Genomic DNA, 72,089 nt, shown 5'->3' with positions numbered 1-72,089 from the left:
AAATGAAAAGCCGTGTCCGGCACCTAATCTAGTCTTCAAGTCTTCTCACCAGCGCGGAGCTAAGTGCTGCCACTAGGCGTGGGCGGGAGCCCTAGGGCCTGAGGCCGGCGCACCTGAAACTCCAGGGCGTGTACAGCCCCAACTCATTATTACGTGAGAGTGTCACAGGCGGCGATTCTTCACAGGCACCGGGCCTTCTTCACAGGCTCTGGGCCTTTCTTCACAGGCTCTGGGCCTTGCTTCATGGGCAGAACTTCCGGAGGTGCTGGATGTTCCAGGCGTTTTGCATAGGTACCCCGTCCTGTGTCTCCAGGCGCACGGCGCCAGGCCTGGAGATGTGGACGACCTTGAACGGGCCCTCCCACATTGGTGAAAGCTTATGCAGCCCTTCCCTGGAGAGGACCCGCCGCGGGACGAGGTCGCCCACCTCGAGCGTCCTGGAGCGGACGTTGCGGCAGTGGTATCGCCGCAGCACTTGTTGGTACCTTGCCGCCCTTAACGCAGCTTCGCGACGGTGTTCCTCCCCCAGCAGGAGATCCATCCCCCGCGTGGCGTCCTGCTGCGTTTCGTCAAACGCCAGGACCCGTGCGGAGCGATGCTTGACCTCGTGAGGGAGGACCGCTTCAGCTCCGTAGACGAGGAAGAATGGAGTCTCGCCCGTTGGCTTGGTGGCGGTGGTGCAGATGGACCACAGCACGGGCTGGAGCTCATCGTGCCAGCCCCTGCCGCAGGCCTCCAGCTTCTTCTTGAAGGTCCTGGTCTTGAGGCCCCTCAGGACCTCCGCGTTGGCGCATTCGGCCTAACCATTGCTCCTGGGGTGCGCTACCGAAGCGTAGCAGATCTGCGTTCCAAGGTTAGCACAGTAGGTTTTGAAAAGGTTACTAGTAAACTGCGAGCCGTTATCTGTGATGATGCGGTTGGGGACCCCGAAGCGGCTCACGAGGCCCTTGATGAACTTGACAGCAGAGCCGGCTGGGATGGTACGGACGGCTTCCACTTCCGCCCACTTCGTGAACTTGTCGATGGCGACGTAGAGATAGCGGTAGCCCCCTAGCGCCCGAGGGAACGGGCCTAGGATGTCCAGCCCCCAGACCGTGAACAGCCATGTGAGCGGGATGGTTTGGAGGCCCTGAGCAGGCTGATGGATTTGCTGGGCGTGGAATTGGCAAGCTTCGCAGGACTTCACCAGCTCGGCTGCGTCGTTGAGTGCTGTAGGCCAGTAGAATCCACTGCGGAACACCTTGCCGATGAGGGTCCGTGACGACGAGTGGTGTCCGCAGTCCCCGCCGTGTATGTCGATCAGCAACTCCCTTCATTGATCGCTGGAGATGCAGCGCAGCGTGACATCGTTCGGTCGTTTCCTGTATAATTCGCCGTCTTGGATACAGTATGTCGTGGCTTGCCGGGCCACGCGCTCCGCGTCCTCTTCCTTCTCCGGCAGCGTCCCATGCGTCAGGTACTCCTTGAATTCCTTGGTCCAGCATTCCTCTTGGGGCTCGAGTGCCAAGAGTAGCCGAGCTCCTGAGGTCGGGCCACAGGCTGGGGCTCCCGTGGCCGGAGGCTGTGGGAGCTCCTCCCGAGGCTGAGTCATGCTTGAAAGAGGTGGCGTAGCTGATGGCTTGAAGAGCCGCTCCTCAAAGACACCGGGCTCCTGCGGCTGCCTCTTGGATGCTCTCCTGGCGATGTCGTCGGCTTCCTTGTTGGTGCCCCGGGGCACGTGCTGCAGCTCCAGGCCCGAGAACTGCTTCTCCATCTTGCACACCTCCGCGAGGTAGGCCTCCATATGCTCGTCCTTCGGCTCGTACACCTTGTTGGAGAAGTTGACGAGGAGTTGCGAGTCGCCTCTGACGGTGAGGCGCTTCACCCCTAGAGCCGCCGCAGCCTTCAGGCCAGCTATGAGGCCTTCGTATTTTGCGATATTGTTGGATACCTTCTCGCCGTGTTGAAAGCATAGCTGTACGGCGTAGTAGAGCTTGTCCTGAGTGGGCGAGATGAGCACTGCTCCAGCCCTCGCGCCCTGGTGCGCGAATGTGCCATCAAAATACATGACCCAGTCGTCTGGAGCCTCGCTTCCTGGGGAGGTGGACCGGTCTTCTCCTTCCTCAAGTGTCGGGGCATCCGTCCATTCTGTCCCAAAGTCAACGAGCGCGGCCCCCTTGATGACCCTGGTAGTGCTAAACTCCAACTGGAATGCTTGCAACTTGATGTTCCACTCAGCGACCCTTCCGGCTGAGTTAGGGCTCCTGAGTACCCTCTCCAACGGGTAGGCTGAGACGACCTTGATGGGGTAGCCCTGGAAGTAGTGTCGCAGCTTTCATGAGGCCACCAGGAGTGCGAGCAGGAGTTTCTGGGGCATGGGGTAGCGCGCCCTCGCGTCCCGCAGTACGGTGCTGAAGAAGTACACCGGGTGCTTGATGAGGGCTGGCACACTGTCGAGGCTCGGGCCCTGCGGAGATCGGGGCATATCCTAAGGTGGAGGGGTTCCTGCGACCTGACTATCCTCAGGAGCTTCTGTGATGTTGCCCTGCTGAGCTTGATCTTCCGCCACTGATGCCTTTGTTGCGCCTTCCTGACCCTGCGCCACTTCAGCTCCGGCTCGGCGCAGCGTGCCCTTGGCTTGGCGCTCCTCCCGAACCGCCACCAGCGCCGCGCTGGCGGAGTATGGGGTGGCGGCAAGGTAGAGTACCAGAGGCTCGAGAGGCCGTGGTGCCACCATCACTGGGGGCTGGTGAGGTATTTCTTGAGGTCTCGGAAGGCCTGGTCGGCCTCCGGGGTCCACTCGAACGGGCCCTTCTTCTTCATGAGCTTGAAGAAGGGCAAGGCGCGCTCTCCCAGTTTGGAGATGAAACGCCCTAACGCGGTCACCCGCCCTGCTAGCTTCTGCATCTCTTTGAGGGTCGGTGGTGGGCTCATGTCCTCGATGGCCTTGATCTTCTCTGGGTTCGCCTCGATCCCTCTGTGGGATACGAGGAAACCCAGCAGCTTGCCGGAGGGGACATCGAACACGCACTTCTCCAGGTTAAGCCTCAAGTTCAGTTGGCGCAGGCTCTAGAAGGTCTCCTCCAAGTCTTGAATCAATGTCCTCGCCTCGCGAGACTTTACCACTATGTCATCGACGTAGGCCTCTGTGTTTCTCCCGAGCTGCCGCCCCAGGGCGATGTGCATCAACCGCTGAAAGGTCGCGCCCGCGTTGCGCAGCCCGAAGGGCATGCAGGTGTAGCAGTACACCCCACATGGTGTCAGGAAGGATGTCTTCTCCACATCTTCCACCGCCATCTTGATCTGATGATACCCTGAGAATGCGTCCAGGAAGCACAGCAGGTCACACTCGGCGGTGGAGTCGACAATCTGGTCGATGCGTGGGAGTGGGAATGGATCTTGGGGGCAGGCTTTGTTGAGGTTGGTGAAGTCGACGCACATCCGTTCCTTTCCGCCTTTCTTCGGCACTACGACGGGATATCGAACTTCTCGGATGGCACCCGCCGCCTCCAGCTTGCGGGTCTCTTGGACGATGAAGGCTTGCTTTTCAATGGACTGTCGTCTTGCTCGCTGCTTCACAGGGCGTATATTGGGGCACACCCTTAGATGATGCTGGATCACCTCCCTCGGGACCCCTACCAGCTGATTAGGCTCCCACGCGAATATCTCCTTGTTCGCGCGCAAGAACCTCACCAAGGCTTCTTCTTGTCCCGGGTCGAGGCCGGCCCCTACGGTAAAGGTGGCTCCTGAATACCCGTTCTCGTTGACCGACACTTGCTTGGTTTCTGCCTTGTCTTGGGTGAATAGCTGCTTCTTCTTGGTAGGTGCGGCCTCCTTGGCCTCGGGGGTACCGGCACCGGCGGGCTGTGCTGCTGCCGCGGTCTTGAAGGCGAGCCTGAGCGCCATCACGGCCTCCTTAGTGTCCCCCTTGATGGTGAGGACGCCCTTGCTTCCTGGCATCTTCATGAGGTTGTAGGCCGGGTGAGTCGCCGCCATGAACTGGGCGAGAGCCGGGTACCCGAGGATGGCGTTGTACAGGAGCCTAATGCGGGCGATGTCGAAGTCCACCAGCTCGGTGCGGTAGTTGTCGCGTGTGCCGAAGGTGACAGGGAGGCGGATCTGCCCCAGAGAGTGAGCAGCTCCACCACCCACTCCCGAGAAGGGCTTGCTGAGGCCGAGCCGCTCAGGCGGCATGTGAAGAAGGCTGAAGGCTTCTACGGAGAGCAAGTTGAGGCCAGCACCGCCGTCGATGAGGGTCTTGGTAACGGCCACGTTGCAGATGGTGGGCGTGCAGAGCATCGGGAGCATTCCGGAGCCGGCGGTGGAGTCGGGGTGGTCTTCTGACCCGAAGGTGAGGTCGGCCTCTGGCGCGGCCCAACCCGGCGGAGCCCCCGGGCGCTTGGATGTGGCCCCGATCTGACGGAGGAACGGCTTGACGTGGCGGTCTGAAGGTGGCGCTTGAGAGCCGCCCAGCAGGGCCGCAACGGCGTGGTGCGCCGGCACCGCATAGCGAGCGGTGAAGAGGCCGCGGAGTTCCTCCCAGGAGGCCACCGTGGATCCCGGGAGGTTGAGCAGCCAGGCGCGCGGCTCGCCGGCGAGGGCCATGGGGAACCAGTTGGCCATGATCTTGTCGTCACCTCCGGCTTCGAGGACAGCCTCCTCGTACGCCAGTAGGAACGGCGTCGGGTCTGCCGCGTCATCGTAACGCGGAGGCATATCTGGCTTGAACTTGGTCGGCCACCGCACTCGCCGTAGGGCGGGGGCTAGGACTCGGTACCCAGACGCCCCGCTGTTGGTGTCGGCCGCAGAGGTGGATGGCGGGGCACCTGCCATGGGGGCAAAGTGCGGCGACGCAAGGCGCAGGTTGGTGGGGAGGAGCTCCGGCGCACCCCTACCTGGCGCGCCAAATGTCGGATGTGGGGTTCTGGCAAACCCTTAAGGTTCGAACACTGGGGTGCGCACGAAGTCTTTCCCTCCTACCGATCTACGCCGTAGCTCGCTAAGATCTTGCGGACGAACTCGACGAACTCGCAACACAAAGAGACACGAGATTTATACTGGTTCGGGCCACCATTGTGGTGTAATACCCTACTCTAATGTGGTGGTGGATGGATTGCCTCTTGGGCGGATGATGAACAGTACAGAGAGAAGAACAGCCTCCTGAGGGTGAGGTGCCCTTGTGCTTGGTGGTTTAGCGGGTGAGAGCTAGATGAACTGCCCCCCCTACTGTGGTGGCTAGCTCTACTTATATAGGCCTTGGTCCTCTTCCAAAATGTTGAGCGGGAAGGGAGCCAACAACGGCGGGAAAATTTGAAGGGGGACAGCTAGTACAAACTATCCTGACAAAAGTGGTGTTCGCCTGCGAAAGGCTCTGGTGGTGACGCCGTCTTGGGCTCCACGATGACCTCCACCTTGCCGTCCTCCTGGTCTTGGTCTTGTTGCACCGATATAGCAACCTTTGCCTGATGCCTCGGTACTCCTCGCCTGCGCTGGCCTCCTTAGCACCAAAGAGGAAACAAGGACGCTGTGCGCGCTGGCGCCCGCCTGGCGCCGATCGTCATGGCTCACGTCACGGGAGCCTCGTGAGGTTCGCCCCGCCTTGATATCTCCGCTCCTCATGAGCCTGCCTGACTAGGCCACTCCTGAGGAGGTCTTGCATCGTCCGCCTCGCGAGGCTTGGCCCCTCGCGAGGGTCTTGGATGCCTTGTTGATGAAGATGAGCCGTACGGCCTGCTGGCTTAGCCATGCCGTGGGCCGCAGGCAGGCAAGTCTGGGGACCCCCATTCCCAGGACGCCGACAGAAACGTCTGTTCAGAAACAAAGAGCATGCCAAGTTGATGCGATCGCACAGAGAGGACCGTAAGAAAGATGGGAAGTTGAGAGCACCCGCTGACGGGTCGCAGTGGAGAAAAATCGAGAGAAAGTATTGGGAGGAGTTTGCTGGTGCGCAAGGAACGTATGGTTTGGTTTAGGTGCGGATGGCATTAATCCTTTTGGGGAGCAGAGCAGCAATCACAACACCTGGCCTGTGACTCTATGTATCAATAACCTTCCTCCTTAGTTGTGCATGAAGCGGAAGTTCATTATGATGCCAGTTCTCATCCAAGGCCCTAAGCAACCCGGTGACGACATTGATGTGTACCTAAGGCCATTCGTTGAAGAACTTTTATAGCTGTGGAATGGAAATGGTGTACGTGTGTGGGATGAGCACAAACAGGAGGAATTTGACCTACATGCGTTGCTGTTTATAACCATCAATGATTGGCCTGCTCTCAGTAACCTTTCAGGACAGACAAACAAGGGATACCACGCATGCATGCACTGTTTAGATGACACCAAAAGTATATACCTGGACAAATGCAGGAAGAATGTGTACCTGGGGCATCGTCGATTTCTTCCGACCAACCATCAATGTCGAAAGAAAGGAAAGCATTTCAAAGGCGAGGCAGATCACCGGAAGAAGCCCGGCATCCGTACCAGTGATCACATACTTGCTATGGTTAATGATTTATAGGTAATCTTTGGAAAGGGTCCCGGCGGACTATCTGTTCCGAATGACGCCGCGCACCCATGTGGAAGAAGAAATCTATATTTTGGGACCTACCCTACTGGAAAGACCTAGAGGTCCGCTCTTCAATCGACGTGATGCACGTGACGAAGAACCTTTGCGTGAACCTGCTAGGCTTCTTGGGCGTGTATGGGAAGACAAAAGATACACCGGAGGCACGGGAGGACCAGCAACGTGTGCATGAAAAAGACGGCATACCTCCAAAGCAGTATGAAGGTCCTGCTAGCTACGCTCTTACCAAAGAAGAGAAGGAAATCTTCTCTGAATGCCTGCTCAGTATGAAGGTCCCGTCTGGCTTCTCGTTGAATATAAATGGAATAAAAAATATGCCAGAGAAAAAGTTCCAGAACCTAAAGTCTCATGACTACCATGTGATTATGACGCAACTGCTTCCGGTTGCATTGAGGGGGCTTCTACCGGAAAACGTTTGATTAGCCATTGTGAAGCTATGTTCATTCCTCAATGCAATCTCTCAGAAGGTGATCGATCCAGAAATCCTACCAAGGTTAAGTACTGATGTGGCATAATGTCTTGTTAGTTTCGAGTTGGTGTTCCCACCATCCTTCTTCAACATCATGACACACGTCCTAGTTCATCTAGTCGACGAGATTGTCGTTCTGGGCCCTGTATTCCAACACAATATGTTCCCCTTTGAGAGGTTCATGGGAGTCCTAAAGAAATATGTCCGTAACCGCGCTAGGCCAGAAGGAAGCATCTCCATGGGCCATCAAACAGAGAATCTCATTGGGTTTTGTGTTGACTTCATTCCTGACCTTAAGAAGATTGGTCTCCCTCAATCGCGGTATGAGGGGAGACTGACTGGAAAAGGCGTGCTAGGAGGGGACTCAATAATATGTAGGGACGGGCATTCTTGGTCTCAAGCACACTACACAATTCTACAGAACTCTACCTTGGTGACCCCGTATGTCGATGAACACAAGAACATTCTGCGCTCCAAACACCCGGAGCAGTGTGACGACTGGATTACATGTGAACACATCAGGAATTTTGGCAGTTGGTTGCAAACACGTCTCAGGGGTGACAACACTGTTTCTGATGAGCTGTACTCGTTGGCCAGGGGACCATCTTTAATTGTATTGACTTACAAAGGGTACGAGATAAATGGGAATACAATTTACATGATCGCCCAAGATCAAAAGAGCACCAACCAAAACAGCGATGTCCTCTATGATGCAGCAACCAAGAGGGGAAAGGACACATATTATGGTTACATAGTGGACATATGGGAACTTGACTACGGACATGATTTTAAAGTCCCTTTGTTTCAGTGCAAATGCCTCAATCAGTCAGGAGGCGGGGTACAGGTAGACCCACAGTACGGAATGGCAACAGTTGATCTGAACAATCTTGGGTACACAGACGAACCATTCGTCCTAGCCAATGATGTGGCGCAGGTTTTCTATGTGAAGGACATGTCTACCAAACCGAGAAAAAGAAAAGATAAGGAAGCAAATACATCATACGATGAGCCAAAGCGCCACATAGTTCTTTCAGGAAAAAGAGACATCGTGGGATTGGAGGGCAAGACAGGCATGTCTGAAGATTATGGAAAGTTTCATGAAATTCCTCCCTTGAAAGTCAAGGCTGACCTAAGCACCCTGTTAAACGATGAAGAATATCCATGGTTACGGCGCAATAAGCAAAGGACACAAGCGAAAAAAAGTGAAGACTTTCTCTCCACAACTATTATGATGATGCCTTTGATCTAGAATATCACTGCAGTTACATGTGAAGAAATGAAATGCCTTTTGTAACAGACGAGTTTCTGTATGAAACACTGATACTTCGAAAGAGATTGTCCGTTTTGTACACGAAGTGCATCCAGTGTTTCCCATAACCCTCTCAACTTTTTAGCACATGCTATGTGGGTGAAATGACGATACCCTGCCAACTTTCAACCTTTTTAGAGTTCATTTGTAGTGCTTTTCAATTTTAGTGTCATTTAGCTTACAAAAATCAGTAAATGCATGAAAAATACCAGATGAAGTCAGAAAGGGTTGAATTGATGATGTGGCTTTGAATGGTTCATTTTGAACACACAAAAAGTTTGGAGTTCAAATAACTTCAAAAAATGAAATTCCTTTGTAAGAGATGAGTTTTCGTCCAAAACCCTGATACTTCGAAAGAGATTGTCCATTTTGTACACGAAGTGCATCCAGTTTTTGGCGTAACCCTCTCAACTTTTTAGCACATGCTATGTGGGTGAAATGATGATACCCTGCCAACTTTCAACCTTTTCAGAATTCATTTGAAGTGCTTTTCAATTTCAGGATCATTTAGCTTAAAAAATTAGTAAATGCATGAAAAATACCAGATGAAGTCAGAAAGGGTTGAAAATTGATGATGTGGCTTTGAATGGTTCATTTTGAACACACAAAAAGTCTGGAGTTCAAATAAGTTCAAAAAACAAAATCCCTTTGTAACAGATGAGTTTTCGTCCGAAACCCTGATACTTCAAAAGAGATTGTCCATTTTGTACACGAAGTGCATCCAGTTTTTGCCGTAACCCTCTCAACTTTTTAGCACATGCTATGTGGGTGAAATGATGATACCATGCCAATTTTCAACCTCTTCAGAGTTCATTTGAAGTGCTTTTCAATTTCAGGGTCATTTAGCCAAAGCATGAACTAATATAAAAAAGAATGAACTAGAAAAATTTTATGAAACTCTAATAGCAAAAATAATGAACTAAAAGAATGAACTAGAAAACTTTAGTGAAACTCTCATAGCAAAAAGATTGAACTAGAAAACTATAATGAAACTCTAATAGCAAAAGGAATCAACTAAAAAGCTTTTATAAACCTCTAGTATTTTTTAAACTAAAATTATATAAAATTTATGCAACTAAAATTATCGAAGTATTTTTTGTTCAAAACATTAATAGCAAAAAGAATTTTCATAAAGAATTTTCTTGTTTGAAACTTTAATAGCAAACTAAAATTACAAAATCTGTTTTTGATTAAAACAGACATTTCAAATAACCTAAAAATTACCAAATTGAAAGTAATGGTAAAACACAGTAATATTAAATAGCAGGAAAAAGAATCACTCAAAAATTTATTTTTATAGTACGGTTATTCACAAACAAGTGATTCACACAAATTTCAAAAAATTCAAATTTAAACTATTCAAATTGGAAAACTAATGGCACTAACAGAAAGTTTATAATTTTTATTACCTAAAAGCAAAAAAGAATCACTGAAAAATAGTAAGTATTTTGCTGTAAGTAGAAACAAAATAAAATAAATAAAGCAAAAAAGAAAAGAAAAAACTGGAAAAAATAAAAAAATGCCACCTACTGGGCCACCACGGCCTGAATACGACTAGAAACCCAACCATGGGCCAGGATTCAGGTCCGCAGAAGGCCGAGTAGGCCCACAGGCAGCGTAGTGTGAGATTAGGCCCGTAAGCCTGCATTTGAGAGGAGCTCGAGAGGGCAGCCGCAGTGGGGCTTATAAACCACTCCGAGCCCCTCTCAACTAGCGAGGTTGGACTAAACTTTTGGTCGCGGGCAGCACAAGGCCTGTGGTCCTGGTTGATAGCAGCAACCGGGACGAAAGGGGTGCATTGGTACCGGTTCGTGGTACCAACCGGGACCAATGCCCCCCTTTAGTCCCGGTTGGTGCCACCAACCGAGACCAAAGGTCCATGTTTCCCGCCCTTTGGGCTGCTGAAAAGGGACCTTTGGTCCCGGTTGGTGGCAGGAACCGGGACCAAAGGGGGCATTGGTCCCGGTTGGTGCCACGAACCAGGACCAATGCTTCGTCTATATAAGCAAACACTTAAAAAATTTCATTCAGTTCGATCGATCTCCTCGTCTTCTCCTCCAACGACGCCGCCAGGCTGCTCCTCATCGTCGTCGCCGCCAAGCCCTTCAGACCGCATCGTCGCCTCCCCGAGCCCGCCGTCCTCGTCGCCGGTATCCCGGAGCCCGCCGTCCCCGTCGCCGCGTGCCTACCCGAGCCCGCCGTCCCCGTCACCGCGTGCCGCCCCAAGCCCGCTGTTCTAGTCGCCGGACTCCAGCCATCGCCGCCCCCTCCAAGTGAGCCCCCCCCTTCCCATGGTCCCCTGCTCCCCGTCTCCGCGCGTGCCCCAGAGCGCCCCTTGCTCTGCTACTGCTCCATGGTCGCTGCCCGCCCCGACGCATTGAAGAGCACAATAGCAACTCCGTGAAGGAGAGGAGAAGGAGTGGAGCAGCAGCAACGTTGTCCACTTTTCTGAACTTTCTGTCAGGACCCCGATTCCAAGTCACACCGATCTAGCCTGTAACACCTCATATAACATTGCGGCCTCACGCACGGTACTCCCTCGGGTGTCGCCTTACCATGGCCCGGGACCGTTTGCGCCTTTTGGCTCACGTATATGATAATGTCGCTAGCATCCATATGACAGAGAACCCGGGCCGACATGGCTAGTCGTGAACCCAAAGCGGCACTAACGTATGGGGACAGGCATACATGAATCAACATCGAACGTGTCGGTCAGCAGCGTGTGAATCCGGGCTGTAGCACTGGGCTAACAGGACTCCGGTGATCCGGGCTGTAGCAGGCTAGGCAGGACTCCGGATGTCACCGCGTGACATTTCCCCGTAGGGACAGACACAGGAACGATATGACTCACATGCCGGCCAGTCAAGTGTCCAGAGCAGTAGTGCTGGGCTAGCAGGACTCCGGTGAACCGGGCTGTAGCGGACTACTATGGCTCAAGGAGGCACTAGACTACATTTCCCCATAAGAGAGGCTGCTAAAGATAAACAACTAGATTGTCGGATCCCACACATACCAAGCATTTCAAACATACACACAATATGCTCGATATGTGCAAATACAAACATGGCATCACAACAAAACTCTACAACTCAAGTACTTTATTTAAAGGGCTCCGGAGAGCCTTACATAACTTGTTCATACAGATAGGGGTCACATGACCCGACACTCAAGTCATACAATCATACAAGCACATGCGGAAGCAAACTGTCTGGGTACAGACACTAGAAAGAAAGAAGGCTTGACGAAGCCTGTCTATCTACATAGGCCCTTCACAAGCCTAGATCACCACCTGGGTGGCGCGTCACTCGTCGTCGTCGAGTTCTACGTAGAACCCGTCAGAAGGGGCGGTGTTGTCGTCTGAAAACAGTAATTAAAGCAACATGAGTACAAAGGTACTCAGCAAGTCTTACAACAGATCCTACTATACATGCTCATTCTCAAGGAGGTAGTGGGGTTATTGCAGCAAGCCAGCTTTGACTCTTGGCTAAGCTATCCTACGATACACCACTTGTGAAATAGTTTTCGCACACGAGTCCACTAATCACCATCTCAATACTCCACCGTGGATCCTCCCTCGTCATCCAACGAGAGGGCCATCCGCGGTACTCACACTTATCTTGAGGCTTTTAGTAGTATCCATTTACTTGTCTATGAACTGCATAAGCGACCAAGTAGTCCTTTACCGCGGACGCGGCTATTCGAATAGTTTCATACCCTGCAGGGGTGTACTTCGTCACACACGCTCTCACCACTTATCGTCGCTACACGACGTGTACTCGGCAACCTTCAAGCGGAAGCCCAACGTGGGTGTCGGCCACAGCCTACCTAAACACTTGAGTCTCTAGTCCAGGTTTATCGCCTATTTAGGTTCCATCCGCAGGGAGTCCGGCCGAGGTTTCCACATACGGCCCCAAACGATGTGTGCAGGGTTCCCGGACACCAAACGGGCGACTCAGTACACCGTGCCACGAGCCTACCGCATCACAGCCCACCCCTTGGTCAGCGCTGTCCACGGCCTCCAGCTTACTACAAACACCAGAAACTACGTGCAACTCCTGGACAGAGGACAAGGGTGATTAAGAAGCCGAGGGGGTCCATTGGTTTCGGGCCCAATGTGTGGTAGTAGCTGAATCTTAAATCACGCATACAGATCTCAGTTCTTAGGGACGGTCTCAATGAAACAACCCACCATGTACTCCTACATGGCCTCCCATCGATACCTTTACCAAATCGTGTTCAACACTTCACTCTCTTTACCGACACACACACTTTCACTCTAGTTCATCACCCTGATGAGCCAGACCTGACACAACTCTAAGCATAGCAAGCATAGCATTGTAGGAACACAACATGGCTCAATCAACTCCTACACATGCTAGTGGGTTTCATCTAGTTACTGTGGCAATGACAGGTCATGCAAAGGAAAGTGGGTTCAACTACCGCAACACACAGCAGTTTGAATCGCGTAGTCTTAATGCAGTAAACGAGAGCAGAAGCGAGAAGATGGGTTTGTATCGAAATGATCAATGGGTTGCTTGCCTGACGGAGTGGTGGTGGGATACTGCCCTTCAGTTGGATACTCGTGAATATCCTCGGAGGCAGGACCTACCACAATGAACACATCGAAGCACAATCAACATCAAGCAAGTGCAACAATATGATGCATGCATGGGACATGGCAAAATGGATGTATTGGGCTAATGCAACTAAGGCCAGAAGGGTTTGGACTAATTTGAATCAAAGATTCAAATTCCAAGTTCATAAATGGCCCATATTAGTGCTTTATCTTGTTCTGTATAAAACAGTAGGTTAACTTGCTTAATCATGCATGAAACCAGTACATATGGATAGAATGGATTTTTCTGATCATTTTTCATATATAAATCTTTTCATTCTGAGCTATAGATTATTTTCTATGATTTTTTGAAGTTTGTGATAATTTCTGGAATTTTCAATATAAGAATAATTCCAGTAAAAGCTTTACTGCGTCAGCCTGACGTCAGTGTGACGTCAGCAGGTCAACGGGGTCGTCCAGGTCAATCCTGACGTGTGGGTCCCCTGTGTCAGTGTCACTGTTAGGTAATTAGTTAATTAGGATTAGTTTTAACTCTAACTCAGATTAGTTAGCAGGCGGGCCCCACTCGTCAGTGACCCTGGGGGGGTTGACCTGTGGTCAAACCACGTTGACTCGCCGGCGTTTAGCCGCCGGCGACGTCCAGACGCGGCGGTGGAGTGCGGGATCCCCCTCCGGCGACCAAAAGGACGGCGGAGAGTACCTATGTGTAGCTGGGGGCGAACCGCGTCGACTGGTGGTGGTAGTGGAGCTCGGGGTCGCCGGAATCGACGCCGGCGACGAGCCGGGCGGCTGCCGGGTACGGGCGTAGTCGAAACCGTAGCTAGAGAGCACGGCGAGGGGCAAGCGATGGCGCTACGGGTTCCTGGCGTTGCGGTGGAGCTAATGGCTACGGTGGTGCGGCCGTTAGATGGCCGGAGCCTCGTCGGCGACGAGCTCGTGCGGCGGCGCGTTCGGGTGAGCTTCGTGCGGTGGCTACAGCGCTCGAGAGAGAGAGGAGAGGATGGGAAGGTGGCCATGCTCACGGCGGTTGCGACGGAGCAGACGACGAGGTCGGAGACGAGCTGTAGCAGTGGCGACGGCGGAGGGGATCTCCGACGGTGAGCGGCGAAGGCGAGGTCGGTGACGGAGCTTCGGGGCAAACGAGCGCTCGGGGCTTGGCTTGCTCGAAGGAGTGGGCGATGGCGGTGCTGTAGGACACGGTAGTACGGCGCAAGGTCGACGGTGGCCGCGGTTACTCTGGTGAGGTGGCTGCGGCGGCGTCGGCCATGGTGGGGAGAAGGCGAGGGAGAGGCGATGGGGGAGAATGGCGATGTCCGGGGGCTCGGGGCGCGTCGAGAGAGGTCGGCCAGCTCATCCGCGGCGGGGGCGGCAAGCTGCTGGCGCCGTGGCGAGCTCACGCTCGCCGGCGTCACCTCTCTGCCTGCTCTGGCGAGAGCAGGCAGCTGACTGGCGCGGGCCAGCACAGTGCTGGGCCGCCAGGTGGGCTGCCAGGTAAGTTTTCTGCCTTCTGTTCTTTTCTCTTTTTTTATTTATTTCTGTACTGTGTTTTGAAATAGTAAAAATACTATTTCATTTGGAAAAATCCTGGAAATATTCTGAGGCACCTTTGAGATTATTCCCAACAGCCTAAAAATACTTCCAAGATTATTTGGGCATTTGAAAATATTTATAGCATTTAAAATGCCCAAATGCAAATACTTATGGCTTGTGCAAAAATCCAAGATGGCCTCCAAAAATATGAAACCATTTTTGGCAGAGGTTTTAACCAAGACCAAAGGTGGTGAACATTTATGGAGGGCATTTCAGGTTCATTGGAAAGAATTTTAGTAAACCCTAGTTGTTCCAGGGGGGTGCTGGGGGTTTTCTGGCATCCCCATTTCAGGTTTCTGTGAAATGTAGACATGATGCAACACTCTAATGCATGAACTAACTAGGATGTGACACTTTCTGATTTTTTTACAGTGATGAACAGTGCATATAGAAGGTGTTTGATGAAATGCTAGATGGCTTTGGGCATTTTTTGAATTTCTGAATTTTTTGTGGTGATGTACTGATGCAAGACAAAGGCGATGGAAAATTTTCAAAATTTTTGGAGTGGTTTAGAATAGGTTTTCAGCAAGGAATTTGAATCTGGTTCAAATTTCATTTGAATGAAATTTGAAAATTTTGAACTATGGATCAGAAGGTTTTTGGTGAAATGGAGTGTGGGTACTGTCATGAAGTTGGAGTAATTTTTCTGGTTGTAAAAGAGTTAGGAAAATTTAGAATATGCTAAATATGTAAAAAAAAATGTTTTTTTTGTTCGTAGAAAGTATTTTGTTCATAGAAAGTTTTTATATATGGCTATGGATATATGAGCAATGATGATCCATGGATGTATGCATTGATATATGAGAAATGTTGTTCATAGAATATTTACCAAGTATATATGTATTTTTTCATAGCATTTTTTCCATGTATATATGTATGTGGCTATGTATGTATAGATGGATATCATTTTTTTACATGTATGTATGTTGTTGTCGATATACCCCCTCCCCAATAACTTCGACATGAGGGGGGGTCGATATACCCCCTCTCCGATAACATTTTTTCTATGTATGTATGTCGTCGTCGATATACCCCCTCCCCGATAACATTTCCTTCTTCATATGTTGAGTTAGTTGATTTAGGTTAGTGCATTTTAGGTTAGTTGATTTATAGTGCATTCTAGGTTAGTTGTTGTTAGTGCATTTTAGGTTAGTAGATTTTAGGTTAGTGGAGAGGAAAAAGGAAAATAAGGAAAAAGAAGAAAAGAGGAAGAAGGAAGAAGAAGAAAAAGAAGTAGAGGAAAAAGGAAAATAAGAAGAGGAAGAAGGAGGAGAAGAAGAGGAGAGGAAGAAGAGGACAAAAAAATAAGAAGAGGAAGAAGAAGAAAAAAGAGGAGAAGAAGAAAAAACAGAATTCCTTCTTTTCTCCTCTTTTTTCTTCTTCTTCTTCCTCTTCTTATTTTCTATCGGGAATGTCGTGGAATTGTCACGGCAGATGTCCTAGTGAAAGGACTTAGTCGTGGAGCCATCACAACTAGGAAGCAAGAAGGGGTTAATCGGGAGAAAGGACACGAGGTTTATACTGGTTCGGCCCCTTGCGGTGAAGGTAAAAGCCTACGATCCAGTTTTGAGTGAGATTATGTATGTCTCGATAACCAGGGAGCGAATCCGCTTGACCTAGCTCTCGATTTGATGTTACTTTCCCTAAGTCGCCGCTGGGTCGTCCCCTTATATACACGGGTTGACGCCCGGCGGCCTACAGAGTCCCGGCCGGCTCATAAACAGTGTCCGAGTCGGTGACTAGTTAATCTTGACTTATAATACAAGTCATACCATTATGGCAGTTTATCACTACGGGCCTTGAATCGCCCTTGGGCTTTGGGCCCTTAACTGAACCGCCATCTTCAAGCTTGGTCTTGGGCTTCGAGAGTCTTCGTTGGTATAACCCGGCCCCTCCTGGGCGGGTCATACCTAATAATTATATCCCCAACATTAGGCCCCAGATTGATTTGAACTGGTTCATGTCAATCTTCAATACTTAAGCAAAACCTTCTGCTCTTCTCTTGTATAAAATTTTTGTAACCCGCCATGACGTCATCCTTCGGATTTGTGGTGACCCGCCATGACGTCATCTGCCATTAATGCACGTTTTCGCCCAACGTATCTCAACAAATCCTTTTCTTAATGACCATCCCGATAATCGAGGCGTCCTTGTAGTTGGATAATCATTTTTTCGGCCTCCTCGTTTTTCGCGCCCACTTATTAGTCTTCCCTTATAAATAGGTACGACCAGGTCTTTCCTCATTCTCCCCTTTCCTCGTCTTCTTCCTTTCGCAACCCTACTGCCACTCGAGCTCCGCCGCCGCCGCAGAGCACCTCGTCTTCGTGGACCTTGGCCGCTGCATCAACCTGAATCAGTCCAGAAAACGGCGACGACCCTCCGCAGTAGATCTGCAGCTGTAAGTCTTCGCCTTCCCGCACCTCAGATCCGCATTAGGGTTTGCGAGTTCCTCTGTGTTCTTCACTGTTCATCACGGATTCTCCATGGTTTCTCCATTGCGTCCTCTTTTGATCTAAAAGAAGTACTAAACTCACGCGGTAGTTGTTTCGCATCCATTTCAGACGCTAGTAGATCCCCTTTTCTTATACAAAGGTCTCTTTAGAACTGATGAACTCCTCTGTACTGGTTTGTTAGGTCTAGAATATTTTTCCTTTTCTGAGCATCCGTTGATCCAAAATAATAATTGCAATATGTGAAACCTGTTTTTGCCCACTTAGTCGATGCATGTATCTTGATAGATCCACCTAGCCATGGCGGCTCATACCATCGGCTTTAATTTGAAATGCTCCATAGCTAACTTCCACCACACATGGCGGCTTAAATAACTTAACTGCTCATGGCGGCTTAAATAATCTGACATAATTAGCCATATACCATTAGGCCCATTTTATAAACCGCCGTCTTGAATATGATTTGAAGTATTTCTCTCCGGCTTAAATTTGAACCGGAAATTTTTATTTTGTCATAGGCTTCCATCTTTATAATGCCGCCGAAAGCGCCCAAATCACCCGTTACATGCAATTGGGTTAAATCCATCATCACCGAAAGCACCCTTGCTGATTTTGTGAAGACTGGCTATCTGCCAAAGAAGGAAGTCATGTCCTATCGTGCTCCTGATCCAACAGAGGAAAAACCTCCACCCAAAGAGGGGAAGTCATCGTCTTTACTGATCACATGAACCGGGGCTTTTCTCCACCTGGCTCAAAGTTTTTCAGAGATGTCCTGCACTTTTTCAACCTCCGACCTCAAGATATCGGTCCCAACTCCGTATCTAACATTTGCAATTTCCAAGTGTTCTGTGAGGTGTACCTTGGAGAAGAACCCAACTTGCTGCTCTTCAGGGAATTATTTTATTTGAACCGTCAGAATGAACGTGCCAACGGACCTAGCTTGGAGCTTGGTGGGATCTCAATCCAGCGAAGGAGAGACTACATTTTTTCGTATGCCGATCCACCGAGTCACCCCAAAGACTGGAACCAGACATAGTTCTATTGTCAAGATACTTCTCCGGCTGGTGAAAACCCTCTGCCCGGCTTTCGCGCCCTGCGCCTCGAGTCTACTCATCCTCTACCAGATAAGCTGTCAGCTGCTGAACGCCAGAAACTTGCCCCCACCATGAGCAAAGTCAAGGCTCTTCTGGGGAATGGCTTGAATGGCATTGATTTGGTCCGGGTTTGGCTTGCCTGGCGGGTTATTCCATTGAGCCGCCGCCCTGGTTTGATGTGCGACTACACAGGCCAGAAGAATGATCCTCTGCGGCACAGCCCTGACGATTTACCTGATGACGTCATTGATGATAGGACAAAATCACTCCTGAATGAGAGCCTGGCAGACTGTGGCAAAGTAGGTTTGAGCCCTTTCTGCAAAGCTAACCCGGCTCCAGCGGTAAGCTAGTAACTTAAGCATTTTTATTTTATACTCTCACCTTTGAGGTTTTACCTTTACTCAAAACTCTTGTTGAAATTCACAGGCCACTGACGAGTTTGGAAAGCCAACTATGATCATGAGGCTGCAAAGAAGGCCAGAAAAGCTAAGAAAGCCGCCAGGAGAGCCGCCGCCAGGAAGAAAGGAAACAAACCCAGCGCCTCAGACATGCTTCGGCTAGAGGAAACCTCTGAATCAGAGGTAGCTCTTGATTCTCTAGGCTCCTTTTTTAACTATCTTATTGACACTGATTATCCTCAGGAGGATACAGGAGCGAGTCATGCAGCGGTTGAAGAGGTAACTATCATTTCCTCCGACTCCGAGCCTTTGCCAAGACAGAAAGTCCGAAGAGTAACCCGGAAAGTAAGATTTTCACATCCTTTAGCTTACCAAGATCCTCAATTTCTTTTGAAGCGACAGATTCATGAGAGCCGGAGGCAGACCCGGACCAGCAAAGATGCGGAACTCTCCTCCGGCTTGCCCAATACACCAAGAAAGCGTCGGAACAAGGTCACCTCCAACTTATATCCCTTTTATCCTTTGGCGGGTCTCACTCGTCAACCACTCAATTCTTCTGACTCAAATTATCAGGAAACTTCACCTTCCTCCGGCGAATCCATGCAGTCCAATTTGCCGGCTTTTAAAACCGCTCCAGGGTAATGATAACCTGCTTATCCTGTATTCACTTCAATTTGCTACACTTGTACTGACCTTTTGATTTTATGAAGTGGACAAGCAAAGCCCAGCAAGAGGGCGAAGAAGAACAAGCTGGCCGAAGAGCCGATCATTAGTGAGCTGGAACTTGGAACGGCCGCCCGTGAAACCTCCATGCATGAGCCGCCGCCTGAGCCAGCTCATGATATACCAACACCCACTGCTGACCCGCCTGTCTAGCAAGCCGTCGACGGTTCTGAAAACCCGGAAGTCCCTAGCCCTGCCAGGACCGATGATCCTCAAGATGCTGATAATGAAATCACCAAGACCGGCTTTGTTGAACCGGGGAGACCAACCGTGCTGGCCAAGTGTTCTGCCAAGGAGGAACTTCTGGAATGCCGCCGAGTTAAATTTGACGTCACTGATTATACTCACATGAGCATTGGCGAAGTCTTTTCTGGCTATATGAGCCAAGTGCACAACAGTCGTGACACCGAAATTGGTATGGTGAAGCAAATGTATCAGAAGTTTGAGGTACAACCTTTTCTCCATATTCATTTATCCTTACCGTGCCAGCCCCCAAGTCTATTGCTTATGATGAATATGTTGTAGACTTTAGAAAGAAACTTAGCAATATTAGTAACATAGTTGAACTAAAACACAGAAGAACTCCGGCTTACTCCGTAGTCCCCAAGGGGCGGTTTAATCAGTATGATTGAACCGGTTCTTCATATGGTTGCACAGAACAAACTATTTAAAAAGGCTTTAACAACAATATGCATTAGCCCCCAAGTGCCAAATACTCTTGCTTGGAAAGTGATTGGGACTTACTGTCATGAACCGCCACTTTAAACAAAATTCTTCAGCACACATTAGCCCCCAAGTGCCAAGTGTTATTGCTTGCAAAAGACTCGGGACTTAATATTACAAGATGATAATCCTGACCTTTTGACCCGGTATTTGTACAGGCCACCACTAGTCAATTTGAATCGGAAATATCTGACTTGAAGAATTGCCTGGAAGCACAGGAGATTGAGACCCAGAAAGCCAACTCCAAATTCGAGTTCAGTGTATCTGGATAAGAAAAACTGAAAAAGGGCTTTGGAGTGGAGAAAAAGGCCTGGGCTGATGAAAAGATCGCCTTGATCAACCGGGCTGAGAAGGTAGAGGCGGCTCTTGCAGAAGCGACCGCCGAATTATCCAGTTTAAAACGCCATATATCTCAGATGGTCTCAGCAATCTTTGGTAAGTCACTCTGCAAGTGTTTAGATACGTGAATCTTTCTAAGAAGCATATCAATTGTCATCAACTCACCTGACATTATAATGCAGGCCCCATGAGCTCAAATCTTAACTAGAGCATGCTGATAAAGCTAAAGGCGGTTTATACGCTGGTGGAGCAACTCTACACCGGGTCTCAGCGTGCCTTAGCTGCAGTGGCCCTGTCAAATGAAGTTCCCACCCTCCTGTCAGATGTATTAAAGCGGCTTGCTGTGCTACCTCAGCGGTTTAATGAACTAAGGCGATCTTCTGCGAGAGCCGGAGCCGTAACTACATTAAGCCGGGCCAAGGCGTGGCTACTGGAGCTAGACCCGGCCGACATCGCCATCGGGTATCCAAGCCTAAAAGAGGACGACACACCATTTGGACAGGAGGACTTCACCACTTGTGTTAAGGAAATACGCCCTGTGGCCACCCTGATTGCTAATGACACGGATCTTACCAAGTATCATCCGGGTTATGACGCTGAAAACCGGAGGATTCCAATGCCGCATTATGAAGTGGTCAGCCTGATCCCTCCAATTCGTAAGCATACCTTCGCCCCTGAAGTTGACCCAGCCGGATTAATTGATGATGAAGCTGAATTCGAAGCTTTGAATGGCATTGACTGGTCATCATCAACCTTCCAGGACAGGGAACAGGATGGAAGAGCGGAAAGGGATGATCCGGAAGCTTCAGGCCAACCACGCAATTGATCCGTCGGGCGGCTCATATTTATGCTTTGCTGAAAAACAATGTTAATCATTTGGACTCGGGGAGTCATGTAATAGAGTAGACATAACGTGGTTTTGCCGTGCCTTCGTGCACGTGTTTGGTGCTCAATATTGTTAAGCCGCCATCTTATATTCATCCATATTATGCTTATCATCTGTTTTCCTTATGCTTAAGAAAACTTTTACACTGTCCTTCATACAGAAATAAATCACAAGACCCTTGGCGGTTTACCGCAGGGCGGGTCATATATCTTACATAGAACCCGGAATATGCAAAAGAGTCATAGATAAACCGGTTATCATTTATAGCTTTGAAATATAACCATAATATCATACATGTGATCCTTTGATTTATACTGCCGGTTTATGTGACCCAAACAATAAGGGTGACAACCCAATCTTGTAGAAGCTGGTACTTCCACACATATGATTATTGTTATATGCTGGCGACTTATTGACTAAGGCCAAGCCGGGTTAAATAGAAGCCACTCATTAAATGCTTCCAATAGGATCAAAAAGAAGTCTCAAGACAAAAACTCAAAAAGAAATTGTTTGCAAAAAACATCAAAATAAACAAAATTTTGAGGCTTCTGATTCGAATACGATCAGTGAACCGTTCCAAAGGGGTTAAGCTAGAATTCGAATACGACCATGTAGCCCCCAGTGGCTTTGGCATTGCGCCGATCAAGAGGGTACCGACAGCTATGTTCTCTTTGGTTCGAATACGACCTATGTTTGAACAGGAAGCCCCCAAATGACCTTGAGAGTTTTTTAACAACGCTAATTCAAATACGATCAACGTCGGACCCAAAAGGGGTTGGGCTATGATTCGGATACGATCAAGAAGCCCCCTAGTGAGTTTGGCAGTGTGCCGATCAAAAGGGTATCGACAGCTATGTTATCTTTGGTTCGAATACGACCTATGTTTGAACAGGAAGCCCCCTAGTGACCATGAGGCGTAACGGCTAGATTCGAATACGATCATGAGCCAGACCAAGAGAGTTAAGCTGGATTCGAATACGATCAGCCCCCAACTGGTTGTTTATGTTTAAAATAATAAGAACATATGATCATTGAGGATGAAAAGGACAGGGGTCCTGCTTTATTACCTATCATAATATATACATTTCATAATATGTACACCATGAGAGCCGGTGGCTCAAGTGTAGTAAGGCCGAAGATGAGCAATCTTCCATGGCCGGCGGGTCTCCTCCTCCGACTTACGTGAGTCTTTGTGCTCTCGAACATCGATAAGGTAGTATGACCCGTTGTTCAGGTTCTTGCTGACCACAAAGGGTCCTTACCAAGGTGGGGATAGCTTGTGCATATCGGACTGATCCTGGATGAGCCGGAGCACCAAGTCACCTTCTTGAAAGGTTCTGGACTTAACCCGACGGTTGTGATAACGGCGCAGGTCCTGCTGGTAAATCACCGAGCGGGCAGCTGCTAAGTCACGCTTCTCATCCAATAGGTCAAGTGCATCCTGACGAGCTTGTTCATTATTAGCTTCAACATAAGCCGCCACTCGGGGCGAGTCATGACGGATGTCACTCGGTAGAACCGCCTCTGCTCCGTAAACCATGAAGAAAGGCGTATAACCCGTAGATCTGTTAGGTGTAGTATTGATGCTCCAGATCATAGAAGGCAACTCCTCCACCCAACAACCCGGCGTCCGTTGTAAAGGGACCATGAGTCGGGGTTTTATGCCTTTCAAGATCTCTTGATTGGCTCTTTCAGCTTGACCATTGGATTGAGGGTGAGCCACTGATGAAACATCGAGCCGGATATGCTCACGTTGACAGAACTCTTCCATGGCACCCTTGGACAGATTAGTACCATTGTCAGTTATGATGCTGTGTGGAAAACCAAAACGAAAGATCACCTTCTTCATGAATTGAACCGATGTGGCTGCATCACACTTACTGACTGGCTCTGCCTCAACCCACTTCGTGAACTTATCAACTGCCACCAGAAGGTGTGTCTTTTTATCTTTGGACCTTTTGAAAGGCCCAACCATATCAAGCCCCCAGACTGCAAAGGCCAAGTAATTGGAATCATCCTCAATTCTTGAGCCGGCACATGAGCCCGTCGTGAGAACTTCTGACAACCGTCACATTTACTGACCAAATCTTCCGCGTCAGCATGAGCCGTCAGCCAATAAAATCCATGACGAAAAGCCTTGGCCACAAGGGATTTTGACCCGGCATGATGGCCACAATCACCTTCATGAATCTCACGAAGAATTTCCTGACCCTCCTCAGGAGAAACACAACGTTGAAACGCCCCAGTAACACTGCGATGATGTAACTCCCCATTGACAATCGTCATTGACTTAGACCGCCGGGTTATCTGCCTAGCCAAGGTTTCGTCCTCAGGCAATTCGCCCCGGGTCATGTAAGCCAAATATGGCACTGTCCAATCTGGGATAACATGAAGAGCCGCCACCAGTTGTGCTTCCGGGTCAGGAACAGCCAAGTCTTCCTCTGTAGGCAACTTGACAGAAGGATTATGCAAAACATCTAAGAAAGTGTTAGGTGGCACCGGCTTATGCCGAGACCCCAGCCGGCTTAAAGCATCGGCTGCCTCGTTCTTTCTGTGATCAATGTGTTCCACCTGGTAACCTTTGAAGTGTCCAGCAATTGCATCAACTTCACGGCGATAAGCCGCCATGAGAGGATCCTTGGAATCCCACTTGCCTGATACTTGTTGAGCCACCAAATCTGAGTCGCCAAAGCATCTTACCCGGCTTAGGTTCATCTCCTTAGCCATCCGAAGACCATGGAGCAAGGCCTCATACTCAGTTGCATTGTTAGTACAGGGAAACATCAACCGGAGCACATAACAAAATTTGTCACCTCGAGGGGAAGCTAATACAACTCCAGCCCCCGAGCCTTCCAATTGCCTGGATCCATCAAAATGAATAGTCCAATATGTGTTATCCGGCTTTTCTTCAGGCATCTGCAGCTCTGTCCAATCGTTGATGAAGTCCACCAGTGCTTGAGATTTAATAGCAGTGCGTGGTACATACTTTATACCATGAGGCCCAAGTTCAATGGCCCACTTGGCGACTCGTCCTGTGGCTTCTCTGTTTTGAATGATATCGCCCAAAGGAGCAGAACTGACCACAGTGATGGGGTGACCCTGGAAGTATTGCTTAAGCTTCCGGCTTGCCATGAACACCCCATAAACAAGTTTTTGCCAATGTGGATACCTTTGCTTGGACTCAATAAGCACCTCACTGATGTAGTAAACCGGCCGTTGAACCGGATGCTCCTTGCCAGCCTCCTTGCGCTCCACCACAATGGCCACGCTGACGGCACGTGCGTTAGCAGCCACATACATCAATAAGGGCTCCTTATCAATAGGGGCAGCAAGGACCGGCGGCTCAGATAACTGCTTCTTTAAATCTTCAAAGGCAGCGTTAGCAGTATCACTCCAGACGAAGTTGTCCATCTTCTTCATCATCTGGTACAGTGGTATGGCCTTCTCACCTAACCGGCTTATGAACCGGCTTAAAGCAGCAATACGGCCCGCCAGACGCTGAACATCATTGATACATGCCGGCTTAGCCAAAGAGGTGATTGCCTTAATCTTCTCCGGGTTAGCCTCAATGCCCCTGTTAGAGACCAGAAAACCCAAAAGCTTGCCAGCTGGCACTCCAAAAACGCACTTTGTCGGGTTAAGCATCATCTTGTAGACCCGGAGATTATCAAAGGTTTCCTTCAGATCATCTATCAAGGTCTCCTTCTCTCTGGACTTCACCACAATGTCATCCACATAAGCATGAACGTTGCGCCCAATCTGATTGTGGAGACAGTTCTGCACACATCGCTGATAAATCGCCTGGGCACTCTTAAGCCCAAAAGGCATAGACACATAACAGAAGGCTCCAAACGGAGTGATGAAAGCCGTCTTCTCCTGGTCCTTAACTGCCATTTTGATCTGATGATATCCCGAGTAAGCATCCAAAAAGCTTAAACGCTCGCAACCCGCCGTAGCATCAATGATTTGATCAATACGGGGAAGAGCAAAAGGATCAGCCGGACAAGCCTTGTTTAAGTCCATGTGATCCACACACATACGCCAGGTACCGTTCTTTTTGAGCACCAGTATTGGGTTAGCCAACCACTCTGGGTGAAAAACTTCAACAATAAACCCGGCCGCCAAGAGCCGGGCCACCTCCTCACCAATAGCTTTACGCCTCTCCTCATTAAACCGCCGAAGAAACTGCTTGACTGGCTTAAATTTTGGATCAATATTAAGAGTGTGCTCAGCGAGTTCTCTCGGTACACCCGGCATGTCAGAAGGTTTCCATGCAAAGATGTCCCGGTTGTCACGGATGAACTCGATGAGCGCGCTTTCCTATTTGGGATCCAGATTGGCACTGATGCTGAACTGCTTAGACGAATCGCCTGGAACAAAATCAACAAGCTTGGTTTCATCAGCCGACTTAAATTTCATCACTGGCCCATGTTCTGTGGTTGGCTTTTTCAAAGACGTCATGTCTGCCGGGTCAACATTGTCCTTGTAGAACTTCAACTCCTCCGTTGCACAAACAGACTCAGCATAAGCAGCATCGCCTTCCTCACATTCCAAGGCTATTTTCGACTCCCATGCACTGTGATGGTGCCCTTATGACCCGGCATTTTGAGCTGCAGATACACATAACACGGCCGCGCCATGAATTTTGCATAAGCCGGCCGTCCAAACAATGCGTGATATGGGCTTCGGATTTTGACTACCTCAAAGGTTAACTTCTCAGCTCTGGAATCATGCTCATCACTAAAGGCTACTTCCAGCTCAATCTTACCTACTGGGTACGCCGACTTACCGGGCACCACTCCATGAAAAACAGTGTTGGATGTCTTAAGCTGTTTATCAGTCAATCCCATGCGATGAAAGGTCTCATAATAGAGGATGTTGATGCTGCTGCCTCCATCCATGAGCACTTTGTGAATTTGTATCCACCAACTTGAGGTGCCACCACTAAGGCCAAATGACCCGGATTGTCAACCCGGGGAGGGTGATCCTCCCTACTCCATATAATAGGCTGCTCAGACCATCTCAGATAACGAGGGACTGCCGGCTCAACGGCGTTTACAGCCCTCTTATGAAGCTTCTGATCCCGTTTGCATAAACTGGTGGTAAACACATGATACTGCCCACTATTCAGCTGCTTCAGGTTACTCTGATACCCGGATTGCTGCTGTTGGTGACCTCCTTGGTCGGATTGTTGATTATAACTACCTTGATTACCTTGAGGGCCCTGGCCATGAAAGCCGCCACCACCTGAGCCGCCGCCCGGGCCATGAAAACCGCCACCACCTGAACCGCCTCCCGGTCCGTGATGGTCGTCGAACATGTTAGAATTCTTGAAAGCCTTCATGATCGTACAGTCTTTCCATAGATGAGTAGCTGGCTTCTCCCGAGTGTCGTGCCTTGGACAGGACTCATTTAGCAACTGCTCAAGGGTAGGACCTGACCCGCCAGACCGAGGAGGTGGCCTCCCCTTACGTCGTTGATTATTACCCTGTGTATTAGCCACAAACTCCGAGCTACCGTCAGCCTTTCGTTTATTATTACCTCCTTGATTCGCCGGGTTATGCTGAAGACCCTTAGCGCTGCCGTTCTTCTTTCCCTTCCCTGTCTTCTCTTCGTCAGACGCGGGATCCTTGGTACTACCAGAGTCGGCGTATTTGACTAGAGCCGCCATCAGCTGGCCCATGTCATTGCAATCGCGCTTGAGCCGCCCCAGCTTCTGTTTCAGAGGTTCAAAATGGCAATTTTTCTCCAACATTAAGACTGCTGAGCCAGCATCCATCTTATCAGATGAATGTATTATTTCCTTCACCCGGCGCACCCAATGGGTCGTAGACTCACCTTCCTCTTGTTTGCAATTAGTCAAATCCACAATTGGCATAGGCTGCTTGCATGTGTCCTTGAAGTTCTGAATAAACCGGGCCTTTAACTCGGCCCAGGACCCAATGGAATTAGGTGGCAGCCCCTTTAACCAAGTGCGGGCTGTTCCATCCAGCATCATAGTGAAGTACTTGGCCATTGCTGCGTCACTGACCTCTAACAGTTTCATGGCCATCTCATAGCTTTCAATCCACGCCCCAGGCTGCAAGTCAGCTGTGTAATTTGGCACCTTCCAAGGTCCCTTGAAATCCTTGGGTAAACGTTCATTACGTAGAGCCGGCACCAAACAAGGAACACCGCCACTTCTTGTGGCCACGCCTGCCTCAATAGAAGTCGTCGGATAAGCCGGGAAGGTTTGGTGAGCCGCCTGCTAAGCCGCCTGCTCCATCGCCTGCTGAGCCGCTCGCTCAGCCCCTTGGCGTACCCTATCCTGATTAGCCAAGTTAGGGGCTCCATCTCGCGCCGGGTCTCGCCCACCCGGCTGATCACGACGCCGGACGTTGCTTGAAACTGCCATAGAGTCCATATGCCTGATGTAACTCGGGCTCCGGCTTGGACGAGGGGTCGAATGAATCCTGTCTCGACTATAAGAGTATGCTTCCTGCTGTACCAGAGCCGTCTGAAGAAGTACTCTGACCCTTCGTGTTTCAACCGCCGTCGGAGAGTCGCCCTCCACCGGGAGAGCCGCCAATCGCGCCACCGCAGCGATCATGTTCTCCAGCGGGTTAGAATAATGATCCGGTGGCGTTGGCACATACTGAGGTGGAGCAGTGTTCACTCGGGGAGGTTCCGTTACCCGTGGTTGAACCGGCGCCCCAGCTCCGGGCGTCGCAACCGGATTTACCTCTGGCGGATTACTGGGACCTGCACCGGGTGTGCGGAAGAGATTTCTAGGATCGTAAATCAAACGCAAACGGGTTTGAGACTTCTGGTGCCTTCTCCTCATGACCTCATTTGATGCGTTTAGATCCATCGTAAGCTGGAACGCTTCTGATTGAAGCTGCTGGGCTCGAGCATCCAAAGCCGCCCACTCCGTAGCCAATCTGGTGCCCTCAGCTGCTAAGTTTTCCTTGGCTTGTGCTATCTCCTCACGTAACCGAACCACCTCTGCATCATGCTCAGCCTGATCCGCCGGATTAACTGTGGCGGTTAACAGGGTTGTTAGTCTATCCGTGAGATCAATCAGCACCTGAGCCGGCGGGCGCACAGGGCCTCCTGCCCCGGCTGCCGCTGACCCGGAGGTTATTGCTGCCGAAGCCGTAGAGTTTTGACCTGGTTGAGTGTCGGCCATGAAGATCCCTACTCTGCTCGGCAGCTCAAAGGGGTCCGGAATACTGCTGCCATCGGAACAGCCCCCAAGCCCGCCGTCTTGTAGTTGATACAACGAATCCATCTCTCCCATGGACGACTCGCCGTCAGAATAGATGGTCGTCTCACTGCCAGACATGGATCCTTCAGGAAGTTCCCCTCCATGGATGCATCCCACGAAGGCACGCTTCATGGCGGGCGGAGCCTGGGCGGGTCTCGCACGCTGAGCCGTCTCGACGATGTCGGTGCAGAAGTCCGGCTCAGGGCCCGGCTCGCCGATCCGGCCGATGAAGACGTGAATTCCACCGAAGGGGACCCGGTACACGTACTCGATTGAGCCGGCGTTGGGGCCCCAGCCTGCGTCGTCGATGTAGAGCTTGCCGCGACGACTCTTGGTCATCTGGCCCACAGCGTATCCCTTGAGCCCTTCGAAGCTGCCCTTCAAGAACTCAAATCCACCGTGCGCTGGCCCCACGGTGGGCGCCAACTGTCGTGGAATTGTCACGGCAGATGTCCTAGTGAAAGGACTTAGTCGTGGAGCCATCGCAACTAGGAAGCAAGAAGGGGTTAATCGGGACAAAGGACACGAGGTTTATACTGGTTCGGCCCCTTGCGGTGAAGGTAAAAGCCTACAATCCAGTTTTGAGTGGGATTATGTATGTCTCGATAACCAGGGAGCGAATCCGCTTGACCTAGCTCTCGATTTGATGTTACTTGCCCTAAGCCGCCGCTGGGTCGTCCCCTTATATACATGGGTTGACGCCCGGCGGCCTACAGAGTCCCGGCCGGCTCATAAACAGTGTCCGGCTCGGTGACTAGTTAATCTTGCCTTATAATACAAGTCATACCATTATGGTGGTTTATCACTACGGGCCTTGAATCGCCCTTGGGCTTTGGGCCCTTAACTGAACCGCCATCTTCAAGCTTGGTCTTGGGCTTCGAGAGTCTTCGTTGGTATAACCCGGCCCCTCCTGGGCGGGTCATACCTAATAATTATATCCCCAACAGGGAACGAGGGTGTCGAGGATCACCGAGCGGTCGAGGGTCAGCAACTAGGGTAGAGGGACGAGGGTCTCCGAGGGGTCGAGGGTCGAGGATCGCCGAGGGGTCGAGAGGGGGACGTCGATCAACCCCCTCTCGCTTGACCAACTCTCGAGGACACCCAAACACTAGAAAAAAAACGTTGTCAATCTCCTACCCCCTCCCGCCCCTACCCGACAAACTCTCTCGAGTTTATAAGAGATTTATCAAGAATGCCCCCATTATGGTTGTGCATAATTTAGTTGATCCATATTTTTCCTTATCTCATCTACGCTTCTATATGTGCACGTTCTCTTGTGTCAAAGTATTGAAGAAATCCATGGTTTCATAATTAGCCGGAAGTAACAGGCGCATGATGGTATGAAGCTCTCCAAAATTATTTTGGAACGGAGTCCTGATAGGATAATTTGCTTTTTGGTACGAAGTTCAGCAAAGGCCTTCCAAATAGCGATATTCAAAAGGCTCTTGCTGAACTTCGTACCAAAAAGCGAATTATCCTATCAAGACTCCGTTCCAAAATAACTTTGGAGAGCTTCATACCATCATGCGCCTGTTACTTCCGGCTAATGATGGAGCCATGGTTTTCTTGAATCCTTTGACACTAGACAACGTGACATATAGAAGGGTAGATGAGATCAGGAAAAATAGGGACCATTTTCTATACATCCAGAATGGCGCCATTTTGTTAAATCCCTTGTCAGTCCGGACGTCGGACATTCATGAGAGAGGCGGTCCTGCCCAAACCCAAGAAGCGTTGCCGAGGCCACCCCAAACCCTAGAAGCATCGAGGCCACCCCAAACCCTAGAAGCGTTGCCGAGGCCACCCAAATTTACCAAGTTAAAAGAGCGTTGTCGTCGAGGCCACACCAAACCCTAGAAGCGTTGTCGAGGCCACCCCAAACCGTAGAAGCGTCGAGGCCACTAATTAATATTCCTTGTTGTGATTAGCTAGCTAGGTCTATGTTTGCCACTAATATATCCATCTCTCATGTTTGTATATTAATTGCCATGTTGAAATATTTGCAGAAACTATGGAGCAAAGAGACTTGGAAATAGAACAGTTGTTGGGGGGCATAATCCTCGGCGGAGGTGATGTCTTGTCGTATCTCAACGACGCCGATGGTCTGGAAGGAGAGGGTGAAGCAGGCTCCGGTGATCGAACAATGGAGGAGGAAGGACATGACCATGATGGCTCCGGTGACCGAACGAAGGAGGGAGCTGTTGCAAAGTCCGGCGAGGTATATATATATATTAATTAAGCCCGTGCTGACTAGCTAATTGATGCATTAATTGTTTTGGTATGTACATATATTAACTCTTCTTCCTTCTTTTATAGCCCTCCAAATCGAGCCAAACGTTGGTAACGAGACGAGGCCCGAAGAAAAGGTTGCGCCAGGATGAAAGGTTCACGATCACAGCAATCTCGGACAATGGCCAACCGATTGAACCCATGCGGACCAAGGAAGCATTTTATGCTTAATGCGGGGCTATTGTTAGGGACATGATCCCGATCAGCATCCAGCAATGGAATAAGCCTAAGAACAAACACCCTCAAGTTCCTTATGTCAACGATAGACAGAAAGATGATCTTTGGACCTCGTTGAAGGAAAATTTCACCCTACCGCCAGAGGAGGACCCGAATAAGCCAGTTATAGAGCCACTGGTCAAGGCTCATGCTCTTAAGAAGGTGGTAGATCTATTCAGGAGGTGGAAGAATGAGTTGAAATCAACGTATGTCGACAAAGGGAAGACTCCAGAATTCACCGGCCGATTTGAGAAGATAAGAGATCACTGGCCCGCATTTTTGGCCTACAAGACATCGGAGAAGAGTAAGAAGATGTCAGAGACAAACAAGGTAAATGCTGCAAAGAAGCTGTATCACCATCGCGCGGGGTCAGCTGGCTACCTCAAAGCCCCGCCATTGTGGGACAAAGCTGAGAATGACCTGATTGCTAAAGGGGTCGAACCAGAGACATTGAACTGGCCAGACCGTTCAAGGACTTGGTTCTTCGGGGTTGGGGGAACCTTGGACCCTGAAACAGGGAAGTGCGTTTGGACGGACGAGCAACTAGCAATACCCGTCAAGAAGCTTCAGAAGTGCATCGCCGCAGCGCAGCAAGGGACGTTCGTTCCCGACAGAGAGAACGACAAGTTGACAGAGGCCCTCGGGAATCCTGAGCACCCTGGACGAACACGAGGCACGCTAGGCTCCTTTGCGTGGAAGGTTGGGTTTTCCGACGCAGGCGGTTAAAAAACCCCAGGAGAGGAAGAGGAAACTGGAGATCAGCGAAGTGCAGAAGTTGAATGCAAGAGTACAAAAGCTAGAGGAACAAGTTGAGAGCCAGCGAGCTGCCAGAGCTACCCCAGAAGCTACCCCGCCATCTCAGTGGAGAAGCAGTGTGGCTTCCACCGAGCTCGTTCAGCGGCCTGACTTCATGGCTCCTAGCTACCCCGTGGATGCTATCACGAAGGCTCAACATTGCCAGCTTATGACGCAATGGCAGAACCTCAAAGTCAAGGCGGCTGTCGGCTCTGTTGCACCTCCTCAACCCGACGGAACTTTTCACTTCCGTCCGATTCCACATGGCTATGCTGTCGTGATGGTGGATGAAGTAACAGAGGGATTTGAGGAGCTCGAGCTTGACCACCCTACAGGTGAAGGGGAGACTCAGCTGGATCTTGCTCTGAAGACTCCATGTCTATGGCGGAAGGAGCACATCAAGCTTTCGAACTGGACGCCTCCTCCTCCGGCGAGTCAGGGCACTCTTCCTCCTCCTGCTGCTCCTGATTAGGGCACTCCACCTCCTTCTCCGGCTGCTCCGGCGCGTGAGGACGGCACTCCGCCTCCTTCTCTGCCTACTCCGGTGCGTCCGAGCAGCCCGCCTCCTCCTCCGCCTCGTCAGCAATGGCGAAAGACAGACGCCGTCGCTCCGGCTGCTCCGGCGCGTCGGAGCACTCCGCCTCCTTCTACTACTCGTCGGCAGCAACGGAAGAGAGACGCCGCCACTCCGGCGTCTAGCAGTACATCCAGATGCGGGAGGCAATACAGATACGGTCCATCTCTCAAGCCTCTAGATAAGTTACCATACGAGATGACCGTGGAGGAAAACGCGAAGATCTGTGAAGCCCAAGTGAGGGACTTCTTTGAAATGCGAAGATCTATGAAACATCCACCTCCGGAGGAGAAGATAGATCCGGTGAAATTGAAGCGCATTATCGATGCCCTGAAGCGACCACCACCGCCTCCGCCGGATGACAACCATGTCCGTTGTCTTAAAAAGACATTGGAAGATGCGCGCCGGTCAGGAACTACTTCAAGTGACAAAAGGTTAGAAGAACGAAGAAGTGGGAAAAAATTCCCCAGCTCGGCGAACAGGCGAACCAATCATGCCCCCCGCTCAAGGTGTCTAGCTATATCGTCGCAAATCTGCCGGGGATGGTGCCCGGTACCAATCCTGGTGATTACCTGGGCGACGATGTACATTTTGATACAATGGAGGTGGACAAATTCAGAAACCAGTACAGGAAGCCTCTCATAAAAGATGGAAGTCCTCCTCTAACAACGATGATGCGAAGATTCCATCAATGGTACATGAAAACCTGCAGCGAGTCTGGGAAGGATGCTTTGACGATGAGAATTAAAAATGACCACGACTTCATTGGACAAGATCTGATAACTGTTGATTTTGACGAGTTTTTCCAGTTCTACAATCAAAAGCCCTCGACAAATCACTCGTGGCTTGCTACTGTATGTAAGTACTACTTTCTGTAATTAAGTCTCTATATATAGCTCAGCTCTTTCATTGCATGTATATATAATTATCCTCACAATATTATGCAGATTGAAGATCGTCGAATGGAGAAAAGCACAAATCTATGACATTGGGTTCATTAACCCAAATGTCATACATGAAGTTACGGTTAAACACAATGTCTCAAAAACCGAGGACAACTTGCTACAATCGTTGCTCAAAAATCAAAGCAAAGATAAAATACTCTTTCCTTACACCTTCAAGTGAGTGTTACTGTCTTGTGCACATTCGGTTTCCCTTATTACTCGAGGTTATAGTAATGTAACTGATGAGTTATGCATGTGTGCGCAGGTTCCACTTTATTCTCCTAGAGATTAAGCTTGAGCGGGGAGAAGTAACCGTCTTAGACTCCAGACGAAAAGATCCCGAGGAGTATGCGGACATGACTTGAATGCTCGAGAAGTAAGTTCAATCGATCATTATCGCACCATATCGGCAACTTTGTTCATTTCCTGATATCAAGTAATTATTTTCTTTGTCTCGCAGGGTTTGAAAAGAGTTCACCACAATTTTTCCGGGACTGCCGACCGAGCTGCGATTTAAACACCCGAAGTAAGTACTACTACCTAGTTTCGTGCATCTCCCATTGATTCTAGCTAGTTTCATCAATACCATTTAGCATGCTTTCTTATCAGTTTGATTGACCTCTATTTCTCGTAAAGTGCTTGGGACAGGAAGCCGGGAATGATTTCTATGGATACTACGTTTGCGAGTTCATCTACAACGCGACGGCCTCTAATAAGCGGGGCTACTCTGAAAAACAATATGAAGTGCGTAAGCAAAAATATTCACAATTTTATTTTATTATCATCATTTGTGTTGAGTTTCATTCATACACATGTATTGACCCTCTTCTTCAATTTAGATCTAGCAGATGCGGGATGAACTCCTACCACATGATCGCATAAAAGCAATTCAAGAGGAATTGGCGGGATTCTTTCTTGACCACGTCATCAATAAAGCCGGAGAATACCATGTGGAACTTGACTTCAGATGTTAGGGATTGTAAGAGATCTTATATTGTATATATGTAGCTAGTAGCATCGGATAGATATACGAAAACTTGTTGTTCGACCAATCTCTCGAAGGAGGAGGTCGATCACTTCTCTCTGTATATGTTCATGACGATCTTGTGTTCTTAATGGTTTCCTTCATTTGCTTACTAGCTAGCGTGTCGCGAGTTCTCTCTATACGTATAGTACGTAGCGTCGACCAAGCACGGAGATAAGAGAGGTCACTTCTCTCTATTAGCTAGCTAACACAATATATGAAACCCCTAAATTAACCCTCCAAACCCCCACCCCCCCCCCTTTAAAAAAAACAAAAACCCCAGCTCCTGAGTTGCTGACGCGTGGATGCTTTTTGGTCCCGGTTGGTGTTACCAACCAGGACCAAAGGCCCTCCTGCCTGGGCTCGCCGGAGCGGCCACGTGGAGCCCCACCTGTCCTGGTTCGTAAGCGAACCGGGACTAAAGGTCATGGGCTTTAGTCCCGACCCTTTAGTCCCGGTTCCAGAACCGGGACAAATGGGCCTCTGGGACCGGGACAAATGGGCCTTTTTCTACTAGGGTCATGTCCTTGCCATGCCGCTGTTGAACTTATCTGAAATATACTAGGTAAAAGTATTAGTCAAACAATATGTATGTTCACATTAATTACCAAAACCACCAAGGTAGCAAATGTGCTTTCAACTTCCACCTAAGGAAATTTGATTACCCCATACTTTCACTTGTCGAACTTATTACTCTTGGGTGTTTGGGCACCTTAGAAGAAAGAGGTCACCTCGGAGCCACATTCCATGGTGAAGCTCTATGGTGGTACTGGATCCTCCAATTAAGTTATGGAAAGAGCCCCAACCTTGTTTGTAAAGGTTCCGGTTGCTGCCTTCCAAGGGCACCGCTAGTGGATTCACGGCACCTTGCATTGTGCGAGGGCGTGAGGAGAATAGGGTGAGTCCTTGGGACGCTTGGGGAGCATCGAGCCTACACACCCCTCCAAACGGAGACGTACCTCCCACAAAGGAGGAAATTCGTAAACACATCCTCGTCTCCACTTGCGGTTATTTCGGTCCTTTACTTTGTGCAAGTTTATATCTCTTATTTAATCTTGCTTGCACTTGTTACTTGTATTGCTTGTCATATAGGTTGTCCACCGATACGTCTTCAAAGTATCTATAATTTTTAATTATTTCATGCTATTATATTATCAATCTTGGATGCGTATATGCATTTATATGCTATTTTATATCATTCTTTGAGACAACCCTATTAACCCAGTGCCCAGTGTCTTCCTGTTTTTTGCTTGTTTTTTGCTTTTCGGAAAATCAGTAACAAATGAAGTCTAAACACGATGAAACTTTACGGTGATTTTTTCTGGCCTGGAAGAGACCCTAGATGCTTCGGGAGGAGGCCAGAAGAGCTACGAAAGAGTCACAAGCTCACAAGGCGCGCCCTTGAGCTCGTGGGCCCCACCTAACTCCGTTTGACCTAATTCCAAGACTATAAATTCACAAATATCCCCAAATCAACAGAGAGCCACCTGAAACATTTTTCCGCCACCACAAGTTTTTGTTCTTCCTTGATCCCATCTGGAGGCCTTTTCCGGTACTCTACCGGAGGGGGAACCGATCACGGAGAGCTTCTACATCGTCCTTGCTGCCTTCCGATGATGCGTGAATAGTTTACCACAGACCTATGGGTCCATAGCTAGTAGCTAGATGAGTTCTTTTCTCTCTTTGATCTTCAATACCATGTTCTCCTCAATCTTCTTGAAATTCTATCTGATGTAATCTTCTGCGGTGTGTTTGTTGGGATCCGATGAATTGTGGGTTTATAAACAGATTATTCATTGAAACTAATTAAGTTTTTTCTAAATTTTATTATGCATGATTGTTATAACTAGGATAACTTGGCTCAGCCATGACAGAAGTAACAAGGCATGAAAACTATCTAAACAGTCTTACGTGTCTGTCAACCACATTTTCTGCTGAAATTAAGTTTGAAATGAACCGGGTGGTTGTGAAGCAGCCAGCATCGTTCGCCTCCACAAAACCCAATCACAAACACACTGGAGACCGGACATGGACGCTATGGTGTCGCCTAGCATCACGTGCATGCAATGTTAGGCATGGCGTTGCTGTTGGAGTGCCCTCAACCACCTCCGTCTCCTCCCCTCTGGAATAGACGCAACAGCAGAACAAATTATTGAGAGGTAGGCACGCCCCACAGGCCGGCCACAGTGCGCCAGCACCACTTGAACCTGAAGCAGAGGCCACACTGCAAGCGCCACTCGAAGCAGGGACGATGAAGCCGCAGACGCAGCTCCTCCTCCTCTTGGCCTACATCGCCGCGGCGCTGGTCATGAGCGGCGGCGTCCTCGCCGGCGCCGGCACCCATGCGGCGATGCCGGTGCGTACCGTCGAGGAAGACGAAGTGGGCTTCACGGAGCGTGAGGAGGAGGCGGCGTACCCACAGAGGAGGGTGCTTGCTTACAGCCCAACTTCCATCGGCTACGGAGGGCTGGAGGCGAACAAGGCGGCGTGCTACGGCTCCTGCCCCGGCCGGGGGCAGCCCTACACCGGCCGCGGCTGCAAGGCCATCTTCGGCTGCCGCGGGCGTTGATTATCTCATCTCATCTGGAAGGTACTGCCATTCCTGTTTGCTTCATGGCAGGAACAAGGGCCCTTCTTCCACTGACCCCAGAAAGCTGTGGGGAGATAAAAACAATTGTGGTTACTGTGTAAGCTCAAGTAGTTTTACATGCATGTATTTGTGTTCTTGTATGTAATCCTTGGTTCCTTGTGTGTACAATAATGTGTGTTTGGATGAATTCAAGCATACATACGATTCAGAAAAATGGTTTGCGTTATCAGTTTCCATGAAGAAAGGATAAACAGCTGCAACAAGAGAAAAATGTTTAGTGGAATATGATCGATTAGTCAAAGGATACGGAAGATGTAATCTGCTCGGCTTCTAAAACTGACTCATCCTGTACCAATATTATTCAAACGCCATGTGCGTGAGTTTATGTTTTTTTTTTCAAGAAATTCCGTGAGTTCATGTTATTTCGATAATTCTTGTACACTTCATAAACATAATGCTAGATAATTTTAACACCAAACAAACAAACTCGATAAAATTATACTACTAGTGAGCTGACCACGATTAGAAAGTACTCCCTCTGTAAACTAATATAAGATCTTTTAGATCACTAGTAACAGGCAGTAATTCAAGTATCAAAATGGCAAAATTATTTAGATATACTCATTCACAAGAGATCTGCATAAAAGCTAGCTAGGAGTGCAGATTGGCCTGGTGCGATTTTGTCTCAACATATAAAAAGAAAGGAAAAGAACACTTGGTATTTTGAGGATAGGAGGTCAGTTTAATGCATGAAGACTTTAAATCATCAGGGTAAGAAGCAGAATAATCACAGGATACGTATTGCGGCAATCTCAACGTTACAACAATTTTCTTAGGATGGGCATACACACAAAAGGATGTTTTTGCAGGAAACCGTAGAATTGCAATATTTTGGAAGCACCTCGTCCTTTTTACCTTTGTGGAGTGCTTCCCTTTGACCGATGTTTTTGCTCTTCCTCCAGTAAACTCACCAGCCTTTTGTTTGCTTCGTCGAGAGTTCTGTTCTCCTTGAATAAGAATAGCGACTTAAACCTTGAATGAGAAATGCAAGAAACTTCAGGCCATTAGTACTACGTACATCAGTGCAGCAGAAACTGAAGTTCACTGAGAAGATGATAAGTTGTGGGTGGAAGACATGGCTGCAAGGACAAGAGAGCTTCAATAACATCTTGCCTCCTCCTCTGCTGTGTTTCTACTGGGTACTGACCTTCAGTATCTCCTTGTCCCTCTGCATAGCTTGCAATTCATTATTCAGAGCAGTAAGCTGCACATGGAGAATAGCACAGGTAAGATGAATGTTGGAGGATCAGATTAAACAGCACCACATAAATAGGTGGACAACCACTGCATTAGTAATTTCAAACACTCACGACACGAGCATATATCAGCTGGGAACTAGGTGAGTAGACGAGGACAAAAAGGTTTCTTGCAAACAGAATGTTCAATGAATCTTACTCCCTCCGTTCCAAAATAGATGACCCAATTTTGTACTAAAGTTAGTACAAAGTTGGGTCATTTATTTTGGAACGGAGGGAGTATATAATACTGACGCAAACCTACACATGCCAATAGAACTGATAGACCTCAGCAGAAACTGAAGTTCACTGAGAAGATGATAAGTTGTGGGTGGAAGACATGGCTGCAAGGACAAGAGTGCTTCAATAACATCTTGCCTCCTCCTCTGCTGTGTTTCTACCGGGTACTGGCCTTCAGTATCTCCTTGTCCCTCTGCATAGCTTGCAATTCATTATTCAAAGCAGTAAGCTGCACATGGAGAATAGCACAGGTAAGATGAATGTTGGAGGATCAGATTAAACAGCACCACATAAATAGGTGGACAACCACTGCATTAGTAATTTCAAACACTCACGACACGAGCATATATCAGCTGGGAACTAGGTGAGTAGACGAGGACAAAAAGGTTTCTTGCAAACAGAATGTTCAATGAATCTTATAAAATACTGACGCAAACCTACACATGCCAATAGAACTGATAGACCTCAGGATGGTGATGAGCCGTAGGGTGAGCGCGCGAGGCTGAATCGGTGAATCAATGCCGACATGCATGGACGTGGGATGGCACTGCGGGTAAATGACCAGAAAAACTCACCCTTGAGAATATTACAGCCGCCACCTCAGAATTTTTACATGCAATCCTAGCCATCCGCGATGCTATCGAACGGCCCAAAGCCACAAAGCCCAGAAAGCCAGCCTTACCAGGCATGAACTAAATCTTTAAATGATATGCTAATGTATCTTGAGGTTACAAGTAGGCACCATTGCAAGGATCTAAAAGATGTGATAAGTTTGTGGAGAAGTTAAGTTGAACAGAGATGCCGAAAAGAAGAGCAAATCATATACAATGGTATCGGTACATCACTATATGATTACCAGAGTGTAGACATCAATACATCATTACATATTTCTTCAGTAAGTTAGGAAAATTTCCATATTTAAATGATCCTGCGAGTCCAAAGTTCATTTGTAACAAGAGATGATAGAATTGCACAAATTTTAGAATTCGTAAAAGTGGTTTCGCACAGCGCATTCAGAACTTACAGGGAACATTATGGATACAGGAGAACCGGAAGAACAAATTCAACTAGCTCACTGTTAAAAACAGTTGCAGCTTTGAGCTAGTACTTCGCAGAAAGTTATGCAACTACAATATGAGGTCAAGTTGAAAGACATCTTACTCTGATAGATGGAAACCGTGAAGAGAGCTTCAGAAGAGCAACAGCCATGATAGGTTGAGTCATCATGTCTGCAGAGTAACGGTTAAGACCGAGCAACACAGCATCCTGAACTTCATATTTGTTACCTGGACAAGTTGACATGTTTGGCAGGATGCCTGACAACAATACCATACAAAAGAAATACTACCAAATGAAATATTAGCCCTGCAAAAGTCCATGGTACTGGGAGCCGATGCCCCTCGGGGGCTGACCAAGCACCATTAGCACAACTGGCGCCTAACTGCCCCACATTGAGCCCAATAAACATTTTTTATGACCAAAACGAATGATTGTAAATTTCCATACTTGATTGCACCCACCTAACTAGTCGTTCTACCCACAGTGCATTTTATTCATCCTAATACAATTCTCTTGAACTAAAATGCCAATTAAATAAATGTTTTGCACAGTAATCCTGGAAACAATTTTTGAAAGTATAGTTCATGAAAGCAGAAAGGAGAATGACAACAATTGATGGTGGATCAGACTATAATGTGATTTGAATATGTGCTAGTTTTCGGAGTAGTTGAAACTTGAAATAGAGCAGTGCAAAATGAAAAACACCACCAGTCTTGCAACAGGCTAGTATATTTCAAAAATCACCAGTCTTAACCATGTCAGAGTGCACAAAAAATCGCTAATTACAGGATCCATGTAAGCACATGTGCTAGCTTTCCAGTGATATGGCAAAAAAATGTCCACTGCATGCACATTTCCCCCAGCAAAACAAAACATGCCCATCCCTCTTCATAAGGTAAAATTGTCCATCACATTCAATATCCCAATTCACAGCACCATGCAAGGTTCGACACCTAAAAATGTCTATTGACCATCCTCACTGCTCAGCACCATCTAGTATGCTCCTAACTTTGTCGATGGAGCTGCACACATTAACATACTATTAGACCGTTTACGTGCACAATGGAGGGGGTGAGGGAGATAATGAAAAGTGTAGACAGACCTTTTCGGCAGATTAGGTAAGAGACTCTGGACAGCATTCATCACAATGTCGCCTTTTTGGTTCTCCGCTTCAGGATCTATGGCAAATAAAAATCATTACCCAACATAGGGATTGAAAACTGAAAAGAGAAATAATAAATAGAAAAGTTCTACTGGTGGTTCACAATGTACCTTGAGGATCTTGAGAATTAGAACTGCCTCCAAGATAACATCCGGTAAGTTCATCAATCCCCTCGTCTTCAGTCAACATGTTTTTAAGAATGTGCCCAATAAGCTCATGTGCAATACTTGCAGTGTCATCACATAATGCAGAGAGATCTTCTGCAGAGCATCTAGTCATCTCCACATTGTCCTTCTCCGAACTAGGATCCATCGTACTGCCAGCAGCACCACTGTCTCCATAATGTCCAGCACCAGCAGTGTACTCAGAATCTTCAGTGCTATTGATCATGAAATTTGAACAGCAGCCCTCATCCATGTGCTGCTCAGAACGAATATCAAAGTAGTTGCTCGTGGTGAGTACAAAATCATTATCTTCACTGCACCTGTCACTCTCTAAGCTAACTTCGTCATCGCTCGAGTTTTCTTCAGTGGCACCACGTACCAAAGATCTGAGGCAACTGCTTAAATCCAAGACAGCATCTACTTCCACTTCCTTTCTCTCATCTGTGAGAATAGCTTGTTGACATTTAGGAGACATTTGAGCTAAGAAACCAATGGCACGTACTGCCAAATCTGGTAAATTACCATCATCACACTCAAACAAGCATTCTGTCAAGTACCTCCTCACAGCTGCTTTGAATGATGCCATCTTCACTTGAGAACCTTGGCCCATAATGCGACGCAGCAACTTCATATCATCAGTATCGACGTTTGGAAGTGACCATAGAGCATTCAGGATATCTTGCTGCGATGATATAGTCGCACGTGGAAAGGGAAAGAACTCTGACTGTGAAATATCCATGCTCTTTAGTGTGAGTTTCCGATATAGGTTCATCACTGACAATGCTTTTGCAAAGTTCTCTGGTAGATCATTGCCTTCCTGCAGCTTTGCTATCATATTTCCACATCTTTTCCTTATCAAATTAATAAGATGGCTTCTGCTGGAAGTTCGAGCTACATGCAGAAATTCTGGGGGGCATGATTTTCCTGAGAGCTTTCTATTGATTGCAATAGCAGCTTGCTGGGGAATTTCATCCAGCCCAGCTAAAGCTTGGTCAATAGATGACAGAAGCATTGGTGAAACAGTTGTTCTAAGACGGACAGAATTAGAACGGTAGCTGCATGGATTTGTTAAAATTTCAGACAATCGCATACCACTTTCACTGTCCAATTCAGCCAAGTATTTTGGAAGGTGGTCCTTCACGATTTTCATCATTGTAGGCCTAATCTTCCTGAAACTAATCCCATTGTGGGCGACAATATTAGCCACTGACTCAAGTGCTCCATTGCTTAATTTGCTGATTGTACAGTGCATGGTCTTCAAGCTTTCTGGACAGAGAGAGCCATCCTTCTGTTTTTGCAACTTAAAAAGCTCAAGACCATCCAGAACTACATGATGAATGTAACACTTGCTTTGCAAACCAAAACTTTCTTCGATGTTGCATCTTACTTTCTCGCTGGACACCTGGAATAGACATTTCTCGATAAGATGCCCAGTTACTGTCATGTTTATGCTACATGGATGTTACTCTCAAGGATCAAATCAAGTGATCAAAATAAAATTATTCACCAAAAAGAAGTGATTACTATGAAATTGATAGAGCTAGCAAGTATGGACTATCGATCAAGCAATAACAATGAGTTAGACCCTTTTTCCTAGATGTTATCTCATCTCAGACTATAATCAATCCGCTCCTTCCAATGAACCATGTTGTATATCCTTCCACAAGTGTAGTTATCTTGATGTAAGTTCATATGAAGCAACATATTTGATCACACAACATATTAAAACTGCTAAATGTTCTCTTATTATTGTACTAGAAATATAATTATCTGTCATTCATTGTTATATAAACCTAACGGATAAATAAGTAGCTACGCAAGCAACATTAATAAGGGGAGTAAAAACTGAAACTGAAAACCGTAAGCTGTAGGTTCTGTTAGAGTATGAATAACTTACTTCATCAGTCCTGACATCCGATTCAGCCAAGTAGCTGTAGAACAGAAATTTTTGTGGGGTGTTACTAAAATATTGATATGGGTAAAGTAATCTTATAAGTAGAGAAGACACGATAAATGGAAATCTGGTAGGTTTGCCATATTTTACAACCCAAGACCACATGGAGCTGAGGTAACTCGCTAAATCAGTGGATGTTGTTTTCAGATGAGAAACATGGGCCAGACTATGGGTCATTTTTGCGCATACATGAAGAATGAGTTTTGCTCTATCAAAGCTTTTGGCACAAACTCTTGAAACATGGAGCCATGGAGGTAACTCACTAAATCAGTGGATATTGTTTTCAAATGAGAAACGTGCAGCTATATCAGTTGTAATACCGCACTGCATCTGGTTTAGAGAAGGAAATAACTGGCACAGACAGTAGAATACTTACACGACTTTCAGAAACTTTGGTCGCTTAAGTTTGAAGGGGACACCTAATTCGGGATTCAGCGAGGCCAGCCATCTTCATGCATAGATAGATGAGAAAAATATGTAAGGTACGGTTAAGAGGCGGTGGGGGCATACATATAGAAGAGGAGAGCAAGCACTGCACAGACCTTCGCTTTTTCTTGATGAGACCTTGCTGCCGCAGAAAAAGAGAGCACAGCCTGTTACCATCCTTGAAAGAGAAGTCGGCCGCGTCCTCTGGGTAAAAACCACACAGAACAATAGTTTCAGCTGTATAACATAACAAGAGTATTTTCAGCCACATCAGACTGCAATACCCTAGGTTTATGTGAGCCAAGGGTGACAAATTGGTGTATGAAATAAGTTTCAGGTATTGCACAGTAGGCACTATAGCAAGTGGAGTAGTACTGTTGTGGCTTCAGAAGAATGAAGATGAGATGAAATCACCTTCCTGCGAAGAAAACATCTGGGTCCTTGACCTTCTGTATGCGGCCTGGAAAACACAGTAAGAATCATGGCATAAGCTTTCGGTAAGGAATTTAGGATGTTACTACGAACGAAAATAGATGATTTCAGACATCAGGAGGGGAAAATGAGAGACTGCGGCCTGCTAAGCTGTCCTTGGTCTTGTAACACAAATCGACTTTGACCCAGGTGGACAGATGGTCAGATGCCATGCGCGAGCTGTGCGCACGTACCACCCTAGTCACCAAATTACTTTCGACTCCAGCAATTGTATATAGAGTTTTTCTTTTTTGGGAGGGAGAGAGATAACAATTGCATATGGATTAACAGAGTTCATCAACAAGAAATCAAGTACAGTAATGTTGGAGCGCCAAACCTGCACCTAGTCACGCCGAGAGAGGACGAACTCCGCAGCCGCCGAAGTGTTCCGTCGCCGTTGCCCTAGGTCGAGGTCGGCCGCGGTGGCGGGGAAGCGAGGCAGAGAGCCGCCGGCGGCAGAGACCGCATAGGGAGGGGAAGAGAAGGGATTTTGAGGCGGCAGCGGCAGGGAAGCAGATGGCAGAGTGGCGGTAGCGGAGGACGGAGGAGCGGCAGCGGCGGCGGCGGCGTCAAGTAGAAAGACGAGCCCGACGATGTTCTGCGTTTTGTTTTACAAAGACTGCTGACGGAGTGATCTGATGCGTTCGTACTCCGCATCGGACGGCTTAGGACCTCAGATCACCATGAGCAGTCGTAGCTGTAGCCATGTAGGTCCCTTGATTTGGCAAAACAAGGCGATTTTAAGTTTATAATAATCAGTTTTTTTCAATACAAAAAAGGTTAACGACTCAATACAAAAACAGATTTCTTTGTGTTTTTAAGGAATGCAGTCTGTAGTAACTGAACTAGTTAATCAAAAAGCAATCGTGGTGGACATTACTTCAAACACCTTGTGTGCACCGTGGTGTGGGATCAGCAGCAACAAAACTTGATGCGTGGGCGCGGGCGTGTCCGGCGTGGGGAGGAAGACCGTTGATGCGTGGACTGACCTCCCTCCTCTCCGGTGCCTCTCTCCCCTTCACCGCACCGCCGCTGCAATCCACCTCGAGATTGGGAACGCAAGAAGAAGAAGCACATTCGTTGGAAGGCGATGGCTGCGGCGGCGACGACGGGCTACGATGGATGCTGCAGCGGCTCCGTGTGGAACGTCGGTGGCGGAGGAGGCTCCCGCGGCGTCGACGGCGGGGCGCCTGGGACGACGCGGTGTCGGCGAGGGCCTTCACGATCTTTCTGTTTTTTACTCTAATTGAAACGTACGATATCCACCGTTGTCATGCCCGTTTTGACCGTCGTGGCCCACCCAAAACCCTCCTCTCTCGCCTGCCTGCTTTCCCATCCAACGCCAGCTGCCCACAATGCCGATGTAGACGTCGATTCAGAGCGGACGCGACCTCTCACTGATAGGCTGGCATTGAAGCGGCGCGTCGGCGAGAGAGCGCCACCCGCTACACGTCGCCGCATACCTCCATTACCCCCGCGCGTGTACCGAGAAAACTACTTCGCCCACACGTCCGTTTGCTAGCCAACCGGCATTAAACACAACGTCGGTTCGCTCCTCGCGCCCGCCCGCTATTTAAATGAGGCCAGACATCGGGTGAAGAATCGCATCACACCTCCGCTCTCCGTCTCCTCCTTGCACCATTTTCTCCAAACTCTCCATAGCATCCGACGAACAGGAAGAGGAGTTCTCCGGCATAAAACTCGGCTGGGTGGCCTGCCGAGCCCGACGGATACGAGCCCGACAATTCTCTGCTCCACCTCCCTCGCCACTCTAGGTCGTCAGTACCATGGGTGAGGCTCCAAATCGGCGCGTACCGCAACAACTCGTCGCTCCAAGCCAGCTCACGGAGGAGGGGCGAGTTGCTACCGTTGACGAGGCCAGCTCCTCCACGCTTGCGACTGTGCCATCCGCCTTCAACGTACGCGGAACTGCACCCTACAAGCGGAGAAAAAAGCCAGCTTCGTAGAGATCGACGAGGCGGCGGGCAGAACGTCTGCGACCGCCGCCAACATCGAGGAAATGTAGAACATGGGAGGCCGTCACCACTTGGGTCCCAAGTAGACCATCGTTGACGCGTCGCTGGCACGCTCGTAGGCCACCGTCGTCCCCCCCCCCCCCCCCCGCGCCCCAAAAACCATCTTGGGCTCGTGCTTCATGGAAGCGGAGGCCACCCTTCTCGTCCAACTAAAGCATATCCCTCCAGTGCCACTCCGACGAGCGGCGCTGCCGAACAAAGAGAAGACGAAGGATATTCTTCCCCTCTCAGTGAAGCATATACCTTCGGGGCTCCCGGCAGTACGAGGAGCGGGTTGCCGAACATGGGGAAGACATGTCGTAGGAGCAGTGGCGGATTTAGAATTTGACCAACGCGAGGGCAACATTACAAAGGGTAGTAGTTTTTTTTTAACACATTGCAAATAGTTAATAAAGTACTGAATATGCATATGAATGCACTAGTAAATAAAGTACTGAATATGCATATGAATGCACTAGTTCATCATCGTTGCCTCAGAAGTCTGGTCGCCACAGTGATTCTCTTGGGGTCGCCGCCCCGACATCCACCGCTCCGTCGCGCCCAGCGCAATCAACCGGCACCGCCTTCCGAGGCCGCCGCCCCGACATACCACCGCTCCCCTCGAGCAGCAACGCCGTGTTGGGGATCGTAGCAGAATTTTAAAATTTTCTACGCATCACCAAGATCCATCTATGGAGTATACTAGCAACGAGGGGAAAGGAGTGCATCTACATACCCTTGTAGATCGCGAGCGGAAGCGTTCAAGTGAACGGGGTTGATGGAGTCGTACTCGCCGTGATCCAAATCACCGATGACTGAGTGCCGAACGGACGGCACCTCCGCGTTCAACACACGTACGGAGCAGCGACGTCTCCTCCTTCTTGATCCAGCAAGGGGGGAGGAGAGGTTGATGGAGATCCAGCAGCACGACGGCGTGGTGGTGGAAGTAACGGGGATCCCGGCAGGGCTTCGCCAAGCGCAAGCGGGAGGGAGAGGTGTTGCAGGGGGAGAGGGAGGCGCCAAGGGCTGTTGTAGTGCTGCCCTCCCTCCCCCCACTATTTATAGGGGCCCTGGGGGGCGCCGGCCCCCTGGAGATCCCATCTGAGGGGGGGCGGCGGCCAAGAGGGGTGGCTTGCCCCCCAAGCCAAGTGGGGCGCCCCCCACCCCTAGGGTTTCCAACCCTAGGCGCAGGGGGAGGCCCAAGGGGGCGCCCCAGCCCACTAGGGGCTGGTTCCCCTCCCACTTCAGCCCATGGGGCCCTCCGGGACAGGTGGCCCCACCCGATGGACCCCCGGGACCCTTCCGGTGGTCCCGGTACAATACCGATAACCCCCAAAACTTTCCCGGTGGCCGAAACTGGACTTCCTATATATAATTCTTCACCTCCAGACCATTCCGGAACTCCTCGTGACGTCCGGGATCTCATCCGGGACTCCGAACAACTTTCGGGTTTCCGCATACTAATATCTCTACAACCCTAGCGTCACCGAACCTTAAGTGTGTAGACCCTACGTGTTCGGGAGACATGCAGACATGACCGAGACGCCTCTCCGGTCAATAACCAACAGCGGGATCTGGATACCCATGTTGGCTCCCACATGTTCCACGATGATCTCATCGGATGAACCACGATGTCGAGGATTCAATCAATCCCGTATACAATTCCCTTTGTCAATCGGTACGTTACTTGCCCGAGATTCGATCGTTGGTATCCCAATACCTTGTTCAATCTCGTTACCGGCAAGTCACTTTACTCGTACCGTAATGCATGATCCCGTGGCTAACTCCTTAGTCACATTGAGCTCATTATGATGATGCATTACCGAGTGGGCCCAGAGATACCTCTCCGTCATACGGAGTGACAAATCCCAGTCTCGATCCGTGCCAACTCAACAGACACTTTCGGAGATACCCGTAGTGTACCTTTATAGTCACCCAGTTACGTTGTGACGTTTGGCACACCCAAAGCACTCCTACGGTATCCGGGAGTTGCACGATCTCATGGTCTAAGGAAATGATACTTGACATTGGAAAAGCTCTAGCAAACGAACTACACGATCTTTTGTGCTATGCTTAGGATTGGGTCTTGTCCATCACATCATTCTCCTAATGATGTGATCCCGTTATTAATGACATCCAATGTCCATAGTCAGGAAACCATGACTATCTATTGATCAACGAGCTAGTCAACTAGAGGCTTACTAGGGACACGTTGTGGTCTGTGTATTCACACATGTATTACGATTTCCGGATAACACAATTATAGCATGAACAATAGACAATTATCATGAACAAGGAAATATAATAATAACCATTTATTATTGCCTCTAGGGCATATTTCCAACAGTCTCCCACTTGCACTAGAGTCAATAATCTAGTTACATTGTGATGAATCGAACACCCATAGAGTTCTGGTGTTGATCATGTTTTGCTCTAGGGAGAGGTTTAGTCAACGGATCTGCTACATTCAGGTCCGTATGTACTTTACAAATATCTATGTCTCCATTTTGAACACTTTCACGAATGGAGTTGAAGCGACGCTTGATATGCCTGGTCTTCCTGTGAAACCTGGGCTCCTTGGCAAGGGCAATAGCTCCAGTGTTGTCATAGAAGAGAGTCATCGGGCCCGACGCATTGGGAATCACCCCTAGGTCGGTAATGAACTCCTTCATCCAGATTGCTTCTTGCGCTGCCTCTGAGGCTGCCATGTATTCCGCTTCACATGTAGATCCTGCCACGACGCTTTTCTTGCAACTGCACCAGCTTACTGCCCCTCCATTCAAAATATACATGTATCCGGTTTGTGACTTCGAGTCATCCAGATCTGTGTCGAAGCTAGCATCGACATAACCCTTTACGACGAGCTCTTCGTGACCTCCATAAACGAGAAACATATCCTTAGTCCTCTTTAGGTACTTTAGGATATTCTTGACCGCTGTCCAGTGTTCCATGCCGGGATTACTTTGGTACCTTCCTACCAAACTTACGGCAAGGTTTACATCAGGTCTGGTACACAGCATGGCATACATAATAGACCCTATGGCTGAGGCATAGGGGATGACACTCATCTTTTCTCTATCTTCTGCCGTGGTCGGGCATTGAGCCGTGCTCAATTGCACACCTTGCAATACAGGCAAGAACCCCTTCTTGGACTGATCCATATTGAACTTCTTCAACATCTTGTCAAGGTACGTACTCTGTGAAAGACCAATGAGGCGTCTTGATCTATCTCTATAGATCTTGATGCCTAATATATAAGCAGCTTCTCCAAGGTCCTTCACTGAAAAACACTTATTCAAATAGGCCTTTATACTTTCCAAGAATTCTATATCATTTCCCATCAATAGTATGTCATCCACATACAATAAGAGAAATGCTACAGAGCTCCCACTCACTTTCTTGTAAACACAGGCTTCTCCATAAGTCTGTGTAAACCCAAACGCTTTGATCATCTCATCAAATCGAATGTTCCAACTCCGAGATGCTTGCACCAGCCCATAGATGGAGCGCTGGAGCTTGCATACCTTGTTAGCATTCTTAGGATCGACAAAACCTTCCGGCTGCATCATATACAATTCTTCCTTAAGAAAGCCATTAAGGAATGCCGTTTTGACGTCCATTTGCCATATCTCATAATCATAGAATGCGGCAATTGCTAACATGATTCGGACGGACTTCAGCTTCGCTACGGGTGAGAAAGTCTCATCGTAGTCAACCCCTTGAACTTGTCGATAACCCTTAGCGACAAGTCGAGCCTTATAGATGGTCACGTTACCATCCGCGTCTGTCTTCTTCTTAAAGATCCATTTATTTTCTATGGCTCGCCGATCAACGGGCAAGTCAGTCAAAGTCCATACTTCGTTTTCATACATGGATCCTATCTCGGATTTCATGGCTTCTAGCCATTTGTCGGAATCCGGGCCCGCCATCGCTTCTTCATAGTTCGAAGGTTCACCGTTGTCTAACAACATGATTTCCAGGACAGGGTTGCCGTACCACTCTAGTGCGGAACGTGTCCTTGTGGACCTACGAAGTTCAGCAGTAACTTGATCCGAAGCTTCATGATCATCATCATTAACTTCCTCCCCAGTCGGTGTAGGCACCACAGGAACATCTTCCCGCGCTACGCTACTTTCCGGTTCGGAAGGGGTGACTATTGAAGGAAATATGCCCTAGAGGCAATAATAAAGTTATTATTTATTTCCTTATATCATGATAAATGTTTATTATTCATGCTAGAATTGTATTAACCGGAAACATAATACATGTGTGAATACATAGACAAACATAGTGTCACTAGTATGCCTCTACTTGACTAGCTCGTTAATCAAAGATGGTTAAGTTTCCTAACCATAGACATGGGTTGTCATTTGATTAACGGGATCACCTCATTAGGAGAATGACGTGATTGACTTGACCCATTCCGTTAGCTTAGCACCCGATCGTTTAGTATGTTGCTACTGCTTTCTTCATGACTTATACATGTTCCTATGACTATGAGATTATGCAACTCCCGTTTACCGGAGGAACACTTTGTGTGCTACCAAACGTCACAACGTAAATGGGTGATTATAAAGGTGCTCTACAGGTGTCTCCAAAGGTACTTGTTGGGTTGGCGTATTTCGAGATTAGGATTTGTCACTCCAATTGTCGGAGAGGTATCTCTGGGCCCACTCGGTAATGCACATCACTATAAGCCTTGCAAGCATTGTGACTAATGAGTTAGTTGCGGGATGATGTGTTACGGAACGAGTAAAGAGACTTGCCGGTAACGAGATTGAACTAGGTATCGAGATACCGACGATCAAATCTCGGGCAAGTAACATACCGGTGACAAAGGGAACAACGTATGTTGTTATGCGGTCTGACAGATAAAGATCTTCGTAGAATATGTGGGAGCCAATATGGGCATCCAGGTCCCGCTATTGGTTATTGACCGGAGACGTGTCTCGGTCATGTCTACATAGTTCTCGAACCCGTAGGGTCCGCACGCTTAAAGTTACGATGACAGTTTTATTATGAGTTTATGTATGTTGATGTACCGAAGGAGTTCGGAGTCCCGGATGAGATCGGGGACATGACGAGGAGTCTCGAAATGGTCGAGACGTAAAGATCAATATATTGGACGACTATATTCGGACTTCGGAAAGGTTCCGAGTGATTCGGGTATTTTTCGGAGTACCGGAGAGTTACGGGAATACGTATTGGGCCTTATTGGGCCATACGGGAAAGAAGGAAAAGGGCCTCAAGGGTGGCCGCACCCCTCCCCTTGGTCTGGTCCAAATTGGACTAGGGAAAGGGGGGGCGCCCCCTTCCTTCCTTCTCTTTTTCCCTTCCTCTTTTCCTATTCCTTATGGGAGGTGGAATCCTACTAGGACTAGGGAGTCCTAGTAGGACTCCACACTTGGTGCGCCCCCTCCTAGGGCCGGCCTCCTCCTCCCTTGCTCCTTTATATACGGGGGCAGGGGGGCACCCCAGAGACACAACAATTGATCCTTGAGATCTCTTAGCCGTGTGCGGTGCTCCCCTCCACCATATTACACCTCGATAATACCGTTGCGGAGCTTAGGCGAAGCCCTGCGCCGGTGGAACATCATCATCGTCACCACGCCGTCGTGCTGACGAAACTCTCCCTCAACACTCGGCTGGATCGGAGTTCGAGGGACGTCATCGAGCTGAACGTGTGTAGAACTCGGAGGTGCCGTGCGTTCGGTACTTGATCGGTCGGATCGTGAAGACGTACGACTACATCAACCGCGTTGTTATAACGCTTCCGCTGTCGGTCTACGAGGGTACGTGGACAACACTCTCCCCTCTCGTTGCTATGCATCACCATGATCTTGCGTGTGCGTAGGAATTTTTTTGAAATTACTACGTTCCCCAACAGTGGCATCCGAGCCTGGTTTTATGCGTTGATGCTATGCACGAGTAGAACACAAGTGAGTTGTGGGCGATATAAGTCATACTGCTTACCAGCATGTCATACTTTGGTTCAGCGGTATTGTGAGATGAAGCGGCCCGGACCGACATTACGCGTACGCTTACGCGAGACTGGATTCACCGTTCGGAGCACTCGTTGCTTAAAGGTGACTGGCGGGTGTCTGTCTCTCTCACTTTAGTTGAACTGAGTGTGGCTACGCCCGGTCCTTGCGAAGGTTAAAACAGCACCAACTTGACAAACTATCGTTGTGGTTTTGATGCGTAGGTAAGAACGGTTCTTGCTAAGCCCGTAGCAGCCACGTAAAACATGCAACAACAAAGTAGAGGACGTCTAACTTGTTTTTGCAGGGCATGTTGTGATGTGATATGGTCAAGACATGATGTGATATAATGTGTTGTATGAGATGATCATGTTTTGTAACCGAGTTATCGGCAACTGGCAGGAGCCATATGGTTGTCGCTTTATTGTATGAGATGCAATCGCCATGTAATAGTTTTACTTTATCACTAAGCGGTAGCGATAGTCGTAAAAGCAATAAGTTGGCGAGACGACAACGATACTACGATGGAGATCAAGGTGTCGAGCCGGTGACGATGGTGATCATGACGGTGCTTCGGAGATGGAGATCACAAGCACGGTGCTTCGGAGATGGAGCTCACAAGCACAAGATGATGATGGCCATATCATATCACTTATATTGATTGCATGTGATGTTAATCCTTTATGCATCTTATCTTGCTTTGATTGACGGTAGCATTATAAGATGATCTCTCACTAAAATTTCAAGATAAAAGTGTTCTCCCTGAGTATGCACCGTTGCAAAAGTTCTTCGTGCTGAGACACCACGTGTTAATCGGGTGTGATAGGCTCTACGTTCAAATACAACGGGTGCAAAACAGTTGCACACGTGGAATACTCAGGTTAAACTTGACGAGCCTAGCATATAACAGATATGGCCTCGGAACACGGAGACCGAAAGGTCGAGCGTGAATCATATAGTAGATATGATCAACATAGTGATGTTCACCATTGAAACTACTCCATCTCACGTGATGATCGGACATGGTTTAGTTGATATGGATCACGTGATCACTTAGAGGATTAGAGGGATGTCTATCTAAGTGGGAGTTCTTAAGTAATATGATTAATTGAACTTAAATTTATCATGAACTTAGTCCTGATAGTATTTTGCAAATTATGTTGTAGATCAATAGCTCGCGTTGTTGCTTCCCTGTTTTATTTTTGATATGTTCCTAGAGAAAATTATGTTGAAAGATGTTAGTAGCAAAGATGCGGATTGGATCCGTGATCTGAGGATTATCCTCATTGCTGCACAGAAAAATTATGTCCTTGATGCACCGCTAGGTGACAGACCTATTGCAGGAGCAGATGCAGACGTTATGAACGTTTGGCTAGCTCAATATGATGACTACTTGATAGTTTAGTGCACCATGCTTAATGGCTTAGAATCGGGACTTCAAAGACGTTTTGAACGTCATGGACCATATGAGATGTTCCAGGAGTTGAAGTTAATATTTCAAGCAAATACCCGAGTTGAGAGATATGAAGTCTCCAACAAGTTCTATAGCTAAAAGATGGAGGAGAATCGCTCAACTAGTGAGCATGTGCTCAGATTGTCTGGGTACTACAATCGCTTGAATCAAGTGGGAGTTAATCTTCCAGATAAAATAGTGATTGACAGAATTCTCTAGTCACCATCACCAAGTTAGTAGAACTTCGTGATGAACTATAGTATGCAAGGGATGACGAAAGTAATTCCCGAGCTCTTCGTGATGCTGAAATCGACGAAGGTAGAAATCAAGAAAAACATCAAGTGTTGATGGTTGACGAGACCACTAGTTTCAAGAAAAGGGCAAAGGGAAGAAGGGGAACTTCAAGAAGAACGGCAAGCAAGTTGTTGCTCAAGTGAAGAAGCCTAAGTCTGGTCCTAAGCCTGAGACTAAGTGCTTCTACTGCAAAGGGACTGGTCACTAGAAGCGGAACTACCTCAACTATTTGGTGGATAAGAAGGATGGCAAAGTGAACAAAGGTATATTTGATATACAGATTATTGATGTGTACTTTACTAGTGTTTATAGCAACCCCTCGGTAATTGATACTGGTTCAGTTGCTAAGAGTAGTAACTTGAAACGAGAGTTGCAGAATAAACAGAGACTAGTAAAAGTGAACAAAGGTATATTTGATATACAGATTATTGATGTGTACTTTACTAGTGTTTATAGCAACCCCTCGGTAATTGATACTGGTTCAGTTGCTAAAGAGTAGGAACTCGAAAACGGGAGTTGCAGAATAAACAGAGACTAGTAAAAGGCGAGGTGACGATGTGTGTTGGAAGTAGTTCCAAGATTGATATGATCATCATCGCCTCCCTGTACTTTCGGGATTAGTGTTGAAACTAAATAAGTGTTATTTGGTGTTTGCGTTGAGCATGAATATGATTTGATCATGTTTATTGCAATACATTTATTCATTTAAGTTAGAGAACAATTGTTGTTCTGTTTACATGAATAAAAACCTTTTATGGTCATACACACCAACGAAAATGGTTTGTTGGATCTCGATCGTAATGATACACATATTCATAATATTGAAGCCAAAAGATGCAAAGTTAATAATGATAGTGCAACTTATTTGTGGCACTGCCGTTTAGGTCATATTGGTGTAAAGCGCATGAAGAAACTCCATACTGATGGGATTTTGGAATCAATTGATTATGAATCACTTGATGCTTGCGATCCGTGCCTCATGGGCAAGATGACTAAAACGCCGTTCTCCGGAACTATGGAGAGAGCAACAGATTTGTTGGAAATCATACATACAGATGTATGTGGTCCGATGAATATTGAGGCTCGTAGCAGGTATCATTATTTTCTGACCTTCACAGATGATTTGAGCAGATATGGGTATATCTACTTGATGAAACACAAAGTCTGAAACATTTGAAAAGTTCAAAGAATTTCAGAGTGAAGTGGAGAATCATCGTAACAAGAAAATAAAAGTTTTTACGATATGATCGCAGAGGTAAAATATTTGAGTTACGAATTTGGCCTTCAGTTAAAACAAGGTGAAATAGTTTCACTACTCACGTCACCTGGAACACCATGGTGTAATGGTGTGTCCGAACGTCATAACCGTACTTTATTGGATATAGTGCAATCTATGATGTTTCTTACCGATTTACCACTATAGTTTTGGGGTTATGCATTAGAGACAGCTGCATTCACGTTAAATAGGGCACCATCAAAATCCATTGAGACGACGCCTTATGAACTGAGGTTTAGCAAGAAACCAAAGTTGTCGTTTCTTAAAATTTTGAGGTTGCGATGCTTATGTGAAAAAGTTTCATCCTGATAAGCTCAAACCCAAATCGGAGAAATGTGTCTTCATAGGATACCCAAAGGAGACAGTTGGGTACACCTTCTATCACAGATCCGAAGGCAAGACATTCGTTGCTAAAATGGATCCTTTCTAGAGAAGGAGTTTCTCTCGAAAGAAGTGAGTGGGAGGAAAGTAGAACTTGATGAGGTAACTGTACCTGCTCCCTTATTGGAAAGTAGTTCATCACAGAAATCTGTTCCTGTGACTCCTACACCAATTAGTGAGGAAGTTAATGATGATGATCATGGAACTTTAGATCAAGTTATTACTGAACCTCGTAGGTCAACCAGAGTAAGATCCGCACCAGAGTGGTACGGTAATCCTGTTCTGGAGGTTATGTTACTAGACCATGACGAACCTACGAACTATGAAGAAGCGATGGTGAGCCCAGATTCCGCAAAATGGCTTGAGGCCATGAAATCTGAGATAAGATCCATATATGAGAACAAAGTATGGACTTTGATTGACTTGCCCAATGATCGGCGAGCCATTGAGATTAAATGGATCTTCAAGAGGAAGACGGACGCTGATAGTAGTGTCACTATCTACAAAGCTAGAATTGTCGCAAAAGGTTTTCGACAAGTTCAAGATGTTGACTACGATGAGAGTTTCTCACTCGTATCTATGCTTAAGTCTGTCCGAATCATGTTAGCAATTGCCGCATTTTATGAAATATGGCAAAGGGATAAACAAAACTGCATTCCTTAATGGATTTATTAAAGAAGAGTTGTATATGATGCAACCAGAAGGTTTTGTCAATCCTAAAGGTGCTAACAAAATATGCAAGCTCCAGCGATCCATCAATGGACTGGTGCAAGCATCTCGGAGTTGGAATATACACTTTGATAAGTTGATCAAAGGATATAGTTTTATACAGACTTGCGGTGAAGCCTGTATTTACAAGAAAGTGAGTGGGAGCACTACAACATTTCTGATAAGTATATGTGAATGACATATTGTTGATCGGAAATAATGTAGAATTATTCTGCAAAGCATAAAGGAGTGTTTGAAAGGAGTTTTTCAAAGAAAGACCTCGGTGAAGCTGCTTACATATTGAGCATCAAGATCTATAGAGATAGATCAAGACGCTTGATAAGTTTTTTCAATGAGTACATACCTTAACAAGATTTTGAAGTAGTTCAAAATACAACAGTCAAAGAAAGAGTTCTTGCCTGTGTTACAAGGTATGAAATTGAGTAAGACTCAAAGCCCGACCACGGCAGAAGATAGAACGAGAATGAAAGTCATTCCCTATGCCTTGGCCATAGGTTCTATAAAGTATGCCATGCTGTGTACCAGATCTATTGTATACCCTACACTGATTTTGGCAAAGGGAGTACAATAGTGATCTAGGAGTAGATCACTGGACAGCGGTCAAAATTATCCTTAGTGGAATAAGGATATGTTTCTCGATTATGGAAGTGACAAAAGGTTCGTCGTAAAGGGTTACGTCGATGCAAGTTTTGACACTAAATCTAGATGACTCTAAGTCTCGGTCTAGATACATATTGAAAGTGGGAGCAATTAGCTAGAGTAGCTCCGTGCAGAGCATTGTAGACATAGAAATTTGCAAAATACTTACGGATCTGAATGTGACAGACCCGTTGACTAAAATTATCTCACAAGCAAAACATGATCACACCTTAGTACTCTTTGGGTGTTAATCACATAGCGATGTGAACTAGATTACTGACTCTAGTAAACCCTTTGGGTGTTGGTCACATGACGATGTGAACTATGGGTGTTAATCACATGGTGATGTGAACTATTGCTGTTAAATCACATGGCGATGTGAACTAGATTATTGACTCTAGTGCAAGTGGGAGACTGAAGGAAATATGCCCTAGAGGCAATAATAAAGTTATTATTTATTTCCTTATATCATGATAAATGTTTATTATTCATGCTAGAATTGTATTAACCGGAAACATAATACATGTGTGAATACATAGACAAACATAGTGTCACTAGTATGCCTCTACTTGACTAGCTCGTTAATCAAAGATGGTTAAGTTTCCTAACCATAGACATGGGTTGTCATTTGATTAACGGGATCACCTCATTAGGAGAATGACGTGATTGACTTGACCCATTCCGTTAGCTTAGCACCCGATCGTTTAGTATGTTGCTACTGCTTTCTTCATGACTTATACATGTTCCTATGACTATGAGATTATGCAACTCCCGTTTACCGGAGGAACACTTTGTGTGCTACCAAACGTCACAACGTAAATGGGTGATTATAAAGGTGCTCTACAGGTGTCTCCAAAGGTACTTGTTGGGTTGGCGTATTTCGAGATTAGGATTTGTCACTCCAATTGTCGGAGAGGTATCTCTGGGCCCACTCGGTAATGCACATCACTATAAGCCTTGCAAGCATTGTGACTAATGAGTTAGTTGCGGGATGATGTGTTACGGAACGAGTAAAGAGACTTGCCGGTAACGAGATTGAACTAGGTATCGAGATACCGACGATCAAATCTCGGGCAAGTAACATACCGGTGACAAAGGGAACAACGTATGTTGTTATGCGGTCTGAGCGATAAAGATCTTCGTAGAATATGTGGGAGCCAATATGGGCATCCAGGTCCCGCTATTGGTTATTGACCGGAGACGTGTCTCGGTCATGTCTACATAGTTCTCGAACCCGCAGGGTCCGCACGCTTAAAGTTACGATGACAGTTTTATTATGAGTTTATGATGTTGATGTACCGAAGGAGTTCGGAGTCCCGGATGAGATCGGGGACATGACGAGGAGTCTCGAAATGGTCGAGACGTAAAGATCAATATATTGGACGACTATATTCGGACTTCGGAAAGGTTCCGAGTGATTCGGGTATTTTTCGGAGTACCGGAGAGTTACGGGAATACGTATTGGGCCTTATTGGGCCATACGGGAAAGAAGGAAAAGGGCCTCAAGGGTGGCTGCACCCCTCCCCTTGGTCTGGTCCGAATTGGACTAGGGAAAGGGGGGCGCCCCCTTCCTTCCTTCTCTTTTTCCCTTCCTCTTTTCCTATTCCTTATGGGAGGTGGTATCCTACTAGGACTAGGGAGTCCTAGTAGGACTCCACACTTGGTGCGCCCCCTCCTAGGGCCGGCCTCCTCCTCCCTTGCTCCTTTATATACGGGGGCAGGGGGCACCCCAGAGACACAACAATTGATCCTTGAGATCTCTTAGCCGTGTGCGGTGCCCCCCTCCACCATATTACACCTCGATAATACCGTTGCGGAGCTTAGGCGAAGCCCTGCGCCGGTGGAACATCATCATCGTCACCACGCCATCGTGCCGACGAAACTCTCCCTCAACACTCGGCTGGATCGGAGTTCGAGGGACGTCATCGAGCTGAACGTGTGTAGAACTCGGAGGTGCCGTGCGTTCGGTACTTGATCGGTCGGATCGTGAAGACGTACGACTACATCAACCGCGTTGTTATAACGCTTCCGCTGTCGGTCTACGAGGGTACGTGGACAACACTCTCCCCTCTCGTTGCTATGCATCACCATGATCTTGCGTGTGCGTAGGATTTTTTTTGAAATTACTACGTTTCCCAACAACTATCACCTCATCAAGTTCCACTTTCCTCCCAGTTAATTCTTTCGAGAGAAACTCTTTCTCCAGAAAGGACCCGTTCTTGGCAACAAAGATCTTGCCTTCGGATCTGAGGTAGAAGGTATACCCAATGGTTTCCTTAGGGTATCCTATGAAGACGCATTTTTCCGACTTGGGTTCGAGCTTTTCAGGTTGAAGTTTCTTGACATAAGCATCGCATCCCCAAACTTTTAGAAATGACAGCTTAGGTTTCTTCCCAAACCATAATACATACGGTGTCATCTCAACGGATTTCGTCGGAGCCCTATTTAAAGTGAATGCGGCAGTCTCTAAAGCATAGCCCCAAAATGAGAGCGATAGATCGATAAGAGACATCATAGATCGCACCATATCCAATAGAGTGCGATTACGACGTTCGGACACACCGTTTCGCTATGGTGTTCCAGGCGGCGTGAGTTGTGAAACGATTCCACATTTCCTTAAGTGCATACCAAATTCGTGACTTTAATATTCTCCACCACGATCTGATCGTAAGAACTTTATTTTCCTGTCACGTTGATTCTCAACCTCACTCTGAAATTCCTTGAACTTTTCAAAGGTTTCAGACTTGTGTTTCATTAGGTAGACATACCCATATCTACTTAAGTCATCAGTGAGAGTGAGAACATAACGATATCCTCCGCGAGCCTCAACACTCATTGGACCGCACACATCGGTATGTATGATTTCCAATAAGTTGGTTGCTCGCTCCATTGTTCCGGAGAACGGAGTCTTGGTCATCTTACCCATGAGGCATGGTTCGCACGTGTCAAATGATTCATAATCAAGAGACTCCAAAAGTCCATCTGCATGGAGTTTCTTCATGCGTTTGACACCAATGTGACCAAGGCGACAGTGCCACAAGTATGTGGGACTATCGTTACCAACTTTACATCTTTTGGTATTCACACTATGAATATGTGTAACATCACGTTCGAGATTCATCAAGAATAAACCATTGACCGGCGGGGCATGACCATAAAACATATCTCTCATATAAACAGAACAACCATTATTCTCGGATTTAAATGAGTAGCCATCTCGAATTAAACGAGATCCAGATACAATGTTCATGCTCAAAGCTCGCACTAAATAACAATTATTGAGGTTTAAAACTAATCCCGTAGGTAAATGCAGAGGTAGCGTGCCGACGGCGATCACATCGACCTTGGAACCATTCCCGACGCGCATCGTCACCTCGTCCTTCGCCAGTCTCCGCTTATTCCGCAGCTCCTGTTTTGAGTTACAAATATGAGCAACCGCACCGGTATCAAATACCCAGGAGCTACTACGATTACTGGTAAGGTACACATCAATTACATGTATATCACATATACCTTTGGCGTTGCCGGCCTTCTTGTCCGCTAAGTATTTGGGGCAGTTCCGCTTCCAGTGACCACTTCCCTTGCAATAAAAGCACTCAGTCTCAGGCTTGGGTCCATTCTTTGACTTCTTCCCGGCAACTGGCTTACCGGGCGCGGCAACTCCCTTGCCGTCCTTCTTGAAGTTCTTCTTACCCTTGCCTTTCTTGAAATTCGTGGTTTTATTCACCATCAACACTTGATGTTCCTTTTTGATCTCCACCTGCGCTGATTTCAGCATTGAATATACCTCAGGAATGGTCTTTTCCATCCCCTGCATATTGAAGTTCATCACAAAGCTCTTGTAGCTCGGTGGAAGCGACTGAAGGATTCTGTCAATGACCGCGTCATCCGAGAGATTAACTCCCAGCTGAGACAAGCGGTTGTGTAACCCAGACATTCTGAGTATGTGCTCACTAACAGAACTATTTTCCTCCATTTTACAGCTGAAGAACTTGTCGGAGACTTCATATCTCTCGACCCGGGCATGAGCTTGGAAAACCATTTTCAGCTCTTCGAACATCTCATATGCTCCATGTTTCTCAAAACGCTTTTGAAGCCATGGTTCTAAGCTGTAAAGCATGCCGCGCTGAACGAGGGAGTAATCATCAGCACGTGATTGCCAAGCGTTCATAACGTCTTGGTTCTCTGGGATGGGTGCTTCACCTAGCGGTGCTTCTAGGACATAATCTTTCTTGGCAGCTATGAGGATGATCCTCAGGTTCCGGACCCAGTCCGTATAGTTGCTGCCATCATCTTTCAGCTTGGTTTTCTCTAGGAACGCGTTGAAGTTGAGGGCAACGTGGGCCATTTGATCTACAAGACATATTGTAAAGATTTTAGACTAAGTTCATGATAATTAAGTTCATCTAATCAAATTATTCAATGAACTCCCACTCAGATAGACATCCCTCTAGTCATCTAAGTGAAACATGATCCGAGTTAACTAGGCCGTGTCCGATCATCACGTGAGACGGACTAGTCAAGATCGGTGAACATCTCCATGTTGATCGTATCTTCTATACGACTCATGCTCGACCTTTCGGTCCTCCGTGTTCCGAGGCCATGTCTGTACATGCTAGGCTCGTCAAGTCAACCTAAGTGTATTGCGTGTGTTCCGAGGCCATGTCTGTACATGCTAGGCTCGTCAACACCCGTTGTATGCGAACGTTAGAATCTATCACACCCGATCATCACGTGGTGCTTCGAAACAACGAACCTTCGCAACGGTTCACAGTTAGGGGGAACACTTTCTTGAAATTATTATAAGGGATCATCTTACTTACTACCGTCGTTCTAAGCAAATAAGATGCAAAACATGATAAACATCACATGTAATCAAATAGTGACATGATATGGCCAATATCATTTTGCTCATTTGATCTCCATCTTCGGGGCGCCATGATCATCTTCATCACCGGCATGACACCATGATCTCCATCATCGTGTCTTCATGAAGTTGTCACGCCAACGATTACTTCTACTTCTATGGCTAACGCGTTTAGCAATAAAGTAAAGTAATTTACATGGCGTTATTCAATGACACGCAGGTCATACAAAAAATAAAGACAACTCCTATGGCTCCTGCCGGTTGTCATACTCATCGACATGCAAGTCGTGATTCCTATTACAAGAATATGATCAATCTCATACATCACATATATCATTCATCACATCTTCTGGCCATATCACATCGCAAGGCACATGCTGCAAAAACAAGTTAGACGTCCTCTAATTGTTGTTGCAAGTTTTTACGTGGCTTCTATAGGTTTCTAGCAAGAACGTTTCTTACCTACGTAAAACCACAACGTGATATGCCAATTTCTATTTACCCTTCGTAAGGACCCTTTTCATCGAATTTGTTCCAACTAAAGTGGGAGAGACAGACACCCGCTAGCCACCTTGTGCAACTAGTGCATGTCAGTCGGTGGAACCTGTCTCACGTAAGCGTACGTGTAAGGTCGGTCCGGGCCGCTTCATCCCACAATACCGCCGAAACAAGATAAGACTAGTAGTGGCAAGAAAAATTGACAACATCTACGCCCACAACTGCTTTGTGTTCTACTCGTGCATAGTAACTACGCATAAACCTGGCTCATGATGCCACTGTTGGGGATCGTAGCAGAATTTTAAAATTTTCTACGCATCACCAAGATCCATCTATGGAGTATACTAGCAACGAGGGGAAAGGAGTGCATCTACATACCCTTGTAGATCGCGAGCGGAAGCATTCAAGTGAACGGGGTTGATGGAGTCGTACTCGCCGTGATCCAAATCACCGATGACCGAGTGCCGAACGGACGGCACCTCCGCGTTCAACACACGTACGGAGCAGCGACGTCTCCTCCTTCTTGATCCAGCAAGGGGGAAGGAGAGGTTGATGGAGATCCAGTAGCACGACGGCGTGGTGGTGGAAGTAGCGGGGATCCCGGCAGGGCTTCGCCAAGCGCAAGCGGGAGGGAGAGGTGTTGCAGGGGGAGAGGGAGGCGCCAGGGGCTGTTGTAGTGCTGCCCTCCCTCCCCCCACTATTTATAGGGGCCCTGGGGGGCGCCGGCCCCCTGGAGATCCCATCTGAGGGGGGGGCGGCGGCCAAGGGGGGGGGCTTGCCCCCCAAGCCAAGTGGGGCGCCCCCCACCCCTAGGGTTTCCAACCCTAGGCGCAGGGGGAGGCCCAAGGGGGGCGCCCCAGCCCACTAGGGGCTGGTTCCCCTCCCACTTCAGCCCATGGGGCCCTCTGGGACAGGTGGCCCCACCCGGTGGACCCCCGGGACCCTTCCGGTGGTCCCGGTACAATACCGATAACCCCCAAAACTTTCCCGGTGGCCGAAACTGGACTTCCTATATATAATTCTTCACCTCCGGACCATTCTGGAACTCCTCGTGACGTCCGGGATCTCATCCGGGAGTCCGAACAACTTTCGGGTTTCCGCATACTAATATCTCTACAACCCTAGCGTCACCGAACCTTAAGTGTGTAGACCCTACGGGTTCGGGAGACATGCAGACATGACCGAGACGCCTCTCCGGTCAATAAACAATAGCGGGATCTGGATACCCATGTTGGCTCCCACATGTTCCATGATGATCTCATCGGATGAACCACGATGTCGAGGATTCAATCAATCCCGTATACAATTCCCTTTGTCAATCGGTACGTTACTTGCCCGAGATTCGATCATTGGTATCCCAATACCTTGTTCAATCTCGTTACCGGCAAGTCACTTTACTCATACCGTAATGCATGATCCTGTGGCTAACTCCTTAGTCACATTGAGCTCATTATGATGATGCATTACCGAGTGGGCCCAGAGATACCTCTCCGTCATACGGAGTGACAAATCCCAGTCTCGATCCGTGCCAACTCAACAGACACTTTCGGAGATACCCGCAGTGTACCTTTATAGTCACCCAGTTACGTTGTGACGTTTGGCACACCCAAAGCACTCCTACGGTATCCGGGAGTTGCACGATCTCATGGTCTAAGGAAATGATACTTGACATTGGAAAAGCTCTAGCAAACGAACTACACGATCTTTTGTGCTATGCTTAGGATTGGGTCTTGTCCATCACATCATTCTCCTAATGATGTGATCCCGTTATCAATGACATCCAATGTCCATAGGCAGGAAACCATGACTATCTGTTGATCAACGAGCTAGTCAACTAGAGGCTTACTAGGGACACGTTGTGGTCTATGTATTCACACATGTATTACGATTTCCGGATAACACAATTATAGCATGAACAATAGACAATTATCATGAACAAGGAAATATAATAATAACCATTTATTATTGCCTCTAGGGCATATTTCCAACACGCCGCGCAACCCAGCTGCCTGCAGCCCACGCTGCTCAGGGCAACCGCTGCAGACCACGAACATCACACCACATCCGGGAACGTCGCCCCGATGTAAAGTTAGAGCGCCCCCTCTCGGGCGTATCGACCGAGCCAACACCCCTGCTGGCCAAGCGGGACAAGGATGCCACCCAACCAATGTTGAGATAGAGCCCCACCTCATAGAGCTGCCACTCACATTGTTCCCGAGATCGCCATTTCGACGCACAATCAGAAACCACCTGGAGCCGCCGCCCCGACGTCCATTGTCCCGACGACGAAGAGATCCGTGCGAACTGTAAATGCTGACTCTTCAAGGTGATGCCTCAAAGAAGGAAACGACGTAGCCGCCGCCGTCGCCCGCTTCGACCATCCGAAGCTACGAATTTATCCCGGAGAGTCGTGTAATGGAGCTCCGCGGCAACACCTTCAAGAAGGGGAATGACATCATGGTCATGGCGCCGCTGTTGCCGGCACCAACCCAAGGTCGGTGCTGGACTTTCGCCCGGAGCTCCTCCACACCTCTGAATCCGAGCAGATCCGAAGCACTGCGCAGCACACAATCCCCATGGTCGACGTCCACCGGCTCCACCTTCCTGCTGCGCCAAGCTACCTCCGCCGCCGACCACCAAGCTCACGCGCGTCACCACCCCTCGCAGTACATTTTTTAATATCTCAAAGAAACCATGGTATCAAGAAAACTACATTGGGAAATTGGGAAATTGTACTCCAAATAATTTATAGAGGAAAAAAATAAGGTATTTGAAAGAAGGGTACCCTTGGGGAAAAAACTTCAACAATAGTTGCATCCAAATGGGGTGTGTTTGCCCTAGGAAGATTGGCATACATACTGTTTGGTTGTCGGCAATGGTGCCGGACAAACAACCCGAAGAAACACTAGTGGCGTGTTTGGTAGCCTGCATCACCTCTAAGTAGGCCGAGTGGGTGTGAGAAAAAACCCGTTTTGTAGCATACAAGGAGGCCTGCTCGCACGTGCACGAACCTTAAAGCAGCACAGAGTTTGGCTTGCTAGAAACGCTTGAATCGTTCGTTTCCAGTGAGTCAGTGAAAGAACATGCGGTGCCCCCATGTTTGGTTTTGGTAATTGATGACAATCTCTATGGACTAATGGTTGCCTTGAGTTATATTTGAAGGATTTGTCCATAGGCTTTTCTTGAAGTCCATGTGTTGGTTTCAAGGAGTTTATGTGGTGACCAAGGTGTTATTAAGGAATTATCCAAAGATTGGTCATGTGAGAGTAGAGCTTATTGCAAGCATGTCTTGAAGAAGAAGATTGTGTGATCATTCATGTTTACCTTCAAGACATCATCCAAATGAAGAGAGTTGGAAAGAGTCAAGGTTGATCAAGACTAAATCAAGAGTGAATCAAGTTGATCAACACACAAAGCGCACAAGATGTACCGAGAGGGATCAAGCGATCCCATGGTGTGGTAAGCATTGTCAATTACGCTTTGTGTACTAACCCATGATCTTCGTGAGAGTTCTTTGTGGGGTTAGGTTGCGGTGTGCAAGTTCAAGTGAAGCATCATGAAGAGATCAAATGCTTGAAGCTTGCCGTCCATTGTGGCGACAATGGACTTGTGAAGATGTTGCGGTGTGCAAGTTCAAGTGAAGCATCATGACGAGATCAAATGCTTGAAGCTTGTCGTCCATTGTGGTGACAATGGACTGGTGAAGATGTGCGGAAGAGTGGCTCACCCATAGTGGAGTATGGGGGAGCAATCAACTAGACTTCATCGAGCCAACACAACCAAGAAAGGTGGTCCAACTTGAGGGAGTCAAGATCGTCATCATCTAGCTCAAGTGGACCATGTGCAAGGCAAAGGTTTGCTCTTGATAGGTTTTCTATTTTACCGGTCTCATGATGGTAGTTGGGAGACCGGGTTATAGGATCGATTGCCGTACTATCAAGGGGGGCTCTCGATGAGTAGCTTGATCGTATCGTTCATAGAGAGCTCAAACCATTGCATCCTTGCATCATCTTTGTTGGTTCTTGTTTGGTTCTTCTCTTTGTGAGTTTTGGAGCTTATGGTCATCTTGATGACAAGCTCGAGTTCATCGAAAACGGAGTTCACTCGCATCTTCTATGATGTTTTCGATGTTGGAGGTTATGCCGGTTCTTCTCGGTTGGAGGTTTCACTCCTTTATTTGTTGGCATACCTCCCCTGCCTCTTCTTACTATAACCAGTCGCTGTTTTGATGCTACTCGTCTTTCTCAATCCAACAAGCTTGAGTTTGCTCAATTCGGAGCTCATATGCGGAAGTTATGGCAGTTTTGGTTTCTAGCGGTAGTACCGCGGCCAGAGCGGCAGTACCGCTTATCGCCCCAAGCGGTAGTACCGCTGTCCAAAGCGGTAGTACCGCCTATGGCCATAAGCGGTAGTACGGCTACGGTTCCGCGCTGGTACCGCCTCGATTTTGGGTCTTGCTTTTTTCGTGTCGAGTTTTGCAGTAGTTGCACGGCAGTAAGGCACGGCAGTTCCGCCTATAAGCGGTAGTACCGCCCCGATGGGCGGTAGTACCGCCTGTAAGCGGTAGTACCGCTCCGGTCGGGCGGTAGTACCGCTACTGCATTTTTGGTCCCGTGTTCTGCTCCTCCAGCGGTAGTACCGCTGGGGTGCGCGGTAGTACCGCTTATAAGCGGTACTACCGCCCCAAGGTTCATGTTTGGTTGCTCCTTTTCCCTGCTTCTTCCGCCAGAGCGGTAGTACCGCTCGTGGAGCGGTAGTACCGCTCGTGTGCGGGCTGAGCACATAACGGTTGGATTTTTCCCCTTCTATAAAAGGGGGTCTTCTTCCCCAATGAACCTTATCCTTTGAGCTCGTGTTCTTCCCCCATTGTTGACCTTCTTCGAGCTTGCTAACTCTCAATCCCTCCATGGATTCTTGCTAGTTTTTGAGGGAAAAGAGAGAGGAGATCTAGATCCACATTTCCACCAATCACTTTCTCCTCTATGTGAGGGGAACCCATTGGATCTAGATCTTGGAGTTCTTGGTGTTCTCCTTCTTGTTCTTCCTCTCATTTTCCTCCCTAGCATTAGTTGCTTCGGTGGGATTTGAGAGAGAAGGACTTGGGCACTCCGTGTGCCCTTGCCATTGCATTTGGTGCATCGGTTTGAGTTCTCCACGGTGATACGTGGAAGTTACAAGTTGAGAAGCTTATTACTCTTGGGTGCTTGGTGCCCTTGAGCTTGTTCCTCTTGGGTGCTTGGGCGCCCTAGACGGTTGGTGGTGTTCGGAGCTCAATCATTGTGGTGTAAAGCTCCGGGCAAGCGTCGGGGTCTCCAATTAAGTTGTGGAGATCGCCCCGAGCAATTTGACGGGTACCGGTGACCGCCCCCAAGGGTTGCCAAAGTGTACGGGTTCGGTGACCGCCCCCAAGGGTTGCCATTTGTACGGGTTCGGTGACCGCCCTCAAGGGTCCCTTAGTGGAATCACGGCATCTTGCATTGTGCGAGGGCGTTAGGAGATTACGGTGGCCCTAGTGGCTTCTTGGGGAGCATTGTGCCTCCACACCGCTCCAAACGGAGATTAGCATCCGCAAGGGTGTGAACTTCGGGATACATCGTCGTCTCCGCGTGCCTTGGTTATCTCTTACCCGAACCCTTACTTATGCACTTTACTTTGTGATAGCCATATTGTTTCTTGTCATATATCTTGCTATCACTTAGTGGTTTATCTTGCTTAGCATAAGTTGTTGGTGCACATAGGTGAGCCTAGTTGTTGTAGGTTTTGTGCTTGTCAAATTAACCGCTAGGTTTATTCCGCATTTGTTCAAGCCTAAACCGTAATTATTTTAAAGCGCCTATTCACCCCCCCCCTCTAGGCGACATCCACGATCTTTCAGTCAGGCTTTAAGTCGGGCGCAAAAGTGGGGCACAACATACGCGGCAGTGCGGGCAAAATCTGGGCGGAGATGGCGGGAGACGGAAATCCTCCGACGCGGGATGGCGCGAAAACTAGCATCACCCCCTACCCCATGCATGTACTCGCTCACCTCTAGCTATAGGACAAACCCAACCTCGGTCCTTGCCTTGCTCGACCATGGTGACTCTCAGATCTACGAAAGCAACGGCGACGACGACTTCAATCTCCATCAGTAGGACCTACTTCTCCCCCTCGTCTTCGACTCCGAAGACGAGGATGGACTTAACCTAGTTCGGCATCGATGAACTTTCCCCTATTGAGCCATACAACTTTTAATTTGTGTTGTTATTTGTTAGTAGGTGGGATGAACTGCCATTTGTTTCCTAGTTAGGACTGAAACAATGTTTCGATCGTGTGTGTAATAAGGTCATCACTAGTGAGAAGGGATGATCACAAATTATGTTGTGCACAACCAAACACCGTGTAGTGCATCAACCCAGTCCAACCCGCAAAAAAAGCATTAGCTCGGTCAGGCCCAACTGAGTCACACATACAAAGACCCCGAAAATGATGCAACTAACCATACACGCCCTAGATCGCTATTGTTCCTCTGAAAATATACCTGACAGGTTGAAATCTTCGAAAGAGGCACCGCCATTACCATATCATATGCACAGAGGCAACATTGGATCCACGGCACGATAAATACCAACGATATGGTCTTTCCTCCTCAAGAAAAGTCTTCTTCCTCCCCCCGCCCGCGCCACCGCCAATCCGCCCTACCTCCGATGGGCTTTTGGGTCATGGAGGTGCGGAGGATCTCTCCCCCTGCTGGCGGGAGGGAGCCCGTTCTCGTTTTTGTTAGGTTCGGTGTCTTTATTGGGGTTGTGTGGCGGTGACGATGTCCCTCAGTAGGAATAATGTCTCCCACGTCCGATCTCCATTCCGATGGTGCGAATAGCGTCGTCGGAGGGAGTTTGGAGGTGTGTCTCTGTCGGATCTTGCGGGATTCGGGCGGTGGTCTTCGTTGGATCTATTTGGATCCAATTTTTGTCCATCTTCGTTCGTGTGGTTACAGGTTTGATCTTTTCGATCTACAACTATTTTCATCAATGATGGTTGCTGCTCTGGTGCACTCGTCCTTTGGGGCATTAGCATGATGACTTCCCGACTGTCTAGTACAACAAGGTTTGCCCGGCTCCGGCGAGGGAGGGGCGATGATGACGGCGCGTCTTCGACTCGCTTCAGTATTTGTAGTCGTCGCTAGGTGGTCCATGGACGCGGTTGAAAGTTTTATTACCTCTTGTGTTCTCTGAATACAGTAGGTTGGAAATTTGTGCCGCAACAAAAAATACCAACGATATGCAACGTGCTATACCTACACATTCCACCTTGTACGGTGGCATCCAGCGGACTTAGATGAAGGTTAAAGTTGTTCGTTCGACCCAGAAAAAGAATGTGTCAATGTTGCATGCCCAGCAGTGCAATATTCCTCGATCTACATCTTCCCGCCAAGCTACAGAGATCCCGTCCCACGGAGGGCCGACAGATCTCCACCCAGGCACGCATGAATCCACGGCCAGTACATCGTATCCTCCACCTCGCCGTCCTCGCCCCATCCGCAACACAACACATGGCTCATCACGGACGACGGCACATCGTCAGCCCCCTTTTGCCCCTATCAATCATCGACGTCTCCCGCGCGGCACGGCCGAAGCGACGGTGGCGTTCAAATATCCCGACAGGCGGGATCGATCGGCGGACCGGCCGGGCCTCGTACGCGCGCGCGTGAGCACGTACGTACGTCCGCTGCCGCATGCATGCATGCGTCCGTCCGTCCGTCCGTCCGTCGACGAGAGGGAGAGGCCTTGCATGCTTCCCCGCCACCAGCAAACAGCTCCGGATCTGGCTTCTTCCCGCGCAGTGCATGTGCATGATTGCTACACCACCACCACCACCGGCACCGGCAGCGGCAGAGATCTCGTCGTCTTTGTACCGATCCGGTCGCCGTTGGCCACCCCCGGCTTGGCCGTTTCCCGGCTGGTTTTTCACCCTTGTAGCCAAGCCAGCCAGCAATGGCTTCTTTCTGTGCGTCGTCCGTCCCGTCTCGATCGACGCCACTGTTCGTCCGCTGCGGCGCCAGCGCCGCCGACGACGACGTGTGCCGACCAGACGCACGTACGTACGTACATTGGGCCGGAACGTCGGTCTGTCGAATGTCCAGCCCAGATCCAACGGAACACGAGATAGGTAAGGCGACGTACGCACGCACTGTGAAGTCACGAGATAGGTAAGGCGGCGCGGCTGGCAGGTTTAAACTACTGTGGGGTGCAGGTAAATGCGAGATCCCGGCAGGGTCCGGCCAAGGTTTCCCGATCGAGGAGGGACGGACGTACGCGACGCCTGTGACGCGGGGCAGAGGCTGTACGCGGAACAGGCCGGGCTACGTACGCGCCAGGTGCCCCCATCCATCACCACCCCCTTGCAATTGAAGCGCCATTGGCCCGGTGCGCCCTGCTGCTCAGCTCGTGCCTCGTGCTCGTGGACCTGCCGTCGCCAACGCCCAAACCATCGACGCCCGGCCGGTCGGTGGTGGCCAGCAGGACCGGCCATCACGTAGTACGTACCAGCCAGGAATCACGCAGGGAATGTACGTCGTGGCGGTGGCAATTGACACTGCACCCACGTACGTGTCCCCGCCTGCAGCGAGTCCTTAACCGTTCCATTCCTTCTATCACAGAGACGGGTTCAGGGCCAGCCAGTCTGGGCATGCATTCATGTTTTTTCACCTCATGCATGGGGGAGAGAGGGGCGACCGGGTCGTACGGCGGGGTAGGGCGCGGCGGCGTCGACGACGACAAGGGGGAGGCGCAGGCGGCGTGCGTCCAGCTGCGGCCGCCCCCAGCAGGCCGACGATTAGTCGCCGAGATGCATACCGCTGGGTCGGTCGGTCGGTGGGGCGGGCGCGACAGGGGCTCGCTGATGGCAGGAACCGGACACGGGAACGGCCAACGCAACGCAACGAGCGAGCCTGCCCGCCCGCTGCTGCATGCGGCGCACCTACGTGGAGGCCCACGTACCACCACGACCGGCCTGGCCTGGCCCGGTACTGGACTACTGGTCGTAGAGTGGACAGCGGAGGGACGCGTGACGCCGGCGACCAAAACACCATGATTCATTCATTCACCAGATGGTCTTTTCCTTTTTCTTTCTGCGTTAGTCACCTCACGGATCCGATCTACCAGTGACTGCTACTGGTAGCAGCTTGGATCAATCATCATGGCCGGGTTTACCTACTCCTACGGCTTCGGCGAGTCAGGATTGGCCTGGATTTACAGCTGGGTCATAAACATGTCTGAGCCAGCGTGAACCGTATCTTCTGCCCAGCCAGAAATTTGGCTGCGATCGCCCTTCACTCGCTCCCCCCGTACGGGGTAGCGATCGATATCGGTGATCGGTCGCATAATTCGCAATCTATGGCAGCAGATTGCGCGATCTGTTCCACGATTTTCTGACAATAAATCAAGGATCTAAACCTCAGGCGCAAGAGGGATATTATCATCTTTATCTCCATTTCCACCAATCATTACACATTGTGATTTCACAAAGGAAGTGGAAAGAAGATCATAAACCTACACTACGGTTTTCAATACGGAAGTGGCTCTGGAAACTCAGGAACCACAGCAGTACTTCACCATACACGATTTCGATCACAAAACTAGGTTGATCCACCGCACGACACTGGAATGCCCTCGAGCGTGTGATCGATCCCGACCCCCCACCCAAAAACCATCTGTCACAAAACATCATTCTGAAGGTGTTTCGCAACATGCATTGCCGCGGACACTAAACATTCACAGAATCTCTACCGGACGGTCACACGCTGTGCAATGCACCGTATCCGTGTTTGTTTTATCGCTCGGAGGCATTTTCACAGGTCCATTTCTCACTGCCCTATACTTCAACTGATGGTGGCCAACTAGGCAAGTGCAGCGGCAGATCATTAAAGGACAGCAAGAGCAGAGGCAAACCATGGACTGCTGGTAGACAGTAACTCTACTGCAGCTCCACAAGGGAGTATGTCTACCATGTTCCTCAACAGCTCTACCGTTACGATCCAGTTGACCACCAAATATGGTAAATGATAATCTAATATCATGCACAGACAGGCATCTCTGTATGGAATCTACTACTAAAAGATATTGAAAAAAAAGGAGAAGTCAAATGACACAGGAAGCAGGATCAAGATTTAGGTGTGGTAAACTTGAGTACACCCTGATTCAAGCGAACTAAATGGGGTGAGGGAGACTAGGGTCGGTCGACAAAGAATTGAGAAATCCGGGTCGACACCCTGAGTTCTTCATCCAATGATTTAAAAGAAACACACACAGATCATGTGGACTTTTAAACCTGGATAAACACAGCAAAAAATCTTGAGCCTTATTGGATGGCAAACTTGAGTACACTCTGACTCAAGTGACACAGGCAGCAGGATC

The 72,089-nt window shown here is 48.4% G+C and overlaps 2 protein-coding genes across 16 annotated transcripts; one reads left to right on the top strand and one right to left on the bottom strand.

Annotated features, from left to right (window-relative positions):
- Nucleotides 1-36,081: 36,081 nt before the first annotated feature.
- Nucleotides 36,082-44,179, bottom strand: LOC123145565 (uncharacterized). Of its 15 annotated transcripts, none has more exons than XM_044565010.1 (13): nucleotides 43,909-44,179; nucleotides 43,509-43,554; nucleotides 43,211-43,331; nucleotides 43,045-43,116; nucleotides 42,612-42,645; nucleotides 40,661-42,116; nucleotides 40,491-40,566; nucleotides 39,491-40,410; nucleotides 38,355-38,558; nucleotides 38,002-38,058; nucleotides 37,873-37,933; nucleotides 37,710-37,801; nucleotides 36,082-36,858 (listed from the first exon to the last, which is right to left on the bottom strand). In XM_044565010.1, the coding sequence occupies exons 2-8, from the start codon at nucleotides 43,525-43,527 to the stop codon at nucleotides 40,365-40,367; spliced, it is 1,824 nt and encodes a 607-aa protein (XP_044420945.1). In that variant the 5' UTR covers nucleotides 43,528-43,554; nucleotides 43,909-44,179; the 3' UTR covers nucleotides 36,082-36,858; nucleotides 37,710-37,801; nucleotides 37,873-37,933; nucleotides 38,002-38,058; nucleotides 38,355-38,558; nucleotides 39,491-40,364. The 15 variants fall into 15 exon arrangements, with proteins under 15 accessions (XP_044420945.1, XP_044420943.1, XP_044420942.1 ...); XM_044565008.1 differs by having other exon boundaries at nucleotides 38,378-38,558; XM_044565007.1 differs by having other exon boundaries at nucleotides 38,002-38,558.
- Nucleotides 36,456-37,194, top strand: LOC123145567 (uncharacterized). The gene has a single exon (XM_044565017.1). It carries the CDS (start codon nucleotides 36,456-36,458, stop codon nucleotides 36,771-36,773), a length of 318 nt encoding a protein of 105 aa, XP_044420952.1. The 3' UTR covers nucleotides 36,774-37,194.
- Nucleotides 44,180-72,089: the final 27,910 nt, after the last annotated feature.

The sequence above is a fragment of the Triticum aestivum genome, chromosome 6D (genome assembly GCF_018294505.1).
Source record: "Triticum aestivum cultivar Chinese Spring chromosome 6D, IWGSC CS RefSeq v2.1, whole genome shotgun sequence".
In the NCBI taxonomy this organism is placed as follows: domain Eukaryota; kingdom Viridiplantae; phylum Streptophyta; class Magnoliopsida; order Poales; family Poaceae; genus Triticum; species Triticum aestivum.
The sequence above is the reverse complement of the archived record's forward strand: the minus strand, read 5'-3'. Positions and strand labels throughout refer to the sequence as shown.

Coding starts and splice junctions, on each gene's coding strand:
- LOC123145567 (XM_044565017.1), top strand. CDS start 36,456: ATGAAGCCGCAGACGCAGCTCCTCCTCCTCTTGGCCTACATCGCCGCG.
- LOC123145565 (XM_044565001.1), bottom strand. Junction 43,117..43,210: donor CTCATCAAGAAAAAGCGAAG/GTCTGTGCAGTG, acceptor CTATGCATGAAG/ATGGCTGGCCTCGCTGAATC. Junction 40,567..40,660: donor TAATTCTCAAGATCCTCAAG/GTACATTGTGAA, acceptor TATTTGCCATAG/ATCCTGAAGCGGAGAACCAA.